This window comes from Podarcis vaucheri, assembly GCF_965113315.1.
Source record: "Podarcis vaucheri genome assembly, chromosome: 4".
Lineage (NCBI taxonomy): Eukaryota > Metazoa > Chordata > Lepidosauria > Squamata > Lacertidae > Podarcis > Podarcis vaucheri.
The window spans coordinates 25,148,338-25,219,846 of NC_138762.1; the positions used below are offsets into that span (position 1 = coordinate 25,148,338).

General features: G+C 43.7%; 2 long non-coding RNA genes across 6 annotated transcripts; both read left to right on the top strand.

The window, feature by feature from the left end:
• Positions 1 to 14,390: 14,390 nt before the first annotated feature.
• On the top strand, positions 14,391 to 27,149 carry LOC309531102. Of its 5 annotated transcripts, none has more exons than XR_014219072.1 (4): positions 14,391 to 15,571; positions 16,158 to 16,235; positions 24,844 to 24,945; positions 25,807 to 27,149. It is a non-coding gene; the product is annotated as an uncharacterized lncRNA (long non-coding RNA). The 5 variants fall into 5 exon arrangements; XR_014219073.1 differs by having other exon boundaries at positions 14,453 to 15,419; positions 24,844 to 24,928; XR_014219074.1 differs by having other exon boundaries at positions 14,457 to 15,571; positions 24,844 to 24,928.
• Positions 27,150 to 39,234: 12,085 nt separating this feature from the next.
• On the top strand, positions 39,235 to 41,788 carry LOC309531106. The gene is made up of 3 exons (XR_014219082.1): positions 39,235 to 39,919; positions 40,743 to 40,789; positions 41,424 to 41,788. It is a non-coding gene; the product is annotated as an uncharacterized lncRNA (long non-coding RNA).
• The last annotated feature ends 29,721 nt before the right edge of the window (positions 41,789 to 71,509 follow it).

The following is a 71,509-nucleotide window of genomic DNA, read 5'->3' on the forward strand; positions in this document are numbered from 1 at the left end:
ATGTGCTTTAAATGTATGGTGTGAATACAGCCTCCATGTCAAAAACTATATGTCCAATCTTGGGTGAACATTGTAGCTAACCCAAAGGTTCAAAGCTTAATGGTACATATATAGGAATGCGTTTCACTTCACAGTATGATAATTGTGCTTTATTTTCTTTTATGTTTGTACTGCGACCTGGACCAGAGGGCACTCATTTAATATTGCACAGAATCAGATACACAACATAAAATATAAAATAATCAAAATGAGAGAAGTACAGAGAAGACACAATATAACAGCAACGGCAACTCAACCAGACACCATCCACTATAGTCAGGTACAGTGCCTCTGACTACAGGGTGTGGCCTGCCAATTAAGCACTTCGTTTGTCCAGATATTTGTTTGCTTGTTTAATCTGAAAGATTTGTACCCCGCATCCCAATGCATTCACATTGCCAGAGTAGCTTAAAACCAGAGTTATAAGAAGATGCCGTTTTCTGTTCCACCCCTCAAAGCTACATTATTTGTCTCATTGTCTGCTGTGGCAAAATGACATAACTTGCCAATTTAATTCTGTAAATTATGCAAGTTCAATGCAAAGGAAATATGGGGGGGGGCGGACCATAATCAATTACATATTTTTTGGTGAACTGAAAGCAACAACAGTAAACACCAGTCATATTCACTGATTTCCATGGGATAAACTTTGGCAATTTCCTTTCCTCTTTCCATTTCTTGCTGAAACTCTCTGACATCGCTACCTATAACAATTAAAATAGTGTGTTAGGATCCATTTCACTATTGTGTCTAGGGCTTCTGATGGACCTATCTTCCATGAATCTAATGAATCCAATTCCGCTATCAAGTCATATTTTAAAGCAGATATGGGGAGCCTATGCCAATTAAGATGCTGCTCAACTACTGTTCCCCTCATCACTGACCATGCTAGCTGGGGCTGATGCTTCTTTAAGGGACCGGGTAGGAATTTGCCCATCGGCACTGGCGCTGGCCCAGTGGTTTTACCTACCTCATAGCAATTTGTCACAACTGGTTGGGCATTGGGGCAATCCTTTGTTCTGGACGGAGAGGAGGTTGCAGTCTGACTGCCCCTCCAAACGCTGGGGTGTCCCGTTAAAGGGATCCCGGGGAGTGGCCATATCCATGTGCCCAGGTGGGGCCAGGGCCGAAGGCACTCCCCCAGACAGCGGTCTTTGTGGGGTTCACCCTATTGGATGTAAGTCTTAGGAACCCCCACCTGGAATGACCACGCGTCACTTCTGGCAGCCGGGCTGGAAGTTTTTAGATTGCCCCATGCCCAAGCCAAACCTCTTTCATCTGTATTCAATAAAGTTGCGGCCTGTTTTGACCCCAAAGCAGTCTCTCTGGTCTCTTATTATTTGGGTTGGGATATGGGAAGTCCGATACCAGGTCCTACAAGATGGAGCCTAGCAACATCCTGGGGGGGGGGCAGAGGTTGCCCATTCCCAGTTTGAGCCAATGACCACCACCATATTTTCAGGCAGCAAATTCCGCCAAGTCAATTATTCATTGTGGAAAGAAGCACTTTCTTTTGTCTCTCTTGACTCAAGGCCAGCATGCAAGGGTCTCATATAATTACATAATTGTCAGAGTTCACTGTTTCAAAGGGTGCCGCCAAAGAGTAACAAAGCCTAGTACTTGGCTGCATGGGCTTGTCCTGGGTTCATAGCAAGAATACTGTCTGGCTTCACTTGTGGAAATGGTCTTCTGCATTCTTCAGATTGCGGTATGCACCTGTTTGGTAATTTTGTGCTCTTGTGTTTTTAAAAATTTGCCGGCTGGCATCATCCCAGGCCTGTTCTCGAAAGTGATTAATAACTCAGGAGGGGAAAGAAGATTTAGAGATTTGTAACATGAGGTTGGGAAGTAGGTTGCATAAGATTCCCAAGTGTCTTGATGGAGCTTTAAAAGGTAAAGGTAAAGGGACCCCTGACAGTTAAGTCCAGTCGCAGATGACTCTGGGGTTGCACCGTTCATCTCGCTTTACAGGCCGAGGGAGCCAGCATTTGTCCGCAGACAGTTTTTCTGGGTCATGTGGCCAGCATGACTAAGCCGCTTCTGGTGAAACCAGAGCAGCGCACAGAAACACCGTTTACCTTCCCGCCGGAGCGGTACCTATTTATCTACTTGCACTTTGATGTGCTTTCAAACTACTAGGTTGGCAGGAGCTGGGACCGAGCAACGGGAGTTCACCCCCTCGCGGGGATCCGAACCGCCGACCTTCTGATCAGCAAGCCCAAGAGGCTCAGTGGTTTAAACAACAGCGCCACCCTCGTCCCTGATGGAACTTTAGAATAACAAGAATAACAACCCACTGATTCCTTCTTACATCTGAAAACCTGAGCTTTAGTTAATTTGTTTAAAACCCCATTCCAGCTCAAACTTCAGTTATTTTGGGGTACACTGAAGGCTTCACAACATAATGCAAAAAGGAGAATACAATTATAAATGAAATAAAATGCATTACGATTAGTAGTTTATTTCATTCATGAACTGCTTCCCATAAAAGCATCCTGAAACATAATAAACAAAAACATATGTAAAAGTAATTTCAAGTCTAATACAGATGCAGACGAGGATAAAAATCTGAACTTAAAAGGCTTGTCGGGAAAGTAAGGTCTGTAATAAGCACAGAGAAAAAATAACAGAGAAAGGGCCTGTCTGATATTTTAAAAGGAGGGAGGGACTTTTTGTCAACTTCATTGCTAGGATAAACTCTAATGTTAGGTTGTATCGTCCTAATGAATGCCTGCAGAGACATTGTAGTTTCACATTTTTAATTGTTTATTTTCTTGTTAATTGTTTATGGAAAATCCTTGATAAAACTAATTTAAAAACAAAACAGGAGGCAGATTCAAATGGTAGTAGGTGCTTGACAAAAAACACTATTGTTTTTGAGAAGCCTACCCAGATATGGAAAATGTTAATGTTTTTAGTTTATCATAGCTTTTAAAAAAAAAATGTTTTAAACACTGGCTTTTAACTGCCTTTACTGATAATTTTATTGTTTTATTATTTTTACAAACTGCTTTGAGGCCCCATCCCACCCACCCACCCCCAATCATGCAATGTATAAATTTTATAATTTGGATCCTGGAGTTGAAATTCTCACAGTTACTTGTTGTATCCTGCGAGCTGTGAACCAGCTATCTCCAACTAGGTGTCTTTATTTTTCTCTACCTCCACTAATCTACTCTTCAGCTTTTGGGACTTTATGTCTCCCAGCCTTCCCCTAATACTGGATAGAGTGGAACAACCTCGACCAGCAATCTAACCCTGTTGAACGCTGCCAGTGGGTCTCAAATCCTCAGTGAGTTAGGGACTTCCCCTGCATGCCAAGACAGGCTCCAGAGGATTGAGCAGACGAGACCATAGAATCATAGAATCATAGAATCATAGAATCATAGAGTTGGAAGAGACCACAAGGGCCATCGAGTCCAACCCCCTGCCAAGCAGGAAACACCATCAGAGCACTCCTGACATATGGTTGTCAAGCCTCTGCTTAAAGACCTCCAAAGTAGGAGACTCCACCACACTCCTTGGCAGCAAATTCCACTGTCGAACAGCTCTTACTGTCAGGAAGTTCTTCCTAATGTTTAGGTGGAATCTTCTTTCTTGTAGTTTGGATCCATTGCTCCGTGTCCGCTTCTCTGGAGCAGCAGAAAACAACCTTTCTCCCTCCTCTATGTGACATCCTTTTATATATTTGAACATGGCTATCATATCACCCCTTAACCTCCTCTTCTCCAGGCTAAACATGCCTAGCTCCCTTAGCCGTTCCTCATAAGGCATCGTTTCCAGGCCTTTGACCATTTTGGTTGCCCTCCTCTGGACACGTTCCAGTTTGTCAGTGTCCTTCTTGAACTGTGGTGCCCAGAACTGGACACAGTACTCCAGGTGTGGTCTGACCAGAGCAGAATACAGTGGCACTATTACTTCCCTTGATCTAGATGCTATACTCCTATTGATGCAGCCCAGAATTGCATTGGCTTTTTTAGCTGCCGCGTCACACTGTTGGCTCATGTCAAGTTTGTGGTCAACCAAGACTCCTAGATCCTTTTCACATGTACTGCTCTCAAGCCAGGTGTCACCCATCTTGTATTTGTGCCTCTCATTTTTTTTGCCCAAGTGCAATACTTTACATTTCTCCCTGTTAAAATTCATCTTGTTTGTTTTTGCCCAGTTCTCTAATCTGTCAAGGTCGTTTTGAAGTGTGATCCTGTCCTCTGGGGTGTTAGCCACCCCTCCCAGTTTGGTGTCATCTGCAAATTTGATCAGGATGCCCTTGAGTCCATCATCCAAGTCGTTGATAAAGATGTTGAATAAGACCGGGCCCAAGACAGAACCCTGTGGCACCCCACTAGTCACTCTTCTCCAGGATGAAGAGGAACCATTGATGAGCACCCTTTGGCTTCGGTCAGTCAGCCAGTTACAAATCCACTGAGTGGTAGCATAGTCAAGACCACATTTTACCAGCTTCTTTACAAGAATATCATGGGGCACCTTGTCAAATGCCTTGCTGAAATCAAGGTAGGCTACATCCACTGCGTTCCCTTCATCTACCAGGCTTGTAATTCTGTCAAAAAACGAGATCAGGTTAGTCTGACATGACTTATTTTTCAGAAATCCATGCTGACTATTGGTGATCACAGCATTCCTTTCTAGGTGCTCACAGACTGTTTGCTTAATGATCTGCTCCAGAATCTTCCCTGGTATTGATGTCAGACTGACTGGGCGGTAATTATTTGGGTCCTCTCTTTTCCCCTTTTTGAAAATAGGGACAACATTTGCCCTCCTCCAGTCTGCCGGGACTTCGCCTGTTCTCCAGGAATTCTCAAAGATGACTGCCAGTGGTTCTGAGATCACATCTGCCAGTTCTTTTAATACTCTTGGATGCAGTTCATCTGGCCCTGGAGACTTGAATACATCTAAACTAGCCAAATATTCTTGTACTATCTCCTTAGTTATTCTGGGCTGTGTTTCCTTTGCTGAATCATTTGCTCCAAATTCTTCAGGTCGGGCATTGTTTTCTTTATCGGAGAAGACTGAGGCAAAGAAGGCATTGAGGAGTTCAGCCCTTTCTGTGTCCCCTGTTTGCATTTCACCATCTTCTCCTCTGAGTGACCCCACTGACCAATAGTAGGCCCAGCCATCAAGAAGGCACGGTGGCTTCTGTCATGACAGAGTGCACACACTCCAGCAGTGGAACCTAGCACAGCCAGATTGAGGGACACCTCTTCCCAGTCCTTGTTAAGTATAATTGTTTAATGTACATTGAAATGAAAGACAACTCTGTAATATGCCTTCATAGAGTACTGTGAAGCATGGCATGCAACTTTCCACTGAAGCTAAAGAAGAGCTGAGAAGAGAGCCTGGGTATCCAGCTGTTTTTGGACTACAACTCCCATCATCCCTAGCTAGCTGGACCAGTGATCAGGGATGATGGGAATTGTAGTCCAAAAACAGCTGGAGAGCCAAGCTGGGAAACCCTGGTGCAAGTTCATCATTAGTGGGGCTCTATCATGGGACTGTATCTTTGTGGCTCAGTCATGGGGTGTTTAAATCACATGCAAGATATAGTGATATAGGTCTATGCATATGCTAATCTGTAAGTTTTCATTTTGGATGGAGTAGTCTTCGTTCTCAAGCTACTGAAAAAAATGGACATGGTAATCTATCTCCAGGAAAACAGCCTCAAGCTAATGGAGGGTGGAATGCAAAAGAGACAGAGCTTTGATTTTTAACTCAATATCATCCAAGATATTTTACCAATGCTGGGGTCAGTATAAGATATTAAGCAACTATGTGAATGTAACTTTGTTTCAAATTGTTTTGGAGCGAAGTTATGTAGTGAAGCTTTTGAACCAAATTTTTGGACTGGATAATTTTTGTTTCAAATAAGAGTCATTTTTTTATTCATCCAGTTTGCTTCCACGTGCTCGATTTTAATAACTTCAATAGTTCTAACTCCTTCTAGGTGTGCAGATGAGGTGGGGGGAGCAGTTCTAGGATTCCTCCTTAGTATTTGGTTTCATTGTTCAGATATCTTTTCCCCATCCTTCATCAACAAGGTTGTCTAAAGGGGGCTGGGTAACTTACAGCAAAGGAGATTTTAGCATACTCCAGTGTAGAGCTGATTGAACTGTTTGAACAAAAGATAATGTACTATATGCAAGCTACACTTTATTATTTTTGGCACGACTTATAAAAATTCAGCTGTGTGTGAAGTTCAGTCCTCCCCCTCCCTTTTAAAGACACTTATCAAAACTGTCTGCACTACATGAAAGCAAAACACATGTAAGGATTATTAGACAAAACGGGGACCGCAAAGCAACTCCTTGAGAGGAAAGATGTACATGACACCCTAAGTGCATACTCCAGCAAACTGTGCAAAAATAAAGAGTCATTAGAATTGTTTACATTAGAATGGAAACTTAAGAGATCAAAAACCTCTATGTGCCTCATTTTATCATTATGCCGCCTTCTAAACCCAGAGGCCTTGTGTGCATGGTAATTTAGGCACCTTAAAAAAGTGACATTCTCCAGCCATTGCGCAAACCTCAGATCCCTTCTCTTCCTGGTAGCGGCTATCCAGAAATGAGACTCAGTCTCCCTGTAGCAGTTTCATGATTGGTTTCTGTGTTTCCATCAGTCTCATGGCACACAAAGCCACCTGGTCAGTGTGGTTTGAGAAGGCAGAAGCCCAGGCTGACTATTCATTTTGGCTTAACCTCCTTGAATGATTCCCCTAGGGCCGTCTTTAGCAGATGCAGTGCCGGGGTGCAAATATCCTCCCAGTGTCCCCAAATTACCATAGCTGGTGGCCATAGCTGCACACTGCCAGCCATCTTGGGGGGGGGGGCGCAACTCTCCTCCATGCTGCTGCGGGAGAGCAATCCCCGCAGAGGCTTGGGAGTGAAGTTGCACCCCTCCCAAGCCCCCGCAGGAGGAGAGCGCAGCTTCGCACCCAAGCCTCCTCGGGAGGAGAGTGATCCCTGCAAAGGCTTGGGAGACTTGGGAGGGAAGCTGCGTGCCCACCAGCCATATAGTTGGCAGGGCGCAGCTTCCATCCTAAGCCTTTGCTGGGATCGCTCTCCTCCCGAGGAGGTTTGGGAGAGAAGCTGCATGCCTGACAGCCTTATGGTTGGCAATGCGCAGCTGGCAGGCGTGCAGGGAAAGGGGAGACCGCTGGCAAAGCCACGCGACTCCCCCACTTGCTGGGGCACCCCTGAGAGCCCGGCACCGTGGCGCGACGCACCACTAAGCCCTATGGGAAAGACGGCTCTGGATTCCCCTATATATAAAGCTTCCTGCACGTATGAAACAGGGAAGAGCAGGCTAGGCCTTGCTAGCTAGTTTACTATGTGCAGTGAGTTTCTTGTTTGGAGGAGCATTCAGAGATGCAATTTGAAATGGTACGAATTAGGCAAGAGGCACACAACTCGGTTCTGTTGCTTGTGCCACTTGGCTAAAAATTGTGCTCTTAGACTTAAACCAACAGTTGCTGATGAACAGTGGTTCGCAGAACTGACCACCTGATCCCAATCCAGAAAGCTCTATGTACTGGATGAAAGGGTTCAGCCCACCAATCCAACACAAGCTGCTGGGAATCACAAGTGGACTTTGAATAGGCATCTGGTCGGCCACTGTGAAAACAGCCTGTTGGACTAAATAGGCTTCGGTCTGATCCAGGAAGAACGTAGGAAGTTGCCTTATACAAAGTCAGGCCATTGGTCTATTTAGCTGACAGTAGCTCTCCAAGATTTCAGACACAGGCCTTTCCCAGCCTTAGCTGAAGATGCCAGGAATTGAATCCGGGACCGTTGGCAGACAAAGGAAGAGCCATGACCTATGATCTTAAGTCTGTGAGTGTGATTCCCAACCCAAAGAACGATACCTGCACAGAATTCTCTCGGATCATCACTGCAAGATCAGGGCGGCTTTGTTTTCTTCATTTGCTGATTATCCATCTCTGAAAAAATGGATGTTACTCATCCTCTCCAGATGGCTGAAGAGGAGTAGGTGGATGCATGAAGCATGTGTAGTCCTGGATTCTGTTTTTCACTATTCTGGGCACCATAGCTTAGGCAACATGTTGGAAGAGGCAAGCCCCAAATTTCAACCCTATATTTTCAAAACACTTTTTGGTAGCTCGAGGCTAAATTAAAGCTGGAACAGTACTTTTACAGTACTATTTGTCTACCACAAAAGGGGTCATTTGGCAACTTTCAGGGAATGAATTCTTACCATTCCTACGGGCAAGAAGTTCTCTTCCTCCACCCTTAAAAAGCCAGCTTTGTGCCACTCGAAGCAGCTTCATAGCCGCATGAGCAGCATTCCTTTTCTACACTGGAATGCCACAAATGGGAACAGCACTCCATTGCAGTTCTGGTCTTACAAAGGTGTCTGCAGTTCAGGTGTTGCAGCACCACTGAGTGAACCACTTGCTCCAACTTGTCTTTTGAGCCATTGCCTCTCCTAGGCCCTACCCCCTTTGGGAGAACAGCAATTTTTGAGGAGCCAACTCTCTGTCCTGTACGTGGGTATTTCTTCTGTGCACTAGGAAAAATTGCTCATGAGGGTTCTGGTTCCATGAGCCCTGATGCTATGAGATCTGGTCCGACAGGCTCTGTTCACTAGCCTTTGGCTTAGTAGCCTCCTGGCCACCAGCCTCAGAATACGGGGAGGTACCACTGTAATGCACCCCCAGCTCTGAAAATTGTAATAATCATCAGGCATAGGTGCCAACTCCCTGGGTGCCCGAGCACCCACAAAATTCCTCATGAAGGGGCCAGGCACCCACAAATTTCAGTGCCAGGGCTATGCACACTGTATGGCACCCAGGACCCCAGGCACCCACAGTCGTGGGGCCAAGTTGGCACTCCTGTCGACAGGGCCTGAATTAAGTAAGGCCAGCACCAGATTGAACGTGCACGGTGAGCTGATTTTCTGAGCAACTACGAAGAATGTATACAATATATGCGCTCTGCGTGGCTAATATTCTGTTGTGCAATTCCCTTCACCAATTGCCAGTGTCAGAAGCAGTGAATGACCTTGATGTTTGGCTTGCTTTGTTGTGCCTGAGGATAAACTGGCATAGGGATGGAATTGTAATATTCGTCAGCTTCTGTTACCCTTAGTTCAGTATAGGACAGGTGTTTTGTTTTTTAAAATAATAATAATAATAATAATAATAATAATAATAATAATAATCACAACAGTTTGAAGTTAGGTCTGCGATAGATTTCAGGTTAGATTACTGAAATGCTCGCCACATGGAACTGCATTTGAAGATGGCACATCCCTAGACCTCCTTCAGAGATGAGCCTACTGTAAAATATTTTATAGTTTATAAAATGCCTTCCAGAAAAAGGAAACACGAACATTTAATGAAATGTAAGGGACTTCAACTGCACCAGTATGTCAATTATTTTCAAAGCACATGAGGCTTAGACCCATTTAATTCATCAGAAAATCGAGTTCTTGGTTCTCCCATTGAAATTTCCTAAAGAGATTCCCATGAGAGATCCCTGCTGAGCTGATTTGCTCTGAGCTGCCATTTTTGCTGTGCCTGCTGCTGCTGTGTTCCCCAACACATTTTGAAATCTCTTGCCCACAATCCTTGCAAACAAAGTCAAGCATGCTTTTTGCTCATCAGTCGGCACCTTAGAGGGCCAGCGTAAGTCTGATGTAAACCAGCATTTTTTTAGCGATGGCTAAATGAAACACATTCTTCTATGTTGTTTGCCAACTTTATATTTTCTTTATGTGTGTAAAAATGGCAGGTTTTAATCGTACCCTCATGACAAATGTGTTATAGAAAGCCAGACAACTGAAAACCTGATGCACAACATGACCAAAAAGGATTAATCAAAATTAGAGCTAAACCATATTGCTAAAATTAGAGGTAAATCTATTGCTAAACATCCAATACAGTAATATGCTTACTGCAAGCTTCTTTTTTTTAAAAAAACCAACAACCTCAGCATGCCTGGTATATCAATACCTTGCAGGGATTGTATATTAGACTGACATTTAAAAGAAATCCAAAAACTCTTCAACAGGCTTAAGAGGAACTGATTTATTCTCACAGAATGGTATAGAGTAGACTGAGATCTGAAGCCTGTAAGGCAATGTGGACTGATAGCTGGACTTGGGCCAAAAGGAGCAGGTTCAAATCTCTTATGTGAGGGCACAGCATGCCTGCAGGGAGGAAGATGGAAGTTCCATTGCACAAGCAGAAACTCTTGCGCTGACAGAACACATTAGTTGGATACTAATGCCCACTTTCTCTCTCTTTTTTTTTTAAAAAAATATTTATTAGTTTTCCCAACAAATTAAACACAACACTACAAAAAAACAAAAAAGACAACAATACAATACAATGCAATACAATACAATACAATACAATACAATACAATAAAAAACACTAACACATACAACTGACAAAACAAAACAAAAACCATTTAAAACACAGTCCAATTTCAGTATCTTATCTTTCTTTCACTTATTTCCACGACCTCCTCACGCCTCCCTTTTTGTATTCCACTTCTATTAATTGTTTCAGCAATTCCTTTCCATCTTCCTCTGTTTTCTATCCTATAATTGTCTTAACACATTCTAACCTTATTTTTCCCTTTAATACTCTATTAATCTATTTATACTTAATTCCTTATAACATTTCTACTAAAGCCATATAACTTCATTCCAACATTTTTCTAACATTCATTAATTTTACAGTATTTCTGTAAATAGTCTTTAAACTTTTTCCAGTCTTCTTCCACCGACACTTCTCCCTGGTCTCGGATTCTGCCAGTCATTTCCGCCAATTCCATGTAGTCCATCAACTTCATCTGCCATTCTTCCCTGGTGGGTAAATCTTGTGTCTTCCAATATTTCGCGATGAGTATTCTTGCTGCTGTTGTTGCATAGATAAAGAAAGTTCTATCCTTCTTTAACACCAATTGGCCGACCATGCTCAGGAGAAAGGCTTCTGGTTTCTTAAGGAAGGTATATTTAAATACCTTTTTCATTTCATTATAAATCATCTCCCAGAATGTCTTAATCCTTGGGCACGTCCACCAAAGGTGAAAGAATGTACCTTCAGTCTCATTACATTTCCAACATTTATTATCGGGCAAATGGTAAGATTTTTTCAAGCTTGACTGGTGTCATGTACCACCTATAAATCATTTTCATTAAATTTTCTCTTAGGGCATTACATGCCGTAAATTTCATACCTGTGGTCCATAACCGTTCCCAGTCAGCCATCATTATGTTATGTCCAACATCTTGTGCCCATTTAATCATAGCTGATTTCACCGTTTCATCCTGAGTGTTCCATTTCAACAGCAAGTTATACATTCCTGACAAATTCTTGGTTTTTGGATCTAGCAATTCTGTTTCCAATTTTGATTTGTCCACCTGGAAACCAGCTTTTTTGTCCAATTTGTATGCCTCCATTATTTGATAATAATGGAGCCAATCTCGCACTTTGTTTTTCAATTTTTCAAAGCTCTGCAATTTTATTCTGTCTCCATCTTGCACCAGAATTTCCCAATATTTCGGCCATTTGGCCTCCATATTGAGTTTTTTCTGTGCCTTCGCTTCCATTGGTGACAACCATCTTGGGGTTTTATTTTCTAACAAATCCTTATATCTTATCCAAACATTAAACAATGTTTTTCTAACAATATGATTTTTGAACGCTTTATGTACTTTTACCTTATCGTACCACAAATATGCATGCCAACCAAATACATTGTTAAAACCTTCTATATCCAACACTTCAGTATTTTCAAGAAGCAGCCATTCTCTCAGCCAGCAAAAAGCAGCTGATTCATAATAAAGTTTAAGGTCTGGCAGGGCAAATCCACCTCTTTCTTTGGCATCCGTTAATATCTTAAATTTTATTCAAGGCTTCTTGCCCTGCCAAACAAATCTAGAAATATCCTTCTGCCACTTCTTGAAACAATCCATCTTATCCAAAATTTGCAATGTTTGGAACAAAAATAACATCCTTGGCAGCACATTCATTTTTATCACAGCAATTCGGCCTAACAATGATAACTTCAAATTTGTCCATACTTCTAAATCCTTTTTCACTTCAGTCCAACATTTTTCATAATTATCCTTAAATAAATTCACATTTTTAGCAGTCATGTTAACCCCTAAGTATTTCACTTTTTAAACCAATGTTAGTCCTGTCTCCTCCTGAAACTTCTCTCTCTCATTCATAGTTAAATTTTTCTCTAAAACCTTGGTTTTCATCTTATTCAACTTGAAACCTGCAACCTGTCCACATTCTTGAATCAGTTCCAATACCCTTTTAGTACCTTAACAAATTCAAGGTCAGTCCCAAAGTCTCACGGTTTTTTATCTTGTGACTGGAAATTCTCCTAGCCCAGCTCTTATAAAGCAACCAATTTCAAAGACTTCCACTAGGAGGAAACAATTTCTATTTATAATAGTCAATTAGTATCGTCTTTCAAACACAAATCCGAAGTTAGTTTCAATTTTTCAGTTACTTTTACTCCTTTTTAGAAACAGCCGGAGACAATAGAAACAATGTATTTCTCTTATTTTACTAGCTGTCAAAGAATGTTCTAAGCGCTGTCAATGAACATTCCAAAACGTCGGTCCTGCTAGCAGCCCGTTTCTAGGGTCAGAGCGGCGGTATTTTTACTCTCATCACATACTCTGTCCACAGCTTCCTCCGCCTCTTCTCCTGCCACCAAGGAGGGGTTTTATACTCTTTACCGATGGAAATTTAGTCTTTTACAAAAGGCTTTCCAAGACTTTAGCTTGCAGCCTTATTGCTTCCGTCTATTTACAAATGGGGAAGGCGGACTTCCTGTGTTGAACCTCCCCGTTTCAATGCCAAATTAAAAGTTCAAAGTCCAATTCTCCCGCTTCCGCTCTACTCACGGGTAATTACTTTGAAGTCAAATTGTCCACAGGAAAAAGTCAGTGCTCTCCGGCAACAGGTATGCGGCGTCGCTCCGTGGAAGAAGCAGACGATTCGAAGCACCGCGCCGCTCACCCCACTTCGCTCCGGATCCCCGAAACCGGGTTTCCCTACGAGTAGGGGAGGCGCAAAAGCTGCCCGCCGAATCCCACGCTCACAGACTTCTCCCGCCTGTGATTTTTTGCAGGTCTCCGCCTTCGCCGTGGCGGCCAGACCCAATTCCCATGGAGCAAATTCCTCCTGATCAGAGGAATTCCGCCATTACCCGAGGCACCTCCCCGGAAGTCTTCTAATGCCCACTTTCTCTCAACCTAACCTAACTTAACATCTATGAGGCTAGAAGTGGGGTGGTGCAAAACTTTCTGAATGCTCGCCTAAGCTCCTTGGAGAAAGGGTGGAATAGAAATACTATAAATAAGACAAATTTACTACATTGTCTTGGCAGTTGTCTTGATCCTCATGGATTCCAATCACGTATGTTGCTGTGGCTGCCCAGTTCCCCTCGCTCAATACTGGCAATGTTTTCTCGTCGTGGCCGATTGCAGATAGTTTTTGCTGTCTCCACCCTCCCCCCCCCCATCCCTACAGAGCATTGTGTACCAGACAAAATGCATTATTGGCCAAACTTCACAATTAACACAGCAGTTCGCTTGTCCTACATTGTGGGGAAACCAGAAAAGACTTTCATCATTATTTATGAATTATTTATGTCAGTCTTAAGGCTGGGATGTTGTTTGTTTTTTCTGAGAGTGGTTTTCCTTTCTCTTTTGTCCTATGGTGCTTATGCTACCAGTTTGGAATGGTTCTGAGGTAAATTATTGAAACAATTACAATGCTCTGCTAAAGCCTTCTCTCCTGGGGTTTGGGAGTCCCCCACCCCCCTTTCTCAGTCTGTATATGCACCATACATTTATATCACACTCACCCCAAAGAATCCTGGGACCTGTAGTTTGCCAAGTGTGCTGAGAATTGCACCTCTGTGAGGGGGAAACTACAGTTCCCAGGCTTTGGGTGGGGCTTTAAATCTATGGTGTGTAGGCAGCCCCAGTTTGCCTTCTAATTGAGGTTTTTTTGGGGTAAGGTTACCAGACATCCCCATTTCCCGGGGACAGTTCCCAGATTTACAAATCAGTCCCCTGACAAAATCCATCTATTTAGCAGGAAGTTGAAAAGTGTCCCCAGATTCATTGGGGGAAAATCTGGTAATCTTATTTTTGGTGGTCTTTGGCTGGAGTTGATGCAGTTGACCCATCTACTTCAGAACTGTTGGCATTGAATTGTACCAGCTCTACAGGATTTCCGACGGGGGATACCTGGTGATGCACCTCAACTGGAACTTTTCAGTGTTTTTTTTAAAAAATAGAACTGACTCCAGGTGGAGGTGCTCAGCAGAATACAGTGGTACCTCGGGTTAAGAACTTAATTTGCTCTGGAGGTCAGTTCTTAACCTGAGGTACCACTTTAGCTAATGGGGCCTCCCGCTGCCACCACGCCACCACCGCACGATTTCTTTTCTCATCCTGAAGCAAAGTTCTTAACCCAAGGTACTATAACCTGACGTGTCTGTAACCTGAAGCGTCTGTAACCCAAGGTACTACTGTACCCTTCCTTCTGTGGGAATTTAGCTCCAATTTCTGTTTGCAGCCTTGGGTCCTTCGACCCTTTAATTGTTCTCTTTTTCCCTCCTAGAAAAACTAAGCAAGGCACTCTCTTTTATAGTTTAAATAACATATAACTTTTACTTAGCGCACTTGCACATTAAAATATACAATGTGGGTAGGCGATACTTAAGTCGCTCAAACATCTTACACAGATTAAACTTTTACAGACAAACTTAACTCTCTGACTCTGAGGCAGACAGCAGCACAACAATTCATACCTGCTGCTCTGTTAAAACTGTTCAACTAACTGCCAAAACTGCCACGGAGTGTATGGCATCTTAGAGTTTTACAGCTCTTGCGACTAACCCTTTACATATGCATTTTGGATGCTAACATCCCACACCTGAGGTTCTGAGCAGCAGTCTCTCTCTCTCATTCTTCCCCATTCACACAAATAAAAAGCAGCAAAACACCTGAGAGGCAGCCACCTGACGACTGCCATTTTGTTTTCCCCACAGCGCACCTGACTGACACACTAAGGATGCTGTGTGCCTGTGCCAGGCCTGGTCCTTAGTGCTTATAAAACATATTTCAAGTGGTAAAAAATAAAGCTTCACATAATTATATCTGAAATCCTTACAACAGGCTCACGAGGACCAATTATATTACCCCTCCATTGCAGGTAGAAGGCTGAGGCTGAAAGAATAATGGGGTGTTTCGGGCCACCAAGCAAATTTGCTGGTGAGATTTAAATGCATCATTTTCCAGCTTACACTTTCCAACTTGCACTAAACCTCACCAGCTCATAAAGACAGGGTCCATTTGATTCTGTATGTGTGGGTAAAATTTGGTTCATCAGCGATACGGGCAAGAAAACACTTGCAAGTCCTAATAACCTCAAACCCATTTAAATGGGTGTGAGCTTTTGAAAGAGGTGAATGGCTTGCCTTACAGTGCCGGCCCTACCATTAGGCAGCGTGAGGTGATGGAGGGGGAAAGCTGTGTGCACCCCCTGCACTCCCAAGCTAGCTTGCTGCTGTTTGATGCAGTGAAGGCTGCTGTCCTGTCAGAAGTGTTGAAGTAAATTGAACTGCCGGTCCAGTGAGCTTTTGTATATTGAATGGAGGAGGCTGCCACCTGTGCCTCAGGCGGCAAAATGTCTTGGGCTGGCTGAACTTACAGCTGGAAACCCATGCAGTTCACTCTTACGTTGTGAGGCTTTAAATCGTCCTGGGCTGGCAGCTTCCAGCCTAGAGCTTGTGGCAAAATGACAGAAACCACCCCTGCCTCTGAACCCCTAGTGACCTTGGACTTGGTTCCTTTTAAAATGTAACCTCGGGGTAGCCAACAACATTCCCCTCCTCCTTAATAATAAGTAGTGAGGACTGAATGGCACTAAGAAAATGTCTCCTTGTATGTATGATCGTTGCTAGGTAAATGTACAATACAAGTCATGGATGCCTGCACACTCTCACTGGAAGTTAGCAATTCATTATTTCTGTGCATAAACACCATTATAATGTACAAGAACACCATAAATCTCTCCCTTTCCCTCTCTCTCTGACCAGGACATACAAGTGTCAAAGTTCTGCACCAGGTGACCTGTTCATTCAACCTGATTTGCTTGCACCAAAGTTTATGAGAAGGTTAGACAATGTCTGGTCTTTATTGAGAATTTGTTGTCATTTGTTTGCAGTGAGGTTATACAACACTGAGGATTCATCCCGATTTGCTTACAGCAATTTTATATGCCTTCCCCCTTAATCATTTGATCTTCCCACTCTTTTCAGTGTATTCCTGAACTGCAAAAAGTCTATTTTTTAAAGCGGATTTATTGCAACAGGACAACATAGCACTTTAATCATGCAAACCTACATTTCTGGTATGTGCTTAAATTTCTTCTGCAAAATGCCAACAGTCTGGAGGCAGCCTAAATGAATATCTAAGTCAGTGGTTCCCAAAAACCTACCCACTTGCATGGATCACTTGAAAATTGCTGATGGGCTTTGCAGACTACCTAATGATCATTCTGCCTCGGCTGGATGCTGTTTGATTTGTAGTTGTCCTTTTTTGGCTGATTTTATTTCTTATATTGTGTTTTATTGTATTATAATTTGCACCTCATAGATTTCATATTGTAATACAATAGAATATGATTTAAGAAAGAAAAGATGCAATAAAATAAAATAAAAATATCAACTTGAATATTCAGGCATGCTGCAGACCACCTGAATGAAACTCGTGGTTCACTGGTGGTCCACAAACCATAGTTTGGGAACTCCTGATCTTCAGGGACTTTTGATCTGCATGTGCGTAGAATGGGCACCTAGCTCTCATCTGGCATAGTTAAACGTGTGAGAGTTCAGCCTATTGTGCACAGAAATGTGAGTCTGAACATACGGAAGTCAGAGGTAAAGGTAGCACACCAATTTAGTGCTTATGTGGGTCTTCTAAATAGTTTGAAATGCAAATTAAATAGTATGCCCCTAGACATTATGAATGTGATGCTACTTCTAAAAGCTTTCTCGGCCTACCAGTACATTACTCAGTACTCTTAGGATGATCAGGAATGTCAATGCTAGCCCACTGTGGCTGGTGTTCTGACGTAGGTCTTCCGAAAACAAGGGGTGGTGAATAGTGTCTTGATCTCCCCCTCCCACCTCCACCCATATTTCCCTGGCTTGCTGTGTCTCTTCTGCTTAAGAACCGACTGAAGAGAGCAAAGAGAAAACTGAGAGCCAGTGTGGTGTAGTGGTTAAGAGCGGTAGTCTCGTAATCTGGAGAACCGGGTTCGTGTCTCCGCTACTCCACATGCAGCTGCTGGGTGACCTTGGGCCAGTCACACTTCTCTGAAGTCTCTCAGCCCCACTCACCTCACAGAGTGTTTGTTGTGGGGGAGGAAGGGAAAGGAGAATGTTAGCCGCTTTGAGACTCCTTAAAGGGAGTGAAAGGCGGGATATCAAATCCAAACTCTTCTTCTTCTTCTTCTTCTTCTTCTTCTTCTTCTTCTTCTTCTACTACTACTAACCTGTGGTGCCCCTTGAGTTTTCAGTGAGGATGAGTGAAGCAGAGAGCTATCTCACGTTTACATGTTTTCAGGCACTGTATACACTTAAGTTGTTTCAAGCTACTGCTACCTGTTGTTATTTGCTGTGTGGCAGTGCGGAATAGCCCTATAATAATTTTTTTTTTTTTTTAATGTACATGTGGCGCTGTGGGTTAAAGCCTCAGCGCCTAGGGCTTGCCGATCGAAAGGTCGGCGGTTCGAATCCCCGCGGCGGGGTGCGCTCCCACTGCTCGGTCCCAGCGCCTGCCAACCTAGCAGTTCGAAAGCACCCCCGGGGGCAAGTAGATAAATAGGTACCGCTTACCAGCGGGAAGGTAAACGGCGTTCCGTGTGCGGCTCTGGCTCGCCAGAGCAGCGTTGTCACGCTGGCCACGTGACCCGGAAGTGTCTTCGGACAGCGCTGGCCCCCGGCCAATAGATGTGAGATGGGCGCACAAACCCCAGAGTCTGTCAAGACTGGCCCGTTCGGGCAGGGGTACCTTTACCTTTACCTTTAGCTTCAACTTTTATGATAACATATTTAGTTCTTTGACTGTATGATTCAAAAGTACCTAGAGGGAGATAGGGTTACAAGTTTGCTGCATTTATTGCATGCAGGAACTGATCCATAAATATATCAACAATGTTTCCCAGTTGTTGTATGAAAGATCTTGATGGATAATTCCCTCCCCCCCTTTTATAACAAATTTATTTTCTTTGATGAGATGAGATACTACACTCCATTTTAACTTGGATTTTATGATATACTAACAGGGCAAAGTGCTGAGAAACCCCCACTGTGTAAACGATTAACCGCTGTTCGTTTTTTTACTTGTCTACTGGTTTCAAACAAATAAGGCCAAGAAGGCAAGCTATGGTTAAACGTAGAATACTTTGCAAAATGAGGCCAGGCCACTTTAGCATTGGACCTCATTAGATGGGTCATCATGTTCATTGCTTATGTAGGCCAAACTCATGACTTAGTCATGCAATTGTTTCATGAATATTCAGCAACAGCGATAATAAACTAGAGCAAACTAGCATGGATCATCTTAAAACAGATATGGGTATGGGAAACAACAAACCCATCATTGCCTGTGGTTGTCCATGTTCATTTCTTTTGCCCCATCATGGCTGCTGGTCAAATAGCTTTTGCAGGTTTAAGAAGCATTACAAAAACCTACCAAACCTGTTTGATCAGATATGATAGCGGGGGTAAAGTAAATTAATGGATACATCACTAACAATGAACATACACTCTTTAGCTCTCTGAAATACTATTTTGCTCTCCCAGTTTAATTTACTGCTCTTCCTCAAAGTTCAGCTTTGCTTCCCACACAACTTGTTCCTTACTAACTGCTATGAAAACTTGTTTCGCTCCCCCCCCCCTTTCTCTCTCACATTGACTTCAGAATAAATTTTCATGCAATAGCAGGAGCTTTCCCCTGCTCAACCTGGAAACACCAGGGATTGAACCAGAGACTGAGTACAAAGCAAATGTTCTGCCACTGAGGTCTACAGGTCTGTTGGCCTGTCCTTTTGAAAGTATGCTGTACTGGGTAGGAAAAAAATACCTCCTTTGCCAGCACGGCATGATCTATCCTTTCATAGCCAGCTTGCCCTGATGTGTTGGGCTTGCGATAGTAACATAGAAAGAAACTGTGCGTTCTTATCTTATTTGTACACCAAGCCGATACATGTAAGACATCCCTATGAAGACAATTTTAAGTGACCTCAAGTGGCAGCTGTATCTTGCGCAGCACCATTTGACTGCAGTGCCTGTGTGTGGAGACTGAATGACTCTAATGCCATATCTACACTACAAAGATACAGTGGTAGTACTTCAGTTTGATTGCTGTGGCCTTTATTTCTCTCCCACAAAGAAATTGAGCTATTGGTGAAAGGGACGTGGGTGGCGCTGTGGGTTAAACCACAGAGCCTAGAGCTTGGCGATCAGAAGGTCGGTGGTTCGAATCCCCGGGACGGGGTGAGCTCCCATTGCTCGGTCCCTGCTCCTGCCAACCTAGCAGTTTGAAAGCACGTTAAAGTGCAAGTAGATAAATAGGTACCGCTCTGGCGGGAAGGTAAACGGCGTTTCCATGTGCTGGTCTGGTTCGCCAGAAGCGGCTTAGTCATGCTGGCCACATGACCTGGAAGCTGTACGCCGGCTCCCTCAGCCAATAAAGCGAGATGAGCGCCGCAACCCCAGAGTCGGCCACAACTGGACCTAATGGTCAGGGGTCCTTTTATCTTAGTTTGGTGAAGGTGCCGGGTCTATTAGAGATCATTATCCCCTTCCTCACAGACCTGCAGTTCCCAAGATTCCATGTGGAGGAGCAATAATATCAAGCCAGCTTAAGATATGCCCTTTGAGTCTATGAAAATGTAGTGTTTAGCCTATTGGTCTAATAAAACACTCCAGCTTTAGCCATTTCATTGATGCAATGTCTGTTCACTCTATGTTTTTGTGTTGGCGATGTATACCATATTTGTTTCAGCTAAATAATATACCAGATTTTGTCCCCCAAAATGTATTTCTTTGGCTGGCAGTTTTCTAGCTTCTTGTCTTTCCAATTATTTAGCATAGTAAGTTTTGAAATTATTAAACTCACACGATAAGGTAGCTAGATTCGTACAGCACACTGAAATGCAGAAACCTTGATAGAATCCCACATTTAAAATCATGTTTCCTAGGAAACAGTACTTTTTGTAAGTAACTATTTCCAAATTCCTTTATACATATGAGTTGCTCCCTACCCTCAGTGGCTCACTCACATTGATTGCTCACATGTTTGATATGCCAACTAGCTGCTTTCTTGCACAACACAAAGCAAGTATGTCTATTTTAAATCAGAAATGGTGGTGGTGGTTAGTTAGTTAGTTAGTTCATTAAATTTGTCAGTCACTTTACCTTGCCCAGGGCAACACAAAGCAACTTGCAACCCAACAAATAGACAATAAACCCCACGTAAATACATTGAAAGAGAAATACATTAAAAACATCCCACCGGTTCAGATCACAGTGAAACATGGGATGCTCAGGATACTGGTGTAAACTGTAGGTGGTAGTTACGGGTACAAGGTGTGTGTGTGTGTGTGTGTGTGTGTGTGTGAATTTAAAAACCATTGCACAAGACTTTCAGAGTTAGGAATAGTTTTCAATTCTTTTGCTCCAATTCACAAGAGAGAATCTTCTTAATAATGCATTTCAGAATTATCAAAAAAAGCTACCACCCTCCGACATTTCCAATTCTCCTGCCACCCGACAGGACAAAAAGCCCGCATTTTTGTGAGGATGCTGTGCTTGATGCGGTGCAATAAAAGGCTGAAGGTAAATCTCCCAACAGTGTACTCTTAGCATCAAGCCTGCTCATTGTTCACAGCCACCTAGCAAATCTGTGTGATCTGAAATAAAAGTGAATGCTATGAAGAGCACTGCAGGGCACGGATGTCCAGATTCATAGCCCAAGCTTCCTTTTCCGCCGCAGAGTAATTCTGCTGCCAGGGAAAGAATTTTTGACTAAAAATAGAAAGAAGTGAAGGATTCTCTGTTGTTCTGAGATGGCACCACCTCTGTGTAGAGGTTGGCACCAGCCAGACCCAACCCCTTGCAAGGCCAGGATCTTTACACCCAAGCAAGGGTGTGGTAGGAGGGGCAAGGGAGGAATGTTTGGCTTGAATGCGGTGAAGCCTTGAACAATTGTCCAAACTGTTGTGAGAAGTTGTAGGCCTTCAATTATGTAATATAATTTATTTGGAGAGAGTCTCCCCCATGTCTCCCACTTACTTACTTACTTACTTACTTATACACACACACACACAGAGAGAGAGAGAGAGAGAGAGAGAGCGCTCTCCATATCACCATAGTTTCCTTGCTAGAAATGCCAAGTTTCTGTGTGATTTTTTTATATATATATAGTCTGCAGAAGAAACAAATTACTATGCACTACAAAACAGAACTGGCATTTCAAATTTAAAACAGATGACATCAGCATTACACATGGAACCAGACACCATCAAATCATATGCCACCTCATAAATATTCAAGCTGGTGGGGCAAAAGAAATGTAAAGTGCATGGCTGGCCAACAGGGCTCTCCAGGGGCTGGGAGCAGGGCGGAGGGAGATTCCTTTCTTGGAGGCTTTTAAATAATGCATGTATGCAGTCCGTTCTGAGTAGCCTATAGGGAGGCAACTCAGCAGCGTCTGCAGATTTCTTTCGGGGTCTGTATTACACTGTGGTTTATGAGAATGGAGCAAATGAAACCTAGCGATGGTTCTTAGCGTAGTATAGAAATGACCATTTGACACAGGGATGGGGGAAACTGTTGGATATTGTTGGTCTCCTGCTCTCACCAGGCCCAGGGCAGCCTAACCAAAGATAAGGGAAGATGGGAGCTGGAGTTCAGCATCGTTTGGAGAGCCACGGTTTTCCCGTTCCTTATTTCGTGGAGTCCAAAAAGCAATGTGTGAAAACACGAGGAAAGGCCTAATAGTGGCATAGCTACCCCCAAGCACCATTTTTATTGCACATTTGCGATGATTTGTGCTCAGGATGCTTTTGGAGTGGTCACATGTGACCCAGTTTTCTATACAATTTGTGCCTTCAAATGTTTTGGGGTGGTCAAATTGCTTCATTTCCAATCAGTGCATATCCCATAGCAGGGGTCAGCAACCTTTTTCAGCCATGGGCTGCTCTACCATCCCTCAGACCATGTGGTGGGACTATTTGGGGGGGGGGATGAAGGAATTCCTGTGCCCCACAAATAACCCAGAGATGCATTTTAAATAAAAGCACACATTCTACTCATGTAAAAACACACTGATTCCTGGACCGTCTGCCAGCCGGATTGAGAAGGCAATTGGGCCGCATCCAACCCCTGGGCCTTAGTTTGCCTACCCCTGCCCTATAACACTCTGCTGAAATCCTGTAACTTTCCAAACCACAAATGCTCTGGTTTATTTTTGAGACACTTTCTGTGGTAGGAAAACAGGGACATTCATTGGGGCAAGACCTGCTGCTGTGACTACTAGGACTGAGCTGTTTTGTTTCCTTGAGTAATGACGTCACTAACATAAGGTATTTTACTGCTGACCTATGCCTGACTCACTCCTGCCAACCTAGCAGTTTGAAAGCACATCAAAGTGCAAGTAGATAAATAGGTACCGCTCCGGCAGAAAGGTAAACGGCATTTCCGTGCGCTGTTCTGGTTCGCCAGAAGTGGCTTAGTCATGCTGGCCACATGACTGTCTGTGGACAAACGCCAGCTCCTCGGCCAATAAAGCGAGATGAGTGCCGCAACCCTAGAGTCGGTCACGACTGGACCTAATGGTCAGGGGTCCCTTTACCCTTTACCTTTATGCCTGACTCCAGCTCTGGAAAGCAGGTCACCTCCATGCTTCTCCCCCACCACACCAGTCATTACAGGATTTGCTGTGAACCCTGAGAATGTCAAATCAGAAGTCTGACTGAATTCAGCAGGACTTACTCCAAGATTTCGGCCTTACATATAAATAAAAAGCACTACCCCAATGCACCGCCTTTGTATGGATAAGATTCCATTCATATCCTACTCTTAAATAGATCTCCCATGTAGCAGCTGATTAATTTCAGCAATGACGGGACAGGATTTGGTCCCTGACAATTCACTGGGGACTCCTAGGGACATTCTTGTCTAGACTGCAGGGCAATGTCTGAGGGTGCTGAAGTCTAGGAAACAATTTGTGAAAGGCAACTGAATAGCAGAGAAACAGGGTGCAGGAACAAAGGTATTTCTGAAATAATACCACTTAGAAGTAGAAGGGAAATTCCTGTGCGTGATGTGGATATAAATCTAAAGTTTGCGGTATCCAAACTAGATCACAGCATGCCTTTGGAAAGGGTCCATAGACAGGCAGCCGCTGTCAGAACCATCTGTTATTGCTGAATGCCTCATCATTCACAATACAGTTTAGCATCCAAAGATGCTGAATCTTCAATTTCACTTTACATTCCCTGGAATTTTTCTAACCTTAGGTATCCCTTCCCTCTTTAATTTTGCTATGAGTTCATCAAATGCTTGCTCGGATTCTTGAAGGTAGGAAAGGAAATGAGCTCAGACAAGGCTCACAGCGGCATTACTTCGCCACGTGTTGCATGGGCAACAGGGAAAATGAACTCATTGCACAGAGAAGATATGCAGAACATTAAAAAGGAAAGATATGAAACGCTCTGTTTTGTTTTGCGCTCTGCAGAAAGCCTTTTCTGAACCTTTCCAAATCCTTCTATAATGAGACAGATATGCAACAATAATGAAAACACTGGGTTTTCGCACTCAATCCCCCAAATCCTAAAGGGTGGGCACTTCTGGCTGCTCACACTCAGGGACATTGGTTGGGGAGGACAAGGCATTCCTGTGAGAGACTTTGTGGGTTTTAATGAGTATTTCCTTGGCTCCTTTTAAGATCTGTGGAAATCCTAGCCTGCCAGGAGCTAAGGGTGTTCAGGTGCCTTCATGGCTTAACATGAGGTTCTGTCTGTGACTGTTCTCTGCAAATTCAAGCTGTACAGACTCTCAAGCTCAAGTGTAATTGCAAAGGGGGAAAGAAAGATAGCAGCCTGATCTGTGGGGTTTCATGTGATCATATGCACATGTTGTTAGACATTCCCTAATTCCCCAGGCAGAAAAAAATAATCTAGGGGCTGTGCTACTCAGTTTGCCATCCTTTTGCAGGATCTGTCTGCCAGATGGACAGGCATCTGACTGACACAGTTTCCAGTACCCTTTCAACAAAATTCTCCAGTATCCCTAGCTGCTGCTGAGATGATAGACTTTTTCAGATGGGAGAAGGAAACATCTATTTTCCAATATATGATTACTGCAAAGCTCTCTGCTTTGCCATATAGTAGCCATCTGAAACCTTTTCCACCTAGCACAGCTAACTACGAAAAGAGATTTTTTTTAAAATAAAAGATGTTCACCCTAATTATATGCATGTATACTTGGAAGAATGTCTTACTTAGCCCCAAGTAATAGGAATGCATAGGATGACAGCCTTTGTTTATCTCAAAACAAGAACACTATCCTATGCAGCGCATATTTCAGTTTTTCAAAATTTGTGTCGGTACCCAATAATGTATTGGGTTTGGCTGTGTTTAAATCTATTTTTGCTCTGTCCTTTTTTCTTTTTCTTTTTCTTTTCTTTCTTTCTTTTTTTTTTGCAACACAGGGTCTTCACTTCTGCTTTGTGCCAGCAGAGGATTTTTCAGAAGACAAACAAAGCTCCTGGGAAGCCTCTGCAGATTCCTCCCAAAGTGCGTAATGGAAACAGGTGAAGTGTAAACAACATGCTCACCCACTTGTCTCGTTCCTCTTAGAATATTCCAACAATGTCTTTATTTAGTGACAGTTTGAGAGATGCTTACAAATAAGTAGGTAAAGATTTTCCTATGGGTGAGAGTTTTCAAATACATAGAATAAATAATCTGGGACGGGGGTGGGGGTGGGATTTCTTAAGATTGTGATCAAAAATATGTTGGGCAAAAACAGCACTATGTACTGGAAATAGTTGGATTAAATTTAGTACATTCGTTTTTAAGAAATGGACACCTGACAAACCAGAAAAATCTAAAAACAGAACCGTGATATACAGCATTGAGATATTTAGGCATTTCCTTCAAATAAGATATAATAAACCTATAATTTAGCATCATGTGCATGTTGTGCTTCCAAATAATGTAGTTGCAGTGTTTCTAATCAACACCCACCCATCTCATTATTTTCCTTTTACTATGCTTGCCATACGTCAAAAAAAATCCTGACATGACCTAGTTTGCGGGTGTAAAAATGGCGTCCGGATGTATGGCTACGCGATGGAAAAAGCAGTGGAAACAGCTCAAGAAGCTTAAAATCACATTTTTGGTGGGTTTTCTTTAAAAAAGCATGTTGCGGGTGTCAGGAATTTTATTCCACCTATTCACCAAAGTTGTTTCCAGCCCATGGGCCAAATGTGATTGCTTGGACTCTACCCAGGCCACACCCCATCCCTAGCCACACCCCCTACCAGCCCTGCTTTGCATTCTCCTTGCTAGTTTTTGCCTGGCTGAAATGTGTCCTTGAACTCTGGTAATGACTTTTGCTTGTTTGGATGGAGGGTAGAGAGACAATTGCTACTGGTTTTTTGTACCCCCAGTGGGGCCATCACTGACTCCAGTCATGAAGGCTGCAGCTGCTGCTGAAGATGCCAGAAACCATCTTGCTACGGATCCTGAACTCTTTGGCCCCTGCCCTCTGCTTGGCTCCTTCCCACCCAGCCTTGGAGGGTGGCACCCTGACTGACTCCAGCTGCAAAGGTTGCTTCTGTGGCTCAAGCTGAGAGGCCAGAGAGATTTGGTTTGGAGATGATTTTTGCTGCTAGCTGGACTATATTCTTGGGTTTTCATTATTAGAATTGACTATAATCAGTGGGTTACTTAATTTTATGGTATTATTATATCACTAATACACGGGGCTTTTTTCAGGGGGCACTCAAGGGCACCTTTTTTTGTTAAAAAGTGTGCCACTTACTGTAACAACTTCATGGTGAATACTGGCACCTATTTTTCTAGGGGGGAAACACTGCTGCTACTACCACTGCTACTACTATTAATTACCCACCCTTCACCTTAAGGTCCTATGAATGTGAGACATTCTATTAGGGAATTGTTTATATGACTATTTAAATTTTGTTAAGTTTTGTAGTTCATAGGGAGTTGTAATCCATAAATATTTTGATGTTGTGAGCCACTTTGAACATGGTTTGAGCTTGGAAAAGCAGCATACAAATAAATGATGGTGATGATTTCCAGTTCAAAATACCTCAGGCATGGAAAGGGCTTGGAAAGATTCTGTTTCTTTAACCTTAGGCTGGATTTGGTCCATGAGCCACTGGCTCTCTACCTCCTCCAGTCATTCTTTCCCAGGGCCTTCCATTGCCTTTCTTACACACCTGCTTCTCCTGCTTCTAAAAGCATTTGCTTAAATCGCTGATAAGGACTAGGTACTTGATTAGGTATTTCTTCCAAAGTTCCTAGTTAGGCAGAAGACAATGGATAAGCAAACACGTTTTTTTAAAAAAAGCTTTTACCCTCCCTTCTCCTAATATGCTCATCCTTCATTCTGCAAAACCTTTCGGAATCAAATGATTGGCAGCTACAAGGCCACTGCTTTGCATTTTAAAACCAATCTTTGTCTTTTAATTAAGGCCTGTTGTAAGAAATGTCTTTCCTTTTCCACCCCGCCTGAACACCCCACCTTTAATGTAAACATCCTATTTTATTCATCCACAAGGCTCTTCTTATTTGATGTATGGTTTAATTATGCCTCGTCACTCACTCTTAGAGAGAGAAAGGGAATGGAAATTAGTTCTAATTATGCTTGCTGCTTATATCATTTTTGTTCTTCTAGATGAAACTGCCAGCCTCTATTATTTGGCGTTTTCTCTTAAATAAATAGCATGAGATGAATTAGCTAATTGTTATTTTTTCACATGAAATATATATATATATATATACATTTTGAATTGCTTTTCAAATGCACAGTGCTTTGTCACAATAAATAGCCTTCACGCTTTATGACATAGTATCTTGTTACAGATAGGTAGCCGTGTTGGTCTGCCATAGTCAAAATAAAAAAATTCCTTCCAGTAGCACCTTAAAGACCAACTAAGTTAGTTCTTGGTATGAGCTTTCGTGTGCATGCAGTGTATCTGACAGTGTATCTGAAGAAGTGTGCATGCACACGAAAGCTCATACCAAGAACTAACTTAGTTGGTCTTTAAGGTGCTACTGGAAGGAATTTTTTTATAGTATCTTGTGTTAATGGACTTCTGTGCTGTTGGTGCATCTCCCACTTTGCAACTGTCTGTGAGTGGCAGACATGTTTCGTATCTTCACAGGAGGTTCAACAAAAGTTTCCACAACCCCCAGAATTCTTCTTTTAAAACCAGCTGCTGGGAAACTCGAAGTGTTCAAATTGTGATTTCCTGGTTCTTTATAGGCTTAGCATGTAGTTTATTACTTTTGGGGATCCCATTTGGACAGCTAAGCTTTATATCTGCATGGTAGCAGAGTTGCGAATCGCCCAGAACCAAAAAGCCAGTTCTCCATCTAACTACCAAAATATGTGTTGTTAACTGTTTAGTTCTGCCTTTGAATCAGAGGTGGGGTTTTGGTTTTTTGTCAGTGTGAGGGGCCTGACAATTGGGGGTAGTGGGCTTTAAGCTGTTACGCACACACCCTGGTTGTCACGGTCTAGTTCACGGACGATCAAAGTCTTGGCAGGGGACGTCAGGGCCAGGGGCAAGATGGCGGGGAGGGAGCAGGAACGGGGGTCCAGAAGCCAGGAAGCCAAGAGTCTGAGGGTCTGAGGGGTCAGGGAGCAAGGAGTCACAAAGTCAGGGGTCAGAGGATCAAGAAGCAAGGAGTCAAGAAACCGAGGTTCAAGGATCAGGAAGCAAGAAGCCCAAGGCAGGAAGCGTGTTGCTGTGGCAAAGAGCTGAAGGGAAATGCTGACCTTATATCCCTTCCCAGCTCTTGCCACCAGGTGCTGTGAGTTACCAAACGGCCTCACATGTGCGGCCACACCTTGCCTCTTCAGAACAAACTTAGGAAGGCCCCAGTCCTGCAAAGTCCTATTGGTCACAGGGCCTGGCTCCTGTACGCACACCTGACACTGGTGGTCCAAGGTGGCTGTTCCCCCCACCCCACAGGAGGGAAGGCCATTGAATCAGGATCACAATAAGGGGCAAAGGGTTAACACCACTGCCCTCTAGCCACCATACTAGAGTCCAAGGCAGGGCTGAAATTGCAGGACTATGGCTCTGAGTAATCAACTTGCTCCTAGAGAGGCTGTAACCAGACTGAGCCTTTTGGGCTGATTTAGGTGCTGATTCTCTCCAGGCTGCTAGAGCATAGGGGAAAACCAGAACCACAACAGCAATAGATACCAGGGGTGGGGTACCCTCTCCTCCCCACACCCTGAATCTCCCAGTGTGGTGTAGTGGTTAAGAGCGGTAGTCTCGTAATCTGGGGAACCGGGTTCGTGTCTCCGCTCCTCCACATGCAGCTGCTGGGTGACCTTGGGCTAGTCACACTTCCCTGAAGTCTCTCAGCCCCACTCACCTCACAGAGTGTTTGTTGTGGGGGAGGAAGGGAAAGGAGAATGTTAGCCGCTTTGAGACTCCTTCGGGTAGTGATAAAGCGGGATATCAGATCCAAACTCTTCTTCTTCTTCTTCTTCTTCTCCCCCCAATAACTGGATCTCTTTGAACTGCTCCAAGACTACCTGAAGACTGAAGGAGTGATGCTTTGCAGAGAGTGTTAGAATTGACTAAGGAATTTGAATGTTCTGATCCAAGTATTGGATCTTTGAGTGACCAGGATCATTCTTAGACCATTCTGCCACAGGGGATGCAAACTGGATTTTGCTGTCTCAAATTATGTGGTGACCAGTAGACAGACTAACTCCATATGAAAAACAAGAGAGAAATAATGATTCACCGATGAATGTAAGCACCAGTAAATAATTATGCTTTTTTACTTTATGAAACTCTGTTTTTGCCTCACTTGGTACAAGTCATCTGCTCATAATCTGATATACAATTACACTTTGCAGCGGTAAATATCACACACATCATTCCTTGATAGTGGGAGTTTAATTTCCCCATCTCTTTAACTAAAATTGAAAGCTCACAAGGAACTAAAGTGCACTGCAAGGAAAGAACTAGGTATCACTCAGGAGTGAACTTTGCAATTCTCCGCTCTTCAGAGCCATTTGGCAAAATACGGTCTGAGTCATCTACAACTAGAATTGCTTTTTTTCCATGGTGGGGGAGGCGGGGGACAAATTTACAAGCTGTGAATTAACTTTTCTAACTGAATGTTATGGACGCTGTCCTCACCTCAGGCCGCAGTGTGATTACCGGGCCTGATTTTTTAATAAAAAAACCAATAGTGAAAATTATAAAAATAGCATCTATAAGGATGAGCCAACTTATTAGATTCCCCTTGGGGGGGAAATAAGTTTTCTATCTCCAATCCAGAAATTTGCATCTTCATTTCCTTGAGTTGCCTCAGGTTTTGTTGGCATGGATCAATTGCTACATGACTTTTGTTATGTTAATTACCGCTAATCATGTGTGTGGTAATGTAAAGCTGCCTTGCAGTCACCCATGCCTTGCTGTCTTCTTATTTATTTATTGCATTTATATCACACCTTTTCCACCCAACAACCCTGTGAAGTAGGTTAACCTGAGAGGCAGTGACTGGCCCAAGGTCACCCAATGGGGCCAAGTTGGTATTTGAGCCCGGGTCTCCCTTGTCCTAATCATTGTACCATACTGGCTCTCTTACTGGTAACAACTCTCTAGGGTCTCAGACAAAAGTCTTTCCTCTCACCTAAGGACCTTTTAACTGTACCTCGAGTTACAGTCCCTCCCGGTTGATATGCACCTAGTACCACAACCATGTCTTCCACCATGCTTTTCTGCCTAAAGCTCTTGCTAGAACCACATCTCCCATAGTCCTCTGCACCACGGCACACTCTTAACCAGTTTTCTCCCAACATGCCTTTTGACTGCTCCTGCTACCACCTATTTGTTGGAAAGGAAAGAGCGTGACGAGCGAGTGTATTTGAAGGGGTAGATATTTGGGGGTTTGGGGATGTGGGAGGGGAGCTGCAAATCCTTCTCTGGCTCAGATTGAAATCCAAACCAGAAGAGGACTTTGGGGGCTCATAAAACTTACCTCTTGTTTTGAGGCAGGCTTTATGAGTCTTCAGTGTTCATATCTGAGTCTGCCTTGGCAGAATTTTGCAGCATCTCCAGCTAAGTGTTCATTCCTTTTTGCAATTAGAAAAGAGAGAAAATGAACACTCAGGACAGTTTCAGGTCTCAAAACTCCTAAAGGTCACCCTTTTGAACATATTGGTAAAGTTTCTAAATCCTTCAGTTACAGCACAAAACCCATGAGGATGTCTGGCCCAGTCATTCTGTCCAATTGATTTTAGTTAGCTTTCTAAAGTGCATGTTTTCTCCAGCTCATGTTTCAATTTGTTGTTCACCTCATGGCCCTCTTGACACCATATAAACTCCGCACAAACACTGTCATCATTAAATGTAATCTCTTTCTCCATTATTCAAGGCCCTATTTATCTTGCAGCCCCAGAGAGACCAGCCAGGATGAATTAATGCTAACAGCTCTAAATCTGCAGATAATCTCTAGGGTTATTTTACCATACACAGTTCCTAGAAAGGTCCTTGTCAACCACTTGCTGCTCAGCTCCAGGTCTGGAAATCATCACAATTCAGAGCACGTTCTTCGAAACATTAATCTTTGCTTGTTTTTAATAAACCTAGTCACAAAATTGGTTTTGATTCTTATGCATTGCTAGAAATTTCAGCAAATGAACCAGGAAAAACTGACTTTGTGCAAAAGTATTTGATTCCGTAACTCCCTCATAGCAGCTCCCCTGTGAGGAAAAGGTGGGAGGAGTTTTTAGTTTAGAGGAAAGGCAAGTAAGATGTGACATGATAGAAATTTATAAAATTATGCATTATGTGGAGAAAGTGGATCGAGAAAACCCCCCCCCCCCAACACTAGAACCAATGAAGCTGAAAGTTGGAAGATTCAGGACAGGTAACAGAAATTACTTCTCAACGCAGCACATAGTTAAACCATGACACTTGCACTAATTTGGTTAGTTACTCTGTGCAGGCTCCAAGGCCTCATCAGGAATAAAGTTTTTTATATCATTAACTCAGTTTGAAGTGAGTACCTACATGAATGGCAGAAGACAAAACAGGGCCAGAGTCAAAGTTAGACAGGTAGCAGCACGCTACAAGGTCACCTCTTTCCAGTCTCTTCTTCCTTCCACTCAATGTCTTTTCCTTCCTTCCTTCCTTCCTTCCTTCCTTCCTTCCTTCCTTCCTTCCTTCCTATATAAAATGAAGTGTTGGTACTCATATCTTGATAAAAGTGGTGTGGGTGCCAACACAAAATGGATGCCAAAAGCAGCAAAAAAGAGGTATTTTGGCACCAGAGGCGAACCACAAAATGACGCCCCCGCACCATAGGAAAAGGGGTGAGGAAAGATTTGAAGTGTGAATGAAAGGCAGTGGGTGGGGAGGGGCCCACAGAGGTCAGCCCTCCCCATTTCCTCCTAGGGGTGGGAGCAGGGCTATCGTAAGCAGCGGCGTAGCGTGGGTTGTCAGCACCCGGGGCAAGGCAAGTAATTTGCGCCCCCTAACCTGCCGCTGCTGCCAGCTTCTTCTTGCTGCTGCCTGGTCTGGTCTGGTGTGGTTCTCCCGCGCGCAGCGCTGCGCTGGGCGGCCGCTGCACTGTCTCTCCCCCAGATAGTCCCTCTCTCTCTCTCCGCACCGCACGCCTGGCACCCACCCCCTCCACAGTGGGCAGCGACCCGGCGGCTCGGATCGGATTCGCACAGCCAGCACGGCAGTGAGAGAGTGTGAGTGAGCCAGGTAGGGGCAGAGAGCTGCGGGTGTGAGCGCCCCCCCAGATGTTGCGCCCGGTGCAGCCGGCCCCCCTGCACCCCCCACACTACACCACTGATCGTAAGCATATGTGGTGCTGGGGTGCAAAGATCCGCCCGGCGCCCCTAGATTGTCAACTTTTTTAGGGAGAGAACCCCCAAAGTTGTTGACCTTTTTTTGAGGAAATAGTTGTTTACCTTTAGAATGGTTGGGGGATGCAGGGACTCACAGCGCCCCACGCACAGGGGCATATGACGGTGGGTGCGGATTCCATGTTGGGGGGCCCAAAACGTCGGGTGGCACAGTCCCTGCGCTGTCTGCCAGCTGTTGGCGCGCGGCGGGTCCCGTCTGGAGATGTTTCCTCCGCTGCAGCTTGCATTCCCCGTCGTTCTGCGCTGGCACCCCACGTTGGGCAGTGCTTAGAGCATGCGCCGACAGTGGAAAAGCCAGCAAAGGAACCCGCAGCTCAGAGCATGCAACAGGATGCGTCGCACAGCACCCACAACGTTACATGGTGCTCCAGGTGCTGTGCTGAAACAGTTAGCCGCCATGCAGCTGGAGCAAGAGCTGACGGCTGAGCGGAGCAGAACCCATTGGAGCGCCGCAGGCTCTTCTGCTGCGGGCGGCTCGGCGTGAGTCTGGGGGCAAGCGCTGGAGTCCAGGGAAGAGCCGCCTGCAGCAGAAGAGCCTGTCGGCGGCTCTTCCCCAGACTCCAACGCTCGGCCCCGGACTCTGGGCCTGGCGCCCCTGAGAGCCCAGCACCTGGGTGCCATGCACCCCTAGCGCCAACAGTTAAGACAGCCCTGGGTGGGAGGAGACCCTGTTCGCCAAAAGGCTACTGTAGAGGCTGCATGGGGGGGGCTCAGGAGGCATCATATCCAGCCTTCAGGGAGCATGCCGCAGCCATTGCTGCTGCTGCAGCAGCAGGCAACACATTCCTTGGAGGCTGGATCTACTGCCTCTGCGGATCCTGCCGCCCAAGGCAGTTGCTGTTGCTTCACCTTGCCTCATGGGTGGGCCGGCCCTGGATGATACTCTGTACCAGTGAGTACTGTCACAAAAAAGCCCTTGCATAAATCTATGTATTTATTAGAGAACAATTATTTTCATGTCAAAGAGGACACACACGCCACCACTGTCTTAAGCAGGTATCAGAGCATAACCCCCAATTTGAAAGGCCTTCCTTTTATTAGGTACTTCTACAACCTACTAAGTACTGTGAAGAATCAAAATTCTATGCTCACGCCACATCTCCCTTTCTTTATAACCCAAACAGATGTCTAACATTACAGCTCCCATTAAGTGCAAGTTTTCAAAACGACACTTAACTGCATCGCTGTCTCCATTAACCATTTGGGTGGAAAATGTCAGAAGAGCCACTCTGGCACATTTTTTCTAGCACTTAAAAAAAAAAAAGCAAAAAGCATTATCCCCTTTTTGTGTTATTCTTGGACCTCTTTGCTAATAAAACTCCTTCCCAATCTTGGTGGAGTCCTTGAGAAGGCAGAGATGGTCTGTTTCTAATTGTTTTCTTATTGTTGGCTTTCAACATCACATCTTTTCTGCTGATGTCTGCCTCAAAATCCCTTCCGAGGGAATATAGTGTTTCTTCCATGAGATGGTGATCAGACTTCATGGCAGGATGTTTATCTGAAGGGGGAAAATGTTTTGATCTGTAGCTGTCATCTTAGGTTGGATCTTGCGTGCGTTAATTTGGATACAGTTTGGTGTGATGGGTTATTTTACACGGTTTTTATCTTGTGTTATTATAATAAGGAGACATTTTACTAATGGCCATTGTTTTTCCACCTTTTCAATTAGATTCAAGTGTTAAGTGTTATGTGTTCAGCAATGCATATTACTTGAACAATTCACATTTTAACATGGTGTAAGGAATTCCTAATTCACTGTTGTGACATTTGCTGTTTTCCGTTCATGCGATATGTCCCAATGGCATTGCATGTGTGGTTTTTGCATATGAAGAAAATTGTCAGGATATTTTCTAATGAAAAAGGGCAATCCCTGCATAGCTGGTACAGCCATGGTCTAGGAGTGCTTCTGGTTCCATCTCTACCACAGGAAGACCATGTGATCTCAATGTCTATGAGTGTCTTTTACCAACTTTGACTGGTAATACAGCTACAGTACTGCCATTCTGGACCAGGATCACATGACCACTGTCATCCATGCACTGGTTACTTCCAGGTTGGACTACTGCAATTTAGTCTACATGGGGCTGCCCCATAGGTTGGCCTAGAAGCTGCAGTACAAAATACTCTGGCTTCCACTGTTCACTGGGGCAGACTATCACCATCATGTAATGCTGCTGCTGAAATAATGGAATTAGCTGCCAATTAGCTACCAGATTGAGTTCAAGGTATTGGTACTGGGTGGGACGCGGGTGGTGCTGTGGGTTAAACCACAGAGCTTAGGACTTGCTGATCAGAAGGTTGGCAGTTTGAAACCCCGCAACAGGGCGAGCTCCCATTGCTCTGTTCCAGCTCCTGCCAACCTAGCAGTTCGAAAGCATGTCAAAGTGCAAGTAGATAAATAGGTATCGCTCGGGTGGGAAGGTAAATGGCGTTTCCGTGCGCTGCTCTGGTTCGCCAGAAGTGGCTTCGTCATGCTGGCCACATGACTGGAAGCTGTACGCCAGCTCCCTCGACCAATAAAGTAAGATGAGTGCTGCAACCCCAGAGTCGTCCGCGACTGGACCTAATGGTCAGGGGTCCCTTTACCTTTATTGGTACCGGTAATTACTTTGTGTGGTCAGAGTAATATTGAAGTACTTACATTTTTGATTGAATGATTCCAGGCTATATGCTGCAAATATGTCATTCAGATCTGATATTTTTGGTGTTCATGCCTGGCATGTTGACTTCTACACAATCCTGTTTTCTCAGCATGGATATTAATTGCTGTTCTGCCACTTGTTATCCATTTCAGTGGGCTGAGTTTGGCCACATGTATCCTGCCTGAGAGATTTTGTTACAATGGTACCTCGGGTTAAGAACTTAATTCATTCTGGAGGTCCGTTCTTAACCTGAAACTGTTCTTAACCGGAGGTACCACTTTAGCTGATGGGGCCTCCCACTGCTGCCGTGCCACCGCCGCACAATTTCTGTTCTCATCCTGAAGCAAAGTTCTTAACCCGAGGTACTATTTCTGGGTTAGCAGAGTCTGTAACCTGAAGCGCCTGTAACCTGAAGCGTCTGTAACCCGAGGTACCACTGTACTGTTGTTGTTCCTCCCCAAGTCACTCCTCTCCTGCCCTTTTCTGTTTTAGGCATGGGCTCATAATTATTATACAGCTGCTGGTGAAATCTGAAGACGCACCTCTTTACTATGGCTTTTGACACTTGGGGTGTATATTTTTAGGACCCACCTTATGTTGTGATTGCAAGATGTTTTTAAAAGTTTTTAATATTGTGTTTTAATGCTATAATCTGCCCCCGGTACCTTAGAATGAACGACGGGTAATTAATAAAAATAATGTCCTATACAGCTTAGGGCCAGGATGCCTATATATTGTCTCACCCATTATAAACCCAACTGAGCAATGCTCTCTGCATTGCTGGAGATAACATCTCATCAGGAGCTCCTTTCTGTATGATAAAGGTAAAGGTAAAGGTACCCCTGCCCGAACGGGCCAGTCTTGACAGACTGTGGGGTTTGTGCGCCCATCTCACATTTATTGGCCGGGGGCCAGCGCTGTCCGGGGACACTTCCGGGTCACGTGGCCAGCGTGACATCGCTGCTCTGGCGAGCCAGAGCCGCACACGGAACGCCGTTTACCTTCCCGCTGGTAAGCGGTACCTATTTATCTACTTGCACCCGGAGGTGCTTTCGAACTGCTAGGTGGGCAGGCGCTGGGACCGAGCAGCGGGAGCGCACCCCGCCGCGGGGATTCGAACCGCCGACCTTTCGATCGGCAAGCCCTAGGCGTTGAGGCTTTAGCCCACAGCGCCACCCGCGTCCCTATTCTGTATGATATAATAATATTAATAATTATTAATAATAATTTTATTATTTATACCCCGCCCATCTGGCTGGGTTTCCCCAGCCACTCTGGGCGGCCCCCAACAGAACACTAAAAACAGAATAAAACTTCAGACATTAAAAACAGGGCTGTCATCAGATTTCTTCTAAAAGTCAGATAGTTGTTTATTTCCTTGACAACTGATGGGAGGGCGTTCCACAGGGCGGGTGCCACTATCAAGAAGGAGCTCTGCGTGATTCCCTGTAGCTTTGCTTCTCGCAGTGAGGGAACCGCCAGAAGGCCCTTGGCGCTGTACCTCAGTGTCTGGGCTGAATGATGGGGGTGGAGATGCTCCTTCAGGTATACTGGGCCAAGGCCGTTTAGGGCTTTAAAGGTCAGCACCTACCCAGCGGCGGAGCATATGCCAGCGCTGCCCAGGGTGGGCTGGCTCCCAAGGGGTGCGGGGTACGGAGGGTGCCCTCCCAGGCACGGGATAGCTGCTTGGGTGCACGGAGCGGCGTGCCCTTCAGCCGGGATGGAGCAAGCTGCCCACAGGGGCACAGCGGGCCATCAATGGTGGACATTTGGCGCGCTGACCACCTGCGACTGCCAAATGTCACCCCCCAGGCAGTCCACCCCCACCACACACCCCTTCCTCTACCCCCGTACCTACCCTTCATAACTTTGTTCCATTACATTTCAGGAAAGCGCCTTCTCTATTGTCATTTCAGCTTCCTTTTTCAGCCAACCTTTTAAGTGGATAGGTTGTTTTTTTAACCACCGTTTGTATCTGTACAGTGGTACCTCGGGTTACATACGCTTCAGGTTACATATGCTTCAGGTTACAGCCTCCACTAACCCAGAAATATTACCTCATGTTAAGAACTTTGCTTCAGGATGAGAACAGAAATCGTGCTCCGGCAGCGCGGCAGCAGCAGGAGGCCACATTAGCTAAAGTGGTGCTTCAGGTTAAGAACAATTTCAGGTTAAGAATGGACCTCCGGAATTAATTAAGTACTTAACCTGAGGTACCACTGTATTTGATTTGACATAGTTTGTATTATGGATTTTTAGAATTGTCTTTATTAAATTGTTTCATATATGTCTGATCTTCTATTGTAAAATCACTTGGAGATGTCTTATAAGAAGTGATTCATAAACGGAAAGAATGCTACCAAGAAGAAAATAGGGGCGCCGGGGGATGAGACAGAAATGTAGTTTTTCACCTTCCCTTTAGCCATGAATCAGGCTTGCCAGAATGGATCACTTCTATTGGTAGCTCTGCCTTTGGTAATGTCCAATATGCAATTCCTTAGAAGGAAGTTTTAAAAAATGAACATCCAGATCCAATGTCATCAGCCGAGTTCTGCAATGTGCATAGCTTGAGAGATTTTTTTCTTCAGACATCTGTAAACAATACATTAATACTCTAAGGCACAAGAGTGGAACTATACTTATCCTAAATATTCAGGAAAACAAAATGAGAGGTTCAAAATCAGATCTATGAATTAACTGTATGAAGCGCAAAGCACTCTAACCACTGTGTTCCTATCATCTGCCCACTTGGATCTATATGTCTTAATTGTGCAATCTGCCCCTTTCACCACTACAGAGGAGAGAACATTTCTTGATTTAAACTTGATGTATAAAGAATATATAGAATGCTGTATACACACAGTGATACACACGCTGTTTCCCCCCACCAAAGAATGATGATCCTCAATGGTGGACTCCATTGGTGCTTTATCCTTCCACAGAGAACATGGCACCCTATAGATGTTGACAACTGAATGCTTGAGTCCCAGTCCTTGTTATCCCCATATCTGATCACCAACTATTGCACCTTGCACAACACACACACACACACACACACACACACACACACACAGTCCTGCCTATGAATAAGCTGATGTCACTGGTGTGGTCTGTCATGATATCTCAGTGAGGGGAGGGATGAAAGGAATTTTTGGAATGTGTTGTCTAACCTCAGAACAAAACTCTGTAAAGGGATTTCATTGTTTTTTCTTCTGAAAACATGCCTGCTAACTTTAAACAGGGAGGAGGAGGAGGAGAAACCAGCTACAAGCCTTAATAAGAAGCACCCAATATTAATTATGATTTTACTCCTTGGCTCTTAGACATTGTGATGAGATCACTAGCCAGAGAATAATCAGTTTTCCAGATGTGCAACCAATAGTTCTGGCTTTTTAATATATATCTTATTTAAATAGCTATGCCCATTGGAGGTTTCAGCAAGTAATAAAATACGTGTTTGGAGATGCGTGTTTATTTTAATAATAGACGAGCAATACTTGTTACTTCATTTTGGAAATAATTGTTGTGGTTAATCCATAGCCGTGCTTCTACATTTAGAGGAGCCTACCAAAAAAAACGAAGGGAAGATGGTCTAATAAGGAATAAGCTCTGAACAAATGAATTCCACAACATGTATTGAATCAGGATAAAGCATCTGATTAGATCATGATTTATTTCATGGGTTGAAAGAGAAAGCATTCCAAGTATTTTTAGTGTTTTGTTGGTCCAAGATCCCACAAGTACTTAATATGGCCTTCTTATTTGCTAGAACAGGAATGGCTTGGGAGGGGGGAGGGGGGATCAGTGATATATCACTACAGTAAGTGAGGGAATGCTGAATGGTATAAACAAAACATTATCAGGCGTATTTGACCAATGGGCCTGTCTAATAAATTATTATTTGGCAAATGTCTTATAAACATAGGTTTTAATGTCTTCAGGTCACATCTTTATGGCTGCATTTTTAGCCATATCAGTTGTCAACGAAGAGTGTTTGGCTCTGTTTTTTGTTTTAAATATTAAAGGCCATCTGGAAGTGACTGTATATGTGTATGTATGTGTACACACACACACACATTCACAACCTGCAGCGGTAATTTTTCCTGCTTGGCTCCTACCCCCATCAGGTAGGAACATCATAAACTTGCATTTATTAATTTTTGAGTGGAATATTTCCGTCAGTGCAATGCAAATGGGTTGCTGTCTCATCCTGAATACTGTTGCATGCCACCCCAATCTCCAGGAGGTTCAAGGTTCCAGGGGTTCCAGGCGCTTACCTAGGGTTTGGTTTCCTCAGAATGAGGCACAAGCAGAGACTGTGCTGTCCTTATGATATATGGTTTATTTACACATATATAGAATCTGAGCCTACGATGGAGCGGTGCACAGCATTAACAGCCCAAGTAGGTCTTGCTTCTCCCATAGCCACTGCCTTGGATTAAAGTAGAAATCAAGCATGGCGCCCGCTCGCTCTGGCTTCCACCTGCTTCTAGGCCAGCTTTCTCTTTCTGGCTTCTGCCTTCAGCCTGCTTTTAGCCCAGCTCACAAAGACACACACAACTCTGGCTTTTGTGTGGTGTAGTGGTTAAGAGCGGTAGACTCGTAATCTGGGGAACCAGGTTCGCGTCTCCGCTCCTCCACATGCAGCTGCTGGGTGACCTTGGGCTAGTCACACTTCTCTGAAGTCTCTCAGCCCCACTCACCTCACAGAGTGTTTGTTGTGGGGGAGGAAGCGAAAGGAGAATGTTAGCCACTTTGAGACTCCTTCGGGTAGTGATAAAGCGGGATATCAAATCCAAACTCTTCTTCTTCTTGTCCTTCAAACTGCAATACAAGCCATGAACCATACTTAGGCCATTACCAAGAAGTTGTCCTGGCAATTCCAACAATTGAATTCTTGATGGATCTAGGAATTTGGAGATACTTGGGCATACAGCCTAGCCCCAGCCCAACTCTCAACACTACATTCACACAAGAAAAAAGGTAAATGAGTCCGAAGAGATGCCACTTCAACTGTACTCTGCTTAAGTTTTGCAATTTGTGGGAGTAGCAGATGCTTGTTGGCTGCAGATGTGAAGGTGGGCTTCCACATAGGAATCATCCTTACTGGATTGGGGTAGTAGCCTGACACTCAAGCAGCGACTTTTAAAATAGTCATACTAGTCAGATAAGGGAGCAAAACCTTCGGGTGTTTGTGCACAGCCAGGAAAAATGAGAAAACATCAGTCAAGATTCCCTGGCGTGGTTTCTTGATGCTGACTCGTTACCATCAGGAGGTAGCAGCTCTGAAGACGATGGGAAGACAGGAAACGTGGGGAATGACTGAGATACAGTTTGTACCTTAGAAATTGAGTTCGGAAATAATGTGTCCCTGCCGTCATTCCAGAGGGGTCACAGAACTCATCTGTTTCAGATGGCCTTTGCCAGCGGTCATGCTCTGCTGCACTGTGGATTAACTTGCTCAATTACCTTACTCTTCACTACACCTCCAACGTACCCAGTCGACAATATGGCGAGGCATCCAGTATAAAGCCAGTCACAGACTTGCACCTTTATAGGCCTTACCGTTCTGAGAAAGCTATCAGGAAATAGAGAGCCTGGACTAAGACCACAGCCAGGGAGCTGCAGGGTTAAGGGCTCCAAACACCTTTAAAGCAAAGGCAATGTTAACATGTGATTTTATTATATATATTTATTTTTAAATTGCTTTTTTAAAATTGTTTTTACTGTTTGCTTTTATTGGCTTTGGAATTAGAAATGTAGCGAACATCTGGTAAAATCCTGTGCTGTCCTTCCTTGACAGGAGATTTGCAGGTTCCATCATGAGGGAAATAAGTGACAACAAATAGACAGGTATGAAATTTAGTCAATAGTCTCTAGGCTGCAAACCTTCCCAAGCAAATGGCACAAAACCCCATACAGTGGTACCTCGGGTTACACACGCTTCAGGTTACATACACTTCAGGTTACAGACTCTGCTATCCCAGAAATATTACCTCGGGTTAAGAACTTTGCTTCAGGATAAGAACAGAAATCGTGCAGCGGTGGTGCAGCAGCAGCAGGAGGCCCCATTAGCCAAAGTGATCCTTCAGGTTAAGAACAGTTTCAGGTTAAGAGAAGACCTCCAGAACGAATTAAGTTCTTAACCCAAGGTACCTCTGTAATTCAAGTTACAGGAAAAGCAATGTTCAGCCAATGTACTATCGTTGTTTGTGTGTTGTGTTGGGGAGGCTTCAGTTTGCTCAGCCACACTCATTCAGAAAGCTTGCTGGGTGATCATGAGTATTTTGGGGGGAGTGAGATGGGACAAGCCCATGTATACTGCCTTGAGATTCTTGGAGAAAGGAACATGTAACAAATCGTATACAGACATGAGATTTACCAGCTCTGGGGTGTCGAGACAGCAGGATATGGAGTTCAATATTTATTCCAGGTTTTGCATGTTCTTGTTGTTCTCAATATGCCTTTTTCTTCCACACTTTTGCAGTGCTGAACTGAGCCCTGCCTGTCCTCTGCTTTAGGGATGCAGGAACCCTCGTTTGATGTGCCTCTTCACAGTTGATAAAATGGGTGTCTGTCAGCAAACATGCCCCATCTGGATGCAGGCAGGATTTAATACTTGAATATTATCTCCCATCAGCATCAGAAAGAATTATGCCCATAAACCTCTCTATAGCATTAAGACACCAAAGTGCGTTATTGAGATCTCAGCATGCCACACGACGCCTGCAATGCCAGGAAATCAAGATTAACGGGGAAGCCATTTCACTCATCTATAGCAAATCACCATAAACGAATGCCGTTTCACAGCAAAGCCGAGTATTAAATATTTACCTGGAGGCATAAACACAATTTGAATATTTGCTTTAATTAGCTTATAAATTTGATAAGTCAGAATATGTCACGTTTGTGACAGCCTCAACCTAAATCAGTTTTCGTACGGTGCGGGTTTCAGCAAATTGCAAAGTTATACCGAAGGTTACACCTTATCCATTCTATTTGTTAATTTGAAAAAGCTAGACAAGCATTTAGTAGCTGCAGGCAACTGCTATATCTGCAGGCAACTGCTAGCTCTGCCTCCTCCAGCACCATAATTCAAAAGCATCAATTCTTCGGCGATCAGCCTTCTTTATGGTCCAGCTCTCACTTCCATACATCACTACTGGGAAAACCATGGCTTTAACTATACGGACCTTTGTTGGCACTGCGAAAAGTACTATTTCACTAAACATTAACCTTCACATGAACGGAACTTTCATTTTAACGGGTACCGCTTTGGGCATGTTTCCAGAAAGAGACAATATACATATTCCAATGGGTGCGTTATTCACACAGCAGTGTGTCAAAAGTAATTGCTCTCTCAGCTGCAGCGCACTTATTCACTCAAATCATGCGCAAGCAGGAATTTCAGAAAAATCCATTGTTCCAAGGAAAATTACTCTCTTGATGCCTCAGTTCACTTTAATGTCAAAAAAATAAATAAATGCTAAGAGATGCCATAAAGGCACCTTTCAGTAAAGGTGAGTGACAAACTGATCCTTTGGGATTGGGCAGCAAATAAGCTACTCAAGATGGAGGTCAGCTGACAACTGCACCAGCATAATGTCTAAACCAATGTTATCAGACCCAGGGAAATCACTGCAAACAGTAGTGTCTGCCAACATTACCTAGTCAGGTATTGTGGCATGATGCTACATTTGCTATGTGATGCACAGCAATGGGTCAGCAACATAGGACTTTTTAGCCACCAATGAGGAATCTTTGTTGTTTAGGTCATTTAGTCGTGTCCAACCCATGGACCAGAGGATGCCAGGCACTCCTGTCTTCCACTGCCTCCTGCAGTTTGGTCAAACTCTAGGTGGTAGCTTCGAAAACACTGCCCAACCATCTTGTCCCCTTCTCCAGCTCTCACTTCCATACATCACTACTGGAAGAAAACCATAGCTTTAACTATACGGACCTATGAGGAATTTACTTTGGTGCAAATCCGCATGCCTACAACTTGGTAGTAAGGTGTCTGATGACTCACGATGCATCAGTAGATGCTAGTTGATTGATTCACAGTATATCAAGACAACCTTACCATGCTGTATTATATAGAGGATGCCCCATAGCTATCTATTTTGGCTCACACTGCTCTGTGCACCTTTCACAGCTATGTATTGGGGTCTTTTTAGGCTCAGGGCAAACTACACATTACATTACAGTCCCAACAATTCGTTCTCTCTTGCAGAGCACCTACTGGGACACTTCAAACCACAGAAGCAGCAGGGAGAGGATATTTAACCCTTTACCTGCTAGCTCATTTTCCACTGAAAAGTTTCTCATCAGTGGTGGGGAACCTGTAGACCTCCAGATGTTGCCAGACTACCTTACATCTCTCATCAGGCCTAGACAGCACTAATGATGGTCAGGGATGGTGGGAGCAGGGATGGTCCCAGGGATGGTGGGAGATGTTGTTATGCAGTCATAACAACATCTGGATTTTTTTTCTGGAGCTTTTCCAACTCTACAGTTCCTTTGTCTCATTTCTTATCTCTTGGCAGCATGTCATAAGAAGTTGATTCATAGGACCCTCTTGTCTATTCATGGAGGGCCATGAGGCTGGGTGGTTGTCATAGAGGTGGCATGCTCACCATCTCTGTCCTCAAGTGAGGGACTTGGAACGCCTGAGTAGGAACCATCACCTAAAGACGTACACATGATTAAAGGCCTACATGGATTAGATTAGACCAGTTTATCACGGCTTGAAATACTTTTTCTCTCTCTGAAAGTTCTCATTTCTATCTTCCTTTCTCCCATCTTCTCACTTATGAGTCCGTGTTTGTGTCAGATATTTGGGATCTGCCACCACTGGAATAATTTGTCCCTTTCAAGGGCTGTTCTTCCATGATGGCTAAAGTTCAAACGCTGAGCCTGGCTCCCGTGCTATAGTGGCGCCTGGTGGTGACACAAGCAAGCCTTACACAGTCTTAGAACACCAGCTACAGGCTTAGGAGGAAACACATGTCAAGGGAAGTTATGTATGACATTGAGATTCAGCTGTAAGATATTGTGCATTCTGTTTCCCAGAGAACAGTCTTCAGATCGAAATATATCAAAGTATGTTTGTTCTGTGCCTTCCACTTTTGCCGTAAGCTGGTATGAGTTGAATAGTCTACTGGTATCAGCTGAGCAGATTCAATCTTCAAATAAGGATGTAAGTTTGATTCATTGTACTATAGACTCCTTTTACCACTGGGCAAGCAATTTTTTTTTTAAGAAAACAGTTCTGGTTTGGTTTTTTAATTTTTTAAAATAAAGATCCCTGCAGCCACAGAAGATTTTGATCCATATGATTTGTGAGCACCACATTCAAATCAGTTGGACATGTAATTACAATGCATGAAAATTCAGTGGCTGGAAAGTATTTTTCTTTGTGAGCTAGAGGCTATATGTGAAGCTGGATGGATGTCTACAAATGAAACTCACTCAGCACATTAGCAGTTGAAAAGGAACTTTAGTGATATAGGAATGAATCTGTTCTCCTCACTTTTGTATAAAGCCCTCAGTATCAATATGTCCAGATGGCAAACAACAATCGCCCAATAGAAAAACCAAAATTATGTGACGTTACATGGCTTCCCAAGGTACTCACGGTGGCCTTGTGATCAAATAACTCTGAATGTTTAAGATGGGAAAGGCTGAATAAATTGAGTTTGGTTTTGTATTGCCTGAGATGCTTTACAGATGAATTGTGCTGAATGACACACTGGCAGCACAGCTTAAAATCCAGCCTTCTTCAAGGAGAAATTCAAGGGTGATGTGCTCTTCTAGCGCTAAACGTTCATTTTGTATCTCAAAGCCCTAGTCACCCTCTGTTCTCTCCTTGCTCTTTTCAAGAGCTGCCGTATGTGCTCTCTAAGGCTGATGCTTCAGGGAACGTTGTCAAGCTTCTTTTAGTTAAGCTGACAGGTATTGGAATGACAAGAAAACTTGTAACAGAATAAAATGAACCAGGACTCCTTGCAGCAGTGTCACTCAAGCATTTTTACCTTAATTGCCAGAGTGGTGCATGCTCTAGTCATCTCCCGCTTGGACTACTGCAATGCGCTCTACGTGGAGCTACCTTTGAAGGTGACCCGGAAACTACAACTAATCCAGAATGCGGCAGCTAGACTGGTGACTGGGGGCGGCGGCTGAGACTACATAACACCGGTCTTGAAAGACCTACATTGGCTCCCAGTACATTTTCGAGCACAATTCAAAGTGTTGGTGTTGACCTTTAAAGCCCTAAACGGCCTCGGTCCTGTATACCTGAAGGAGCGTCTCCACCCCCATCGTTCAGCCCGGACACTGAGATCCAGCGCCGAGGGTCTTCTGGCGGTTCCCTCATTGTGAGAAGCAAAGCTACAGGGAACCAGGCAGAGGGCCTTCTCGGTAGTGGCGCCCGTCCTGTGGAACGCCCTTCCAGCAGATGTCAAAGCGATAAACAACTACCTGACATTCAGAAGACATCTTAAGGCAGCCCTGTTCAGGGAAGTTTTTAATGTGTGACATCTTAGTGTATTTTTGGTCTTTGTGGAAGCCGCCCAGAGTGGCTGGGGAAACACAGCCAGATGGACGGGGTACAAATTAATAATAATAATAATAATAATAATAATAATAATAATAATAATAATAATAATAATAATAATTCTATCTTCTGCCACACCCAGTAAACCCAGCACCATAGATGCACATGTACATATCCTTCCTCAGGATGCACATACAGCAGAGATGGTGAACATATTGCCCTCCAGGTGTTGTTGGACCACAGTTCCCAGCATCCCTGACCACTGGCTATCCCTGATCACTGGTTGGGGCTGATGGGAGTGGAGTCTAACAAGATTTGGAAGACCACAGGTTCCTCGCCCTTGGCATAAAGCTATTGGACTACAACTCCCATCATCCCTAGCTTGCAGGATCAGTGGTCAGGGAAGATGGGAATTGTAGTCCAAAAATAGCTGGAGACCCAAGTTTGGGAAACCCTGGCATAGAGCATACTCCTGCTGCATTCATGCATGTATAAGAACCGTCTTAAGGAAGCAGTAGGTCTTTCTCCTTAGTCAACCCCACCTGCCTGTCTCACTTACAACCAGACCAACTGATTAAAATTAAAGATTCAGTCTTTCTTTTTATTCTTCACACTTGACTGCTATGCATCTGTGTCATGGTGTAGATGTCTTTCCAGCGTCAACTTCCAGGAAATAGCCAATGAGAATGCCCTGTAGTAGCACATAGAGTACAAGGACTCAATTTTCCCTTACCCAAAGAATCAGAGGTGACTCTAAAGCCACAGGGGTAGTATGGCCAGGCTCTGCCGCCATTCCTCCTGAGCCACCAACTCTGTGCTTCTGCCACAGCCTTCTAGAGTGAGCCCTGTTTTTTTCAAGGGCAATGAGCTGGGTTTTAATTTTCCCATTTTTAATATAACAAACAGATGCATTGCACAGCTTAGCAGGAATGCAATCTGTACACATCTCTCTTTCTCAACAGCCATTTACATGCTTTCATGTCCTTGCCAGCTGTACATCAGGAACCACAGGCACACATCATGCCAGTTGTCTGGAATATTGGTGGCATCAATCATAGTTTATAAGTTTTGACCCAGGTTGGATTCCATTCTAATACCTTGACATGTGTTTCAATGAGGTCCCACAGCCATTAGCTGACTTTTAGAAGTTGGGCTGCTTAACTCCACAAATGCCCTCTCTTCCAAAGCCCAAATATTTCTCTCAACCAACCTCCCCGTGCATTATTATGCTATGGGAGACTGTTTGTGTGGTTCCAACCATCAGGGGAAGTACAGTGGTGCCTCGCAAGACGAAATTAATCCGTTCCGCGAGTCTCTTCGTCTAGCGGTTTTTTTGTCTTGCGAAGCAACCCTATTAGCGGCTTAGCGGCTTAGCGCTATTAGCGGTTTAGCGGCTATTAAAGGCTTAGTGGATTAGCGGCTAAAAGGCTATTAGCAGCTTAGCGGCTTCGAAAAAGGGGGGGAGCGGAAAAAAATCGGAACACTTGCAAGACATTTTTGTCTTGCAAAGCAAGCCCATAGGGAAAATTGTCTTGCGAAGCAGCTCAAAAACGGAAAACCCTTTCGTCTAGCGGGTTTTCCGTCTTGCGAGGCATTCGTCTTGCGGGGCACCACTGTACATGGTGGCACAAGAATGGTGGCACCTCTGGAATGAGCTCCCCATGGAAATGCTTCTGCCACTGACCAACCTTGTGTTTCGGCACTAGTTGAAAACATCTCTTTTTATCCAGAAAGTATTAACACTGTGTATTGCAGGCATAGGCAAACTCGGGCCTCCAGATGTTTGGGGACTACAGTTCCCATCATCCCTGACCACTGGTCCTGTTAGCTAGGGATCATGGGAGTTGTAGACCAAAAACATCTGGAGGGCCAGGTGGCTATCACCAGTGGAGGCTAAGGCCCGAAAAAAACCCAATATGGAGGCCGGCTGGCCGAAATATGGGGAAATAGTAGAAAAAATTGGAAATAATTGGAGGTTACAGAGCTATGAAAAACTAAAGAATAAGATGCAAGATTGGTTTCATTATGCTCAAATTCAAGAGGTTTTTAAGTTGGACAAAAAAAACAGGATTCCAGGTGGAAAAATCGAAACTAGAGACAGAACTGTTAGAACCAAAGACTAAGGTACTTTCGAGAATGTATAACTTGCTGCTTAAATGGAACACTCAGGACGAGACAGTTAAATCAGCCATGATAAAATGGGCCCAAGACATTGGGTACAACATTATGTTTGAAGACTGGGAAAGGTTATGGACCACCGGTATGAAATTTACGGCATGTAATGCCCTGAAAGAAAACATTATGAAAATGATATACAGGTGGTACATGACCCCAGTCAAGCTCGCTAAGATATACCATTTGTCTGATAACAAATACTGGAAATGTAAGGAGGCTGAAGGGACATTCTTTCACCTGTGGTGGACCTGTCCAAGAGTGAAGGCCTTCTGGGAAATGATCTATAATGAGTTAAAAAAGGTGTTTAAGTACACCTTTCCTAAGAAACCAGAGGCCTTTCTCTTGGGCATTGTCGGCCAAAAGGTGTTAAAGAAGGATAGAACGTTTTTTTATGTATGCAACTACGGCAGCAAGAATACTTATCGCAAAACATTGGAAGACTCAAGATTTACCCACACTGGAAGAGTGGCAGACGCAATTGATGAACTACATGGAGTTAGCTGAGATGACTGTCAGGATCCGAGATTTGGGAGAAGAAGCAATGGAGGAGGATTGGAAAAAATTCAAGGACTATTTACAAAAACTCTATAAGTTATACGAATCATAAGAATTTGCAGGATTTGGAAAGGTTAGCTCCAGCAACAAGATTGGGTGTATATGAAACTAAGTTATATTAATGAAAGGACTAACGTTTAAAAATAATATTATATTGGTTTTTGGAGTAAATGGATAATAAGTAATTTAAACTTAAATGCAACTATCTGAAAGTACAAAAGAATGCATGAAACAAGGTTATAATTTGCTGACATTTTTATTGTTAAGAATGCACGGTGAGGGGGATGTGGGGAAGTCCGGTAGAAGATTGAAGAAAGTTCTGAAATGATGAATTTTTCTTCTTTTCTGTTTTTTCTATTCTTGTTTCTTTGTATATCTGACTTGGTGTCCTTATCTGGAAAAAATGTAATAAAAATATTTATAAAAAAAAAACATCTGGAGGGCCGAGTTTGCCTATGCCTGGTGTATTGTATATTTTGATGCAGGCTGTTGTATAAATGTTGAATATAATACAGTGGTACCTCGGGTTACATACGCTTCAGGTTACATACTTTTCAGGTTACAGACTCCGCTGACCCAGAAATAGTACCTCGGGTTAAGAACTTTGCTTCAGGATGAGAACAGAAATCGTGCTACGGCGGTGCGGCAGCAGTAGGAGGCCCCATTAGATAAAGTAGTGCTTCAGGTTAAGAACAGTTTCAGATTAAGTACGGACCTCCGGAATGAATTAATTACATAACCTGAGGTACCACTGTACTATGAATTGTTTCAATTGACTCTTTTTCAAGTTTACATCATTTTCTGGTCGATGTTCAGTATTCTATCGTAAACTGCCCTGGTATCTGTATGATGAAGAGTGGAAATAAATTAAAACATCTCAATGCATCAAAGAACCATAGGAGCCAACTCCTAGGGGCTGAGGGGACTTTGGCTCCTCCAATAAAAGATTTGAGGGGGCTGCCCCTCCAAGTTGATGGATACTGCCACTCAAATGCTGTTCGTGCACTGCACCATGTGATTGATTATGTGGGGCGGGGCTTACTGGGCCCCCCACAATATTTTGTTCAAGTTGGCACCCCTGCATAGAACTAACAAGATTCATGTTCAGATTCTTAGTTCAAATTTATTTTTCTTCCCTGTTCATCTTAATTCCCAAACGAACTATGGGTATATTATTTGGCTTTCAGGTAATGAAACAAGGTCCTTGTGTTCATGTCAGTTTGCATTGCATCTGTCAGCCTGTTCTTAGATCTATAGGAATAATACTGCACAATACCTTGTAGAAGCAGATGTTTGGAATACACTCCCAAACAACAGAGGTTTGGTCTCATTTAATGAAATGTAAATAGCGTGCTTTCAATGCATTTGATCTCAGTTGGCAGTTTTGGCTTTTCAGTAATTAAAAAGGGACTTGGGGGGTTTATTGTAATCAGTCTAAATCTGGTCTCCCCAAGCATACAAGACCATCGCAGATAAAATTTTGCTATCAGAAACTGAGTTAAGTACAAATTCAGCCTTTATATCACTGTGACTAAATATTCACTGGATTCAACACTATGTATGTTGACTAACAGTGTGATCCTGTCAATGTCTACCCAGAAGTAAACTCCATTTAATTCAGGTAGGCTTACAACAAGGTCACTGTGTATAGGATTGCAGCCACACTTCCCAAAGTAAATTAGCAAACTGGAATTTTATATATATAGCATTTTTAATTTTGTTTTTTTTCCCAATACAGTATTATTCAAGTTGGTGGTTCAGTCTGCATGTTTGTCCAGAAATACTGCATCCTTTCCTAATCCTTCGTTTCATTACATGACGATATAATCCCTTTATCTCAAGTCAAAACATATCCACATCAGGGACAGTGCTGGGGACTTTATCCTCATAATAGATGCTTCACACTTGAACGTGATTCTCTGTTTTTAATTGCTAAGTCATATGCTAGCAGCTGAACTGGAAATGACTCTCCCTTAGGTTACCCATTTAGGTAGGTCTAATAGCCAGACTCCAGAGAGGGAGAGAGATTGTTGGCAGCTTGTTTAAACTATTGAAATATAGTAAAACAGCAAACTGGGCACTTATCTCATATTGCAAAATAAATGGAAGGATGAATTGAGTTGAACATAATAAGCTGCCTTATAGTGGGTCAGAACATTGGTCCATTTAGCCAGGTACTTTTGACAGTGACTGACAGTGGCTTTCCAGGTTTATAGCTCAGAGTCTTTGTTAAGTATAATTGTTTTATTGACATTGAAATGGAAAATAACTCTGTATGTGTTTGAATGTGTATTGCTGCAAGTTTAACACTGTAAAAATTCATTGGGCAAGGCAGAGCTCTCTGAGCACCTAAATGGGTTGATAATTCACTGTTCAGGTCCTTTTCTCTCTCACGTGGTGTTTAACTTTAGATCATGTGAGAGGGTGATTCAGTTGTAAATCGCCATTTTGAAGCCTTTGAGTCTTTCTCAAATATAAGATGGGGGACACCTGACAGTACATGTGAAAAGGTTCTAGGAGTCTTAGTAGAGCATAAGCTGAACATGAGTCCAACCACGTGACACAGCAGCAAAAAAAGCTAATGCTATTCTAGGCTGTATCAACAGAAGTATTGTGTCCAGAGCAAGTAATAGTACCACTCTATTCTGCCTTGGTCAGATCACACCTGGAATACTGCGTTCAATCCTGGGTACCACAATTTAAGAAGGAAGTTGACAAGCTGGAACATGTACAGTGGAGGGCAACCAAGATGATCAAGGGTCTGGAAACCAGGCCTTATGAGGAACAGTTGAAGGAGCTGGGTATGTTTAGCCTGGAAAAGAGGAGACTGAGAGGAGATATGATAGCGATCTTCAAATATTTCAAGGGCTGTCACATGGAAGATGGAGCAAGCTTGTTTTCTCCTGCTCTGGAGGGTAGGGCTTGAACCAATGGCTTCAAGTTACAAGGTAGGATATTCCGACTAAACATCAGGAAGAACTTTCTGACAGTAAGAGCTGTTCAACAGTGGAATGGACTCCCATGAGAGGTAGTGGACTCTCCTTCCTGGGAGGCTTTAAAGCAGAGGTTGGATGGCCATCTGTCATGGGTGCTTTAGCTGAGATTCCTGCATCGCAGGGGGTTGGACTAGATGACCCAGCTGTGGGCAGGATTCCTGCATTTTAACAGGATAAAAGGGTGAAGAGGCTGGCTGTAAGGTTCTTTTCTCCCGTAGGTGAAAGGCAGGGGTTCAAGAGCCAGTGTGGTGTAGTGGTTAAGAGCAGTAGACTCGTAATCTGGGGAACCGGGTTCGCGTCTCTGCTCCTCCACCTGCAGTTGCTTGGTGACCTTGGGCTAGTCACACTTCTCTGAAGTCTCTCAGCCCCACTCACCTCACAGAGTGTTTGTTGTGGGGGAGGAAGGGAAAGGAGAATGTTAGCCACTTTGAGACTCGGGTAGTGATAAAGTGGGATATCAAATCCAAACTACTACTACTACTACTCTTCTTCTTCTTCTTCTTCTTCTTCTTCTTCTCCTCCTCCTCCTCCTCCTCCTCCTCCTCCTCCTCCAAGAGAACTCAAGACACTTCCTTCCTTATGATCCCCCCTCCCCCAGCTCCCCACCATTAAGCATGAACACATTATCCAGTGTAAATTAAAAATATGTGGCTCCATTAATTTTTCAGATTCAGTGTTCAACTCAAAAGAGAATTGTGAGATAGAACCACACTATGAAATAAGTATTTCCATGGGGGGGGGATTCACAATAAATCAATCCACACATTTGCAGTCTTTATTGGCTAGCTGAATAGGACCATCTGTGTGAGTTTATTTATCTCAGCTGCTGGATACTGAGCCTGCTTTTGTCCATAGTGTTGCTCAGCAAAATCAAAAGCTTTCACAAATGTAAAGAATCCACCTACATCACCGAGTACCATAAAAGGAAAGTGTGCGGTGCTAACAAACAAAGTGCCACTGAGCCTTTTCATTTTAAAGACGGCTTCGTGGAGTGCTGTAAAAGAATTTATAAGCCATTTTATTATGCGATAACAGCAAATATAAGAAGCCCCGAACGTTATACTCTGAGTACTTTCCTCCAGTTATGAAACCGTTCTTTTTAGTCGAATACCCCGAAGAATAAGAGTGCAAATTAAAAAGAACCATGCAACTAAGATTAAGAACGCAAAAGATCCTTTAAAAACAACCACTGAAGTGGGGGCGAGCTTGGGGATTGTGTTCACAGTATATTTTGGCTGAATTAAGGTCTGAAGTGGTAAGCAAAAAAGGGGGGGGTCTAAAGAGGATGAATACTGTTTAGCATAAGCTTTGCGTCAAAGATATCAGAATGAATTGACTAACATATAGAGATCAAGGAACTGGTGTTGCTGTTTTGAATGGCTTGGATATGAAAGTTTTCACTTTGTGAATGAATGGAGCTTCACAGAAGGAAAGGGGGACTCAGAGAAGCGGTCCTTCCATGAGTGCAACTCTCCCTCCATTCATGGAGTGAATAAACTTGGAATCCAAGTTAAGGGGTTCTATTGCTTCTTTGAGAGTCCCATGGACTACAAGAAGATCAAACCTATCCATTCTGAAGGAAATCAGCCCTGAGTGCTCACTGGAAGGACAGATCCTGAAGCTGAGGCTCCAATACTGTGGCCACCTCATGAGAAGAGAAGACTCCCTGGAAAAAACCCTGGTGTTGGGAAAGATGAAGGGCACAAGGAGAAGGGGACGACAGAAGACGAGATGGTTGGACAGTGTTCTCAAAGCTACCAGCATGAGTCTGACCAAACTGCGGGAGGCAGTGGAAGACAGGAGTGGCTGGCGTGCTCTGGTCCATGGAGTCACGAAGAGTCGGACATGACTAAACAACAGCAACAACAATGTTGCTTCTTTCCTCAGTTGTAATAATTAATCAAAAGTGTCAACAATGTTTTGATAATACTGACTTGGATCCCAAGATAGAAGGAAAGTTCTCATCCACCCTTTTCTTTCCTGCTACACCTGGCTTGTTGGCTTCCCATAAGCCAGGAGTGGGGAACCTCTCAATCTGCCCCCCTAACTCTAAGCCACACCCACTCAGTGACCCTGCTTCACACCCCAGGTGCTATAGGCTAGAGACTCCAAAAGCTGGCTAACAGCTAAGATGGAAAATATTCTTTTCCCCATGAAGGACAGTAAGAGCTGACAGTAAGAGCTGTTCGACAGTGGAATTTGCTGCCAAGGAGTGTGGTGGAGTCTCCTTCTTTGGAGGTCTTTAAGCAGAGTCTTGACAACCATATGTCAGGAGTGCTCTGATGGTGTTTCCTGCTTGGCAGGGGGTTGGACTCGATGGCCCTTGTGGTCTCTTCCAACTCTATGATTCTATGATTCTAAGGACACATGAAAGTAGAAGCTCTGTATGGTACTTGTGAGTTTTGTCCAGTGGGGGAGGAATTGGGTCAAGGGAACTTCTATGGGGAGAAAGGGTTCATCCGCTTGCCCAAGCACTGTGGCTCCAATCCAGTCCGGCAGTGACAGCATTACACTTCCAGCAATTAAAAGCCATTGGCGAAATATCATAGCTACTATAGGATGGCAAACAGTCGAAAATGAGCCGGGGGTTGGGGAGGGAATGAAGATAAAGAGACAAGTATTTTGAAGAGTAAGAGGAAATACAATCTGTGCAGTTATAGAGCAGGGAGACATTGGATATATGTTCAGAAGCAACAGTGATGAGCCCAGTATAAAAGCTAATCCCTAGAGAGCAGTTCAGACAGACACACATGCGAAAGGAGGGGTGTGTTCACAGTACATCCATTGCAAACAGCAGCATGTGCTGGAACATATTGTTTCTATTTGAAGAACCTGAAAGTTGCGCCGCATAGAACATTGCTTCCTAGTATTGACTGAGTCATTTTATCAGGTGCTTAGTTACAGGGCAACTGTGAGATCATTGTTGTTGCTGTTTTCCTTTAAAAACATAAATATCTTAAAAGACAAGGAAACCCACTTCTCTTTTCAGTATGAGTAGGGGTGACTCCAGAAGCCTGACAAATCCAGAAGGGAGGCGGGAAACTAGAAAAATCTTTGAGCATTCCTTGAGGCAGTGCCTGGATATAGTATATTTTACTATCACTCCAGGTCATATTTTTAACAAGTGTGTTTCTTTTCTGGGGGTACTCAAAGGTAGGCAATACTGGCACTAAAAAATGTAACTTGTCAAATGCCACAAATAGCCAAAAACTTAGTACAAATTGGTGGCTTAACACTAAGCAATTCCAAAATATGTCTGGAATAAAATGGGCTATTTAGAATAGATGTGCTTGTCAATGTGCATCATCGGGTACCAGAAATATCCCTCTCTGGCCTAGTTTTCACCTGTATCTGCGCTGTATAATTTCAGACTTTAGGTGCAGGATCATGTGACAAACAATTTTCCAAACATTTATTTTTCTGTGTACAAAGGAATATTTTTAGAGAAGGAACCCCCAGCTATCATCTCTGAAGTGATGCAGCCCAGACACAGCTTTACTACCAGAACCAGATAGTGTGGCCCACCTGCACCATACATTTTAGCCCACTTTAAATAGTCATGGCTCCCCTTCCCCCCGCAAAACAACCACAATTATGAGGGTGATGGAGATAGTAATAATATGCTTCTGAATACCAGCTGCTGGGGGCAAGCAGCGGAGGAGAGTTGTTGCCAACAAGTTGTTGCTTGTCATGAACACACCAGCTCCAAGTCTAGTCTCACAGCCGGCTGCAGAATGCAGTCAGGAACAGGGAGGCTGGGCTTTTACGCCGGCACAGGAGAGCCTGCAGCTGCCAGCATCGACTCCCCCTGACCTAGGACGGCCGGCTGATAAGGAAGGAATGGAGAGCAGGCTGGAACACAGCCAAAGCTCCCCAGAAGCCCAAACAGGCACGGAAAGCCACAGAGACAGCTTTTTGGACCAGGAAGGGGCTGCAGCTGACCAAATAAGTCTGAGGCATAGGCATATATGAAGGCTGCTAGGCAGGAAGCAAAATAAGAAACATAAAGGTCGAAGGTTCAATCTCTTCTGTCGACACAGGAAGAATTCCTCAGAAGGGTCAACTGAGTGATGGGGGCCGGAGGCTTGCTAGAGTCGTCCGGAGATAATTGCTTGGTTTTTTGCAATAATTTCCCCTTTCTAATTAATATGCTTACTGTGTTATCAAGCTGGGAACCTGGACTCCTAACATTGCTTGTGGTTTCCCCAGAAGGATCTGGCTGGCTGTTGTGTTGTGTAGGAGCCTAGGCTAGAAGGACTCTTCGTCTGATCCAACAGAGCTCTTCTGACACACAAACACCAATCCAGCATTCCGCCCCCTCAAGTCACTCTCTGAACTGTAGAGCATGTGGAGCCCGCTCCACACCTTGGGGGATAGAGGCCATTGAATTGCTGCTGGTGAAGCTCCCTTCCCAATACAGAGGCAGTGGCTGCTCTCCTTCATTCCTCTTACCTAGAAGCAGGCAGCAGCAGCAGCAGCAGCAGCAAGATTAAAAAGGCAGCCAAGCTGGCAGGCAGTGGTGTTGGTTCCTGGCATGGCCCCATACTAGGAATCCACAGATTTAGAAAGTCCTACAATAGTTCTCCTGAGGTGAAGATGAGTCCTCCACATGCTGGTCCACAGGCCCCAGAGCCTGCGTCTTGGCAGCTGCTTGAATTTCCGTTGCTCAAAAATGGAAGATGTTGCATAATTTACAACGGTCTTTGTGATGCGATAATATCTGGAATTTGGCAACATCTGAGGAAGGGACACATGGTTTAAAAGTCTCGAAAGGATCCAAAGACGTGGAACCGTTTGGTGGGGGATTTATCACTTACGTTACTGCAGATGATCTTTCGCTGCACCCGTGCGTGAAATTTGCACCTCATGACTGTGATTTATGAAAATTGAGGTCCTCTGTTGATCTCGCTCAACTGCTAACTCCAGATGAGTGTGTCTGTAATGTGACAATGGAAAGCAATTACTCTTTGATGTATATCCCCTAGTTGCGCTTTAACTGTATTGGTTACCTTCTTTTTCTTTTATAACTGAATGAAATCTTAAAATTTAAAGAAGGGTGAAAGAAAAAACAGAGCCAGAATCTTGTCCCCTGAACCTCAAGGTAACACTTTTGCCACCAGGTTCCTCCCTGGAAAATGTTGTTGTTGTTGTTATGCCATCCGTCTGACTGGGTTGTAACTTCCCTACACAGGGCTGCCTTCGGATGTCTTCTCAAAGTCAGATCATTGTTTATTTCCTTGACATCTAATGAGAGTGTGTTCCACTACCAAGTAGGCCCTCTGCCTGGTTCCCTGTAACCTCTTTTTTCACAGTGAGGGAACCACCAGAAGGCCCTCAGAGCTGGACCTCAGTGTCCAGGCTGAACGATGGGGGTGGAGACACTCCTTCAGGAAACATCAGGAGCTTCCCTCCACACACAAAAAAGTCCTTACAACTTGAAACTCCATTGACTAGAACAGAACAAAAGCAAACCCTCCAAGTCTCCCTATTTTCCAGGGACTTCACTGATTTAGAGAAGCATCCCGGTTTCTGATCTGATCCCAGAATGTCACACTTTTCCTTAGGATGTCCCTATTTTTATTGGAGAAATGTTGAGGGGTATGGAATTATCTGACCCCTGAGCTGTCTGAAGGCAAACCTGTATAGGGCATGTTTAAGGTTTTATTGTGTTTTTATATATGTTGGAAGCTGCCCAGAGTGGCTGGGGCAACCCAGTAAAGATGTGTGGGGTGTAACTAGTAAAATTATCCTTATGGAATGGGATGTCCCTATTTTCATCAGAGAAATGTTGGAGGGTATGCAAAAGGGTGACAGACCCCTTTGAGAATCTGATGAAAGCTGTGGAGCATCTTCTCTGAAAAATGCATGTAATCGCATGCATTCCACAGTACATTGAGCTGCCGCTTGACATTCTAAAATAGGTTTTATATATAAAAATGAATTAGGATCACAGAACATTCTAATTCACTCCATGGATGGCTGAGGAGGAGAAGGTTCAGGTTGTATTTGAAAGACATGTTTTATATTGGTCTATGGAAGCATGGCAGCTTCCTAACGAAGTTCTCTTTCCATCATGTTGTCAGTTTTCTCTTCTTAATGCACAAATCTGCTTATTAGGTCAAGCTTACTGTGTACTTTGCATTTTGCTTGTTTCCTATTCCTACGCCCGGATGGAGGCGGACAAAGAAGAAGCAATGTTACAGAGTGCAGTTTTAATTTCCTGGAGGCATTATCTCCTGTGGGATTTCTTCTTCGTCTCCATTAGTGCTTTTAATTAAACAGATTGCTACGTTAACAATGCAAATTTTAATATAACATCAGAGGCAGCGCCAGCTATCATTATGTTTCAAATGGTTTAAGCGCCTAAGGCGATTATTTAAACACTGAAAAGGGGGCTACGGTTGGATATTTAGTTGGTGAAGCTAAAATGGATCCCCTTTCTCAGGCATTTGAGCCTAGACTAAAGCCCTGCCCCCTCCATTGTGTTTCCAGTGACCATCCCCCACTCTGGACTCAGCTACATTGGCAAAGAAAAAACGTTATATATGCATTCTTTATGCATTATGACACTGTGGCACCAGATGGCGCTGTGGATTTCCGTTTTTGCCAAAGCAATTTCTCATGCAAAGTTTGCAATGCTTTTAACTGAAATGCTTCTTTGATGCGCCTAGATGCAGCCCATGTTTGGCCTGAACTTCTGACAGGAGTGGGCTTGTGTAATATGGCACCCTGTGCAAGGCCAACATTTGGCACCCCCAAACAGATCTTCTCCATTATGGATCTTCTCAATTTTGCGCCCCCTTGGTTCTGCACCTGGGGGGGGGGGCTGACTGCACCACCCAAAACCCGGCATTGCTTCTGAAGTGGGAAGCCAGCTGTGGTTGTGGAAGGCCCACCATGCCATTTAGGACCCCACATTATTATTATTATTATTAGTAGTAGTAGTAGTAGTAGTAGTGTAGTAGTAGTAGTAGTAGTAGTAGTAGTAGTAGTAATAAAATTTATACCCCGCCCTCTCCAGCCAAGACTGGGCTCAGGTTGGCTGTCAGCATCGCCCTTGAGCCAGTGCTACCAACTGGACTCATACACTTCAGCCCCGACTGGGCTAGGCGAGCTGGGTAGCACTTCCAGAGACCACCTTCTGCACAGGAACAGGTCAAAGTGCTGTGGACTCACAGCTTAGAGTTGTGAGCACCGGATTCACTCCAACAAGAAGACAGTCGTCGCACAGCAGAGTATAGCAGAGCATAAACGACTCGGAGAGCAGATCTGCAGAATATCTTCTTTATTCTATCTATAACTATAATACACAACTATATACAGAGCTAAATGAGGTCTAAACGAAAATGCTGAACTGCACTGAGTGTCTGCAGCTGCTCTTAGCAGCAACCTTATCTATACACACGATCTCTCTCTAACACTCAGTCTCTCTCTCTCTCTTTGATTTGAGGCTGGAGCTGAATAAGTAGAGAGCAGAAACCGCCCCCTCCTCTCTGGAGAATCAGCAGAGAACATCAGCAAATTCTTGGATATGGGAGGGGTGAAATCTCCTCAATCTCCTCAGTGGCTAACACCCGATATAAAAACAAATTGATTGAAGTACAACTTAAAAACAAGATTAAAATACAACATTAAAACATTAAAATGCAGCCTCGTTTCAATGGAAACTCAAATCAAAAACTTTTTTGGGGATGAAAACATCAAGTCTTCACCAAGGCTAACTTTCCATACTGGTCCTACATGGGCCAGAAAACTTTTGAGAGGAGAAGTGGATTCTTGCTGCAAGCTGGCTACACTGACTATCAGGGCGTCAGCACGATTTCAGACAAGGTTCTCTCCCAGGCTTGCCTAAAGATACTGAGAATTGAATCTGGGACTTTCTGCATGCGGAACAGATGTTCTGCCATTGAGCTCCAGCTCTTCCCTAAGAATGGGAAGTGGCAGAGGCAAATAGCAGCCAGGGAGGAGTTTTAGATGGAAACCAGCATGGAGACAAAAGAGTTAACTCCCCCATGCCGACATGCCATGCACCCCAATCGCAGCCCTCAGCAGCTGCTTTTTCTTGAAAGGGAAATAAAAGAAAATAGCCTGGAAGGTTTTTTTGCTGTTAGCAAAATGTACTTTTACGCTGGAAGTTGCCCATGGTTCATCATTTCCTACTTGCTTACTAAGCTTTTCACAAGGAGTTGTCATTGTTGATGCTAAGCATGGGCAGTTTTTGAAAGCACTGAGACTTGCAATGTTATCGAAATACAGGGTCTGTCTGGGTATGTTTCCAGTTAGTGGGAAAAGGTGAATAACAAAAAAGGCAACATATTTCATATCCTGTGGCCTTAGTGAGTTGAAAAATATGTTCAAAAGGAGCTTTGCCCTCCACATAGAGGCCTAGCCTCATCAATTCTAATTTGGCGATATAAGAGGAGGCTTCATTTCTTAATTTGAAGCAGGCCTTTTGTTTGCATTCATAAACAAGGAAAACATGAGGTTCCTCTGTGTGATTATCTTCCTTGGCATGTTTTCATATTTTTTTAAAAGCCATGTCCCTTGGTTTAATAGTTTTATTTTACTTATCTAAATGATCTTCCTGGCTGAAAATCTATAAATGATGGATGTTGATGGATTGATCTCAATTCCTTTTCTTTCCAAGTGAAATAGTATATGCTGTCTTGAACAACGTCCAACAGCTCGTCTAAGGAACGCTGTTCGGGTGGAGTCCATCCTTTTTGCCAGTACTAAGTATCTTGAGAGAAAGATGGTTTCTGGCTCAGGCAGAAGTTAACTCTTTTCCTCAGTCATTACACAAACGCTCCTTGTTCTATTGTTCCAACAGACAGTTGGCTTCATCTGAACTAGGGAGGAAAGGTGGGGGGGGGGGAGTCTTGTTTGATTTAGGAGACCAGGAGTGGAACCAACAGACTCTCATCAGATCAAATCAGAGGCCTGTTTCAAGGAACACCTTCAGGAAACTGAAGAAGCTAAACCTTTTGGCATAACAGAGCGTAGGCATAGGAATGCGGGACGATTTCATTTTGAGCCACAATTTGGGATGAACCTTACCAGTCAACATCCTAGATTGTGCTTGGATTGTGCATGGATACAATCCTTTCTGAGCATGGTTTGCCCATATATATATATACACACACAAACACACACATACTGTGTGTGTGTGTGTGTGTGTGTGTGTGTGTATTGTGTGTGTGTATATCTCGCCCCAACAAAAATAACATCCCCTAAGAATTACCCAGCTAGCTACATGTATGCAAGCAGAGTTGCTATTGAGTTTGGAGTTTGCAATTACAGGATGCTGCTAAAGCCCCTTTTCTGGGGTTCAGGACTTTTTTTCAGCCAGAACTTGCCACAATTCAGTTCTGGCACCTCTCAGGTGGGCGCCATTGCCATTATAAAAGAACATCGTCAGTTCAGCACCTCTTTTTCTAGAAAAATAGCACTACTGGTGTTTCTGAACAACATGGACCTGCCAACAGTGTTCATAGTGTTCCTTCTCTTTACATAACCTCTTGTTTTGGCTTCATCATGTTGAAAGTGGCAGTACATTATAACATCCCTATGGAGGCAGCCATCTTTTTTTCCTTTGCAGTGACCCTCATAGGCTTACAGGGTCATTGTATGTCAGGGACATTTTGAGAAATTAAAAACCTAGCTGGCTGGCACGGCTGGGAGTGCTTTGGTCAGAATGTTTTTGAAGGGCAGTGCAAGGCAAGCATTAGAGCCAGGCTGCCAGGGTGCTGAGGACCAGGTTTGTACCCAAGGATGCCAGGTATTGACTCCAGCCCCATCCCAGTCCTGAGTGAGGAGCCGTGAAGCTGGCAAGGTGATATCATGTTGAAAGAGAAGGATTCATTCCTAAAATGGGTAGGGGAGAACATAGAGATGACAAATTGCTGGAGTGGCCTATAGAGAAAAAAACTATGCACTCCAGACTCTGTGCAAAGTTGCAGGACTGTTGGGGAGACTGAAGAATTATTCCATCTTTATTATTAAAGTAGCTGTAAATAAGCTAATTTCAAGTTCATCCGCACTTCTGCTTCTCCCATACCTAGAAAGCATGGGTCCGAGGGGTTTCCCCCTTGCCACACTCCTTTCCCAGTGAAAACCCGCTCTTTAGTGCTAAATTGGAACAAACCTCAATCTGGAGAAAAGCCAAATTGCTGTTTGCTCCAACTGAGTGCTAAAGAGCAGTTTTCCCTAGAGGAAAGCAGCAGAACAAGAGGGAGTATGGATAAGGCCTTTATTTTCTGAGGTCTGAAAACACATGAGGAAACACAGATGAAGGGCAACTTGTTCAGAATGTCGTGCAGACACCCAAAAAATAATGATTAAACTCTATTCCACAATAAATTCCCACTGTGGAAGCAGCCAAAATCAAGTTCTGACCTATTTTATTCAGTACTGTAGTTAACCATCTTTTGGTAGACGCATGAAGCATATAATGGCTGTTTCTGGAGATACTTTTTTCTGGCATAAGGAATGAGCTCTCTCTGCTGGAAATGCCAAATGGTCAATTTGCAATGTAATAAATGAAAAATAAAATAAAATAAATGTGATCGCTCATCCGCAGTTTCCTTCCTGACAGAGGATTATTGTTCATTATCAACAAAAAGAAAGCCCCCCACCCCACCCCAGCTTTGATTAACAATTTATCATGGTTGTGACATTCACCTTAAGTCATGGCGCTAACGTTTGATTGAGATTGAACATGCTGTTTTAGGTGCAAGAAGAGGTCCTTTGCAAAATGGCTTAGGCGAGCCCCACACCACTGTGGTATCACAGAAACTCTTGTGGGATTCTCAGTGCTTTTTTTATTTTTATTTTTTAAAGTTTAGGGGTACTCTCATTTTCCTACTCATATTGAAATACTGCCCCTCAATAAGTCCAAACTTAGATTCCCAAAATGTTTAGGGGTATGCGTCCCCACCCCCCAGAAAAAAGCACTGGGGATTCTAGTTTGGAATGGGTCTCACGAAGAAAGCCGGAAGTGGGAGACTTGCAAAGATGGCAACTGAACACATTGCAATTGTTGCAGGAGATACAGGTGCTTCACTGCAGCAGAAGTGTGCAGTGTGAAAGTAAAATGTGTGCGCATGTACATATCTTTAAGCACCCAGACACACGTGCATGTCTGTTTAAAGATGCACATGTACACATAATTTATTTCCACGCACTATCCATTTGCTGCAAACAGCACTAGTGTAACAGTTACCTTTCCTGCAGCTTCTGAAACATGCGGCACTGCCTTCAGTTACTAGTTGTGGAAAGGTAGGGGGAGAAATATATAAACAAGATTACTTATGCTGACATCACTCGTCTCTAAATTTATTAACATTCATTTGGTTGAAATCCGTCTGCCTTGGGAGACAATGGAGAAATGCACCTTTAAGAGCAAAGTCAAACTGTTGGAAGGTTACAGTGCCTGCTGTGGCTGTAGCGACCGATATGGGAGAGACATGTTTTGTTGCAGCTGGGGCAGATAAATGGGTTCAGTTGTGCTGATGCAGGTATGCCATGGTGTTTCTTCTTTCTGCACCATCCACCTTTCCTCCAAGGAGCTCTAGGTGGTTCTCTCCATCACCATTTTACCCTCACAACAACCGGTGAGTTAAGTTTGGCTAAAAGACTGTGCCTGGCCCAAGGTCACACAGTGAGCTTAATGCCTGAGTAGGGATGTGGACACTAGCTGTCTATGTCCTAGTCTAACACTCAAACTAAGATGGCCTTCCGTTTCAAGAGATGGCAAAGGCAAAGTGTAAAAACAACTCTATTTGTCCCTATTTCACTACTATCCAAATTCTTCAAAACAGAGACAGCAACAGCAATGTCGCTGTAGCACTATTTTTATAAACGCATTAAGTGTTCCAACCAGAGAAAGTTTTTCATCAAATGTGTTTATTTAGATCAGCGTTTGGATTTCATTCCAGATATCTGAAATGTTATCCTTCCTTTAAGTCACTGTCTCCTTATCTTAGTCCTAATCATAAGCTTAATAAAAGATATATATTTGCACAACTCATGAATGTCTGTTTCCTAGAATTACTGCTAAGTCTCTTGCTGACATCAGCTGCGAGGAATTTCTTATTTGGTTTGAATGATGTAAACTTAACTATGTCTCATTGGAAGAAACCTAGCTTGAATTACAGTAATGTAATGCTTTCTACATTTTTCCAGATAATTGCAGCCTTGGTTGTTTATATATTTAATAAGTGGAGTTGGCTATTGAATTAGTGATAGGAATTGCCTTTGTGCTTTATCAGTGACATCACTCTGAAGCGGGCAACAGGTGCCGCTGCCCTCAGGTTTCCTCTCAGCTCATGGACCCGGCAAGCGTAGGGTTAATTCTTGTGTTTGTACCTTTACTTGATCTCTCAGTGCTTGATAACTTGCAGGTGAATGTGTAAATTAAAAAGCATGTTATTAGGTGATATGGAAGTTGTGTCTGTATGTTCCATCCCAGGTGGTGTCCTCTGTCAAAGTGGGGGCTTCTTGGCAAGTTACAGCAAAACAAATTAGGCAAGCAAAACAAGGCAATTTGCTTGTTTGGCAAAACAAAGTAAGGCAAAGATTAGTTTCCAGTGTTGTTGTTGTTTAGTTGTTTAGTCGTGTCCGACTCTTCGTGACCCCATGGACCAGAGCACGCCAGATACTCCTGTCTTCCACTGCCTCCTGCAGTTTGGTCAAACTCATGCTGGTAGCTTCGAGAACACTGTCCAACCATCTTGTCCTCTGTCGTCCCCTTCTCCTTGTGCCCTTCATCTTTCCCAACACCAGGGTTTTTTCCAGGGAGTCTTCTCTTCTCATGAGGTGGCCAAAGTACTGGAGCCTCAGCTTCAGGATCTGTCCTTCCAGTGAGCACTCAGGGCTGATTTCCTTCAGAATGGAGAGGTTTGATCTTCTTGCAGTCCATGGGACTCTCAAGAGTCTCCTCCAGCACCATAATTCAAAAGCATCAATTCTTCGGCCATCAGCCTTCTTTATGGTCCAGCTCTCACTTCCATACATCACTACTGGGGAAAACATAGATTTAAATATATGGACCTTTGTTGGCAAGGTGATATCTCTGCTTTTTAAGATGCTGTCTAGGTTTGTCATTGCTTTTCTCCCAAGAAGCAGGCGTCTTTTAATTTCATGGCTGCTGTCACCATCTGCAGTGATCATGGAGCCCAAGAAAGTAAAATCTCTCACTGCCTCCATTAGTTTCCAGTAAGGCATGGCAAAATTCAGGTTCCACAAAGCACCCTGGATAGCTCCACGTGGACCCCAGATAGAGATTCATACAAGCAGGCTCAAACATTGCGTCAGCAGCAAACAATCCCAAACTAAGGACTTATCCTGCACTTGCCAAGCAAAGGTCTGTGCTTTAAAGTTCCATGTCCTAGTGCTCCCCCTCCCCCGGCACCTTTTCCCACTAAAACCTGCTTTTTAAAGCTGCAGCGCAACAAATTTTCTGTGGATTGCCATTTGGCTGGAGAGAGTAGTATAACCTTCTTAGGCTGGGGAGTGAGAGGGGCTTTTGCAAGAGGCCCACACTGAAGGCAATTCCCTCTCCAACTCAAATCCGTCCTTTGAGTCCATAAACATAGGGAGTCAGAGCCCAGGATATGACAGTGTGCTGTGAGTTTTATGATGGCACATCAAAGGATGAAAATTATGTGTGTCTTATTGTGGAGTAGGCAGAGAGCAGCCTGGAAGATGAGCAGCAGAAACTCTTAAAGAGGCAGCATTTTGTCTGTCCATATTGGGCAGGCTGGTGCTGCAATTGCCTCTTATTCTGACAGCACCACAAAAACCAGATCTGAAAAAACATGGGAGAAAAGCACGAAAAATGCTAGGCTGTGGTGATTTGACAATAACATCGTCCAGTGTGTCACAAAATGTGAGTGAACAACGGGTGGAAATTCCAGAGCAAAGGCAAAGCTGATATATTGTCTAAATAAGAGGCTAGGAAAGAAACATGGAGCTGTCATACTTTGAAACCATAGAAAGCCAAATGGCAATCATCTGGTCTGAATTTGTGAAAAATGCAGGCCATAAAATTTTGCTCACTAATTCCTGCATCAAGCCAAATAATCTCTTCAGATGAACCAGAAAGTCGCTCGCTATCCTTCATAAATTCAAGTATTTATTGTTCGCATTCCTCAAGTTAGACTACATAGCTCTAATGTGAATTTGCCTAGTTTAATCTCTTGCCCCCATTTGGTACGAATAGGGCAGGATAACATATGAACCAGCCCCAAGAAACACCCCATTATTAGATTCTCTCTCTTTCTCTGTGTGTGTCTGTCTGTACCTGTACATACAGGAGAAATTCCATTATTTGATATGCGTGTGTGTGTGTGTTTATTGGGCACATCATTTGCCAGCTCATTTCTGAGTCCAATTCAAGGGTTTCAGGCTTGTGCTTAAAGCCATAAGTGATTTAGGCTCCAAAAACCTGAAAGCCTCTCCTTCTTCCCTCTTGGGTGTTGCAACCGGCAGTGGCCGCCCTCTTTGTACTTCCTCTGGCCACAGACATTTGCAGGGGTGACCAAGGGGGACCCCCTCTCTGTGGCAGCTCCTGAGTTGTGAATTCCCTCCACAGAGAGGTGCATTTGGTGCCTACATTATATAGCTTCTCATTATATGCTGAAGGTGGACCTCTTTACTCTGGTTTTTAGCACTTGAGAGAGAGATCTTTGGGATGCAATCTAGTTGTGGTTGTAATTTGTTTTAAACTGTTTGCAAGGCTGCATTTTACATTGATCCAACCCGCCATGGGAACTTCTGGTGAAGGTGGCAGAATCCGAGACCAGGGAGAAGAGTCGGTGAAAGAAGACTGGAAGAAATTCAAAGACTACTTGCAGAAACATTGTAAAATTAATGAATGTTAGAAGGATGTTGGATAGAAACTAAGCGGTTTCCAGCTGTAATGCTTTAAGAGATATGGAAAAAAAGAGGTTTTACAAATGGGTAAAAGTTTAATGGTAAAGATTTGCTGAATTAACAAATCGAACTGGAATACAAAGAAGGGAGGTATGAGGAGGTCCGAGGAAATAAGTATATGGAAGCTATGTTATTGAAAATTAATGTGTGTTTTTAACTGTTTTTTATTTTGTATGTTTATTTTTCTTTTTTCTTGTTATATCTTAAAAACTTTTAATAAATATCTTTTTTTTTAAAAAAAAGGAAACTTCTGGTGAAGGGTGGGCAATATATAAAAAATAAAATAATGATGATATAATAATAATAATAATAATAATAATAATAATAATATAATGTTACAGCATTCACTTACTGCTACATTGGCAGTGCTACTAGAGTAACTGTGCAATTCTATGCATGATTATTCATTGGTAAGGCCCACTGTGTTCAATGTAAGTGTGTTTAGATTACAGCACAGTTACTCTTTCGCACAGTATACCTGTTTAAAGAGGAACAATGGACAAAAGGACAACCCAGTGCCAGGATCACATCTGATACGACACAGATGTGGATACCATTAGTGCAAGAACATGTGGGGGCCAATTGTGCTTCCAACCAGGAACTTGGTCTGCAATGCAGAGCAGATCAAGCAAGTTAGTGGAGCATGCAATGCGCAGTTGACCCATGCATTTGCTTTGGTGAATAAACAGCAATTAATTTGTCTCTTTTAAGTCCTCTCCCTATACTACTATCAAGTAGAGACAAACTATAATGGAGTGATGGAGAACCTCTGTTCAACACTTGCCTGTTGTCTGGGAAGCTGGTAAAGGAACAATTTGTAGGGAAGTGCAGGAAATAGATTTTGAAGAACGGCAGTGTGGGAAATTAGCAGCCAAATCTAAAGGGTTAACAGGGGTCAGCAAACTTTTTCAACAGGGGGCCGGTCCACTGTCCCTCAGACCATGTGGGGGCCCGGACTATATTTTTTGGAGGGAAAATGAATGAATCCCTATGCCCCACAAATAACCCAAAGATGCATTTTAAATAAAAGCACACATTCTACTCATGTAAAAACACACTGATTCCTGGACCGTCCATGGGCTGGATTTAGAAGGCGATTGGGCCAGATCTGGCCCCCGGGCCTTACTTTGCTTAGCCACGGGTTAAGACAACAGCATTTTATTGCTGATAGGCAGAGACTCAGAACGTAGAAATATAATTGGTAGAGAGGGTTCTATGTGATGTCATTTCCCCTCCTCTCTTGAGTAGGAATAATCAAGGAAGCAGCTCCTGTTCCTTCCCCGTCCCTCTTTCTCTTTGACCAGTGATGGGAGCAGAGGTATATCCAACTGCTCCTGTCTTAGACACACACCTGAGGCTGCTTATATTGTAAATGTAACTTTTGCCTGCATTTACTTTACTGCTGTTGTTGGGAGTGAAGGCAAGACTACGAGTAAGTAAATAATTCTTTAAACTTACTTCTCAGTCTGTTGTCTGATTCTTTGCTAAATGGGATAAGAAAAGGAAGAGCCAGTTTGCTTCACAGCTGGACTTAATTAAAAGAAAGCTTCACAACCTTTTCCTATATGCTTTCCATTTTTCTGTTAAGGACGGGGCTTTAAACTCTGCTCAGTGCATGTTCAAACCACACGTAGGGGCCTGGCATCATAAACTGAAATTAAGGTAGCAGAGAAAAGAGAACAGAATTGTAAGAGGAATAAGAGGGTCTAAACAAGTGGAAGTTGTCACAGCCTAATTAATGACTGCTGGCATGTGATTACACAGAAGCTGCCTTTATCACGGGTAACCCTAGCGCAGTGGAATGCAGTCACTGTTGAAATATGAGAGGCCCCATCTTTGCAAATTCCCTTCTCCTTTCACACACCAGAGATTAACATGCAGCAGCAATTTCTGCTTCCTTTTTCTGTTTTTGGTGGAATTCTTCAACATCCCTAGACAGAGACTTGTGCACCCAAAAACAAGAGGCTAGCTTAGGCAGGGCAGGGTAGGTCATGTGGTACAAGTCGCTCCATCCTCTACCATCTTCTTACTGTTCCCTACCCTGTAAAATCCGCTGCCTGAGGTGGTCGCCTCACTCTGCCTAATGGTAGGGCCAGCCACGTTCATGGCTCAATGGCTTAGTGACATTGTCCTTATATTAAAGCAGGGCCGGGTTGGATGAGACTGAAAAGATAGGTAGCTGGTCAAAGGCCGCCTAAAGAATCATATAAACCAATATTTGATCTAGGGGTATCCTATTTTGCAGCTCAGTACCTTAATTACCATGCTATGCCAACTCTCTCAAATCTTTTCTGAAAGCTCTTGAAGAAAATGAGCTAGAGAACATTTGCAGAGGGGTTTGCTCCCTCCACCAATCACCAACACTGTGGCTGTATTGTGTTATAGACACTTACCGTTATTTAATTTGTACAAATGGATTGCAAGCACAGCGAATGTGTTTCCCAGCAGCGCCTCACGGCCCTTGACAGCATTTCAATCTTCCATCCAACAGGACTCCTAATGCCACTATAATTGAAAATTAATGTGTTTAAAAGGTAAACATAGTATGCTTCTAATCAGAATTCCTTGGTGGAAGTGTACAAGAAAGATTTTAATCTCAACAGTCCACAATTAAATAGATTAAAGCCTTCTTATTGTGATACACGGTGAAAGGGGGGGGGAGACTTTTTTTATTTAAAAAAAATGGCTTCCCTGGGTCATAAATGCATCTTGGTACTGCCACTGAGACTGGAATTATGTGGTTGGCAACAAACAGGACATTCCCAACCCTGTGTTTGCTGTTGATGAACAAAACATGTCTGTGTGATTGGAGGAGGGAATTTAAGAAGAAGAGGAGGAGGAGGAGGAGGAGGAAGGTGGTAGAAGGAGAGGAGAGAGTGGCTGTGTTTGCCATCAAGGGACGACTGTTTCCACCAGCTATGCTTCCACCACCTGCTTTCCCATCAGCCAGGACATATAATGAGATATATTTGCTACTAAATGTGAAGAAGTGCCTGGGAAAGCACAACCAGTTGGGCTCAACGTTCTCAAGCCAGCCAAGTGACCCAGTGCTGGCTCAACACATATTGCTGCCTGAGGCAAAAGACAAGATGATGCCCCCATTATACCTACAAAAGCCAACTGGCTCTTACTTCAATCCCAGCCATGAGATAGCGTCCTTCACAGCATCTGAGGCAGTAGGACAAAACAAGGAGGCAAGCAGAAGTCAGGCAGCAACAGAGGAAAATCTGGGAGCTGCTGCTGCTGTCCTCAATACTTGCTGCTTGGGGCGGCTGCTTCACCTGGCCTAATGGTTGGGCCGATCCTGCAGCCACCCTGCCATTTGCAAGGGAGAGTAGCAGGAAGCACTTGAGATGGTGGCTTCACGAGTTAGTTGTTCGACAACAAACAAACCCAAAACAGGTCAATAGATGCACGCACACACGAAGTAATTTCATATTGTTCTCAATATTACAACATAGTTACCAGTGCATGGGGAAACCTCCTGTGCAATCTTTACTTAGGCCTGTTCATTTTTTATTAATTTGATTTATGCAAAAATGTCAACAGCTTCCCAGGGTACCATCAAGTTGCAATCAAACTAATTGAGACAAAGAATAAGACACATCATTGCTTCCTCCCATTTCGCAAGAGGAGCTGTGTCGCCAAGTGAAGTTCCTCGTGTCCAAAGGATAAAAGGAAGGTAGCATTTATGCCCCTAACAAAAGTAATGCCAAAATAGACTGGGAACTTGCTTAGTACATTGGTGCACCCATTGGCTTGGCATTTTTGCTCCATTTCTTCTCATTGGGTGTGGCCCTAATATTTGTCTTCAGTTGTTAGGCAACCACCAAGTATCTGCTTCTGGTCTACATGCCAATAATATTGCTGTAGCTCGTTGCTCTCATAGGTATGTGACAATATATTTTTACATTTATTTATAACTGTTCATTGAAGAATACTTTTAGTACTTCCTGCCTTGCCAAGTGATCCCAGGGGACTGGGTGGGATACAGTAAAACCAGAATAATGATCCATCAACATGAAATAACATGGCAATAAATAGTTGAGTAAAGCATGTGAGAGGCCAGCAGTGGCTGCAGCCAGATTCCACAAACCGGAACCAGCCTGACCAGATGTAAACACAGACAGGCAGGAAGTGACCCTGGGTGACATATGGCTACTCAGGACACTCTCGCTTCCCGTGCCAGTTTTGGGGAAGGGCACAATATGGCCAGGGAAAGAGCAATCAATTAATCAATCAATCATTTTATTTGTATGCCACCTTTCCCCAGTTCAAACCATCCTCAAGGCAACTTGCAACTTATTAAAAATTGCATTACTAAAAACATTGCAAAACTAGTAGAAAACAATAATCAAGACATCAAAAAGTACTCACCAAATTGAACAATTTCCACATAAATCATGATACAAAATAATCTTTTTTTAAAAAAAGCAGCTACAAAAACTGCTAAACAATAGCCCAGCCCAAGAGTCTGTTCAGCAGCCTCAGCTTTTGTAGCTGGAGTCAGTTCCACGCCAGGTGGGGGAAAGCCTGCAAGGCAAGGGGCAGGTCTTCCAGGACTCACAGCCAAGACGGACCAAAGGAATACCAAATAACACTATGGATCCATTTAGCTCAACAATGTCTGCACTGGCTGGCAGAAGCTTTGAGGGGTTTCACCCAGAGATTCTTTTCCAGCCCCATTTAGAAATACCTGCAATTGGACCTGGGACCTTTTGCATAGAGGAAGAGGGATGCTAGCTACCTCTCTCGCACTACTGTTTTCAGAGGAAGGTTGTCAGGAGCCATGAAGGAAACCAGCTGGAAACTTTTTCTGTGTTAAAGGATCTAGTGGTTTGAACCAAGACCGGCGATCAGTAGGACTAAGAAGACATGGTTAGGATTCTGCAGTTAAGTAGGAACAAGGGGCTTACCAAGCTGCCTATGAAATAAGGTACAGGAGTGGAGTGCTGAGGGCATTCCTATCACCACCATCACCTTTGCTTAGAGGAGCACGTTGAGACACATTTTTTTTCGAGCTAAATCTGGAGATATAATTTCCCCGTAGGAATCTGTAATTATGCAACAAATGCATTGTTGCTCACAGTGTGTATACTCATGCTATGATTGTCTCCATACATGACCTGTTCAGGTTTTTGTAGTGCTTTAAAAAATAGTGCAAGACAAAATAAATGACTTTGACCACCATAGCTAACTATGGCTCTACTTTGTCTTCTTTAATGAGTTCTCTCTAGCGTACAAGTCTGCTTTATGCTGAGTGGGACTAATTGGCCTCATCTGTCTGCTTTGCCTTGCAATGGCTCTCCAGGGTCCAGGCAAAAGACGCCTTACTGCTTCTGATCTTTTTTTAACTGC